At 42.0% G+C, this 70,862-nt stretch overlaps 4 protein-coding genes across 9 annotated transcripts in view; all 4 read right to left on the bottom strand.

Moving 5' to 3' along the window:
• castor1 (cytosolic arginine sensor for mTORC1 subunit 1) overlaps positions 1 to 9,172 on the bottom strand; it is a 12,556-nt gene extending 3,384 nt beyond the window's left edge. The window contains exons 1-6 of the mRNA XM_028415154.1: positions 8,854 to 9,172; positions 4,849 to 4,919; positions 1,766 to 1,959; positions 1,234 to 1,369; positions 298 to 421; positions 1 to 20 (exon numbers count right to left, since the gene is read on the bottom strand). The exon at positions 1 to 20 is cut by the window's left edge and continues 97 nt beyond it. Of these exons, the coding sequence (XP_028270955.1) occupies positions 1 to 20; positions 298 to 421; positions 1,234 to 1,369; positions 1,766 to 1,959; positions 4,849 to 4,919; positions 8,854 to 8,993 (685 nt within the window). The 5' untranslated portion in view covers positions 8,994 to 9,172. The remainder of the gene's footprint in view (positions 21 to 297; positions 422 to 1,233; positions 1,370 to 1,765; positions 1,960 to 4,848; positions 4,920 to 8,853) is intronic.
• A 659-nt stretch (positions 9,173 to 9,831) lies between these two features.
• nipsnap1 (nipsnap homolog 1 (C. elegans)) lies at positions 9,832 to 17,142 on the bottom strand. The gene is made up of 10 exons (XM_028414151.1): positions 17,003 to 17,142; positions 14,723 to 14,850; positions 14,115 to 14,160; positions 13,759 to 13,853; positions 13,324 to 13,394; positions 11,796 to 11,936; positions 11,186 to 11,217; positions 11,001 to 11,095; positions 10,709 to 10,792; positions 9,832 to 10,399 (listed from the first exon to the last, which is right to left on the bottom strand). The coding sequence occupies exons 1-10, from the start codon at positions 17,077 to 17,079 to the stop codon at positions 10,335 to 10,337; spliced, it is 834 nt and encodes a 277-aa protein (XP_028269952.1). The 5' UTR covers positions 17,080 to 17,142; the 3' UTR covers positions 9,832 to 10,334.
• Positions 17,143 to 19,158: 2,016 nt separating this feature from the next.
• Positions 19,159 to 28,834, bottom strand: lrrc74b (leucine rich repeat containing 74B). 6 transcript variants are annotated; one of them, XM_028414377.1, is made up of 11 exons: positions 28,747 to 28,834; positions 28,469 to 28,596; positions 27,753 to 27,918; positions 27,026 to 27,171; positions 24,765 to 24,897; positions 23,608 to 23,814; positions 20,905 to 21,014; positions 20,298 to 20,413; positions 19,934 to 20,012; positions 19,605 to 19,700; positions 19,159 to 19,508 (listed from the first exon to the last, which is right to left on the bottom strand). In XM_028414377.1, the coding sequence occupies exons 2-11, from the start codon at positions 28,568 to 28,570 to the stop codon at positions 19,392 to 19,394; spliced, it is 1,272 nt and encodes a 423-aa protein (XP_028270178.1). In that variant the 5' UTR covers positions 28,571 to 28,596; positions 28,747 to 28,834; the 3' UTR covers positions 19,159 to 19,391. The 6 variants fall into 6 exon arrangements, with proteins under 6 accessions (XP_028270178.1, XP_028270172.1, XP_028270179.1 ...); XM_028414371.1 differs by lacking the exon at positions 28,747 to 28,834 and having other exon boundaries at positions 19,934 to 19,989; positions 28,469 to 28,702; XM_028414378.1 differs by lacking the exon at positions 28,747 to 28,834 and having other exon boundaries at positions 27,753 to 27,915; positions 28,469 to 28,702.
• Positions 28,835 to 31,614: 2,780 nt separating this feature from the next.
• Positions 31,615 to 62,958, bottom strand: LOC114440880 (nitric oxide synthase, brain-like). Its single transcript, XM_028413485.1, has 29 exons — positions 62,813 to 62,958; positions 59,349 to 60,125; positions 56,936 to 57,038; positions 53,230 to 53,367; positions 48,931 to 49,076; positions 48,526 to 48,688; positions 48,322 to 48,413; positions 46,552 to 46,693; positions 46,321 to 46,460; positions 45,278 to 45,452; positions 44,404 to 44,505; positions 43,836 to 44,030; positions 43,587 to 43,672; positions 42,917 to 43,061; positions 41,921 to 42,025; positions 41,786 to 41,844; positions 41,563 to 41,679; positions 40,526 to 40,700; positions 40,070 to 40,208; positions 39,299 to 39,377; positions 38,992 to 39,185; positions 37,690 to 37,859; positions 36,368 to 36,578; positions 35,527 to 35,614; positions 34,751 to 34,872; positions 34,326 to 34,474; positions 33,818 to 34,012; positions 33,092 to 33,210; positions 31,615 to 32,001 (listed from the first exon to the last, which is right to left on the bottom strand). The coding sequence occupies exons 2-29, from the start codon at positions 60,083 to 60,085 to the stop codon at positions 31,986 to 31,988; spliced, it is 4,302 nt and encodes a 1,433-aa protein (XP_028269286.1). The 5' UTR covers positions 60,086 to 60,125; positions 62,813 to 62,958; the 3' UTR covers positions 31,615 to 31,985.
• Between the last annotated feature and the right edge of the window lie 7,904 nt (positions 62,959 to 70,862).

The raw sequence follows: 70,862 nt of genomic DNA, 5'->3' as shown, positions 1-70,862 counted from the left end.
ACTGTGTGTCCTCTTTAGGACTGAAGACGAAGAGACACATTCAGCATGACAATGGACAGACAAGGCATCACCTAGAGTCAGTTTTATTTGTTTTAAATAAATATATTTGCTTTTAAAAGCAAATCTCACATCTATGTGCAAAATCCTGTCAGCACAGTTTCCACATTATGTAATTAACAACCTTAACACACATCATTTTCAAGCGGGCCTGTTGACGTCTACTTTGTGCTGCCCTCTTGTGCTTTCAGACCAGTACTGCAGTGCAAATGTGAAGAGACCAAACGATCCACATCTCACCTGCTGGAATAGAAGAGGACGTCGATGAGTGTGGTGGCGATGGACGGCAGCGTGTCCGGGTCCAGTGACATGACACAGAACTGGTTCTGGGGTATCAGCACCGGGTGAACAGTAGGCTGCATAGCTGGAAGGACACAGACAAGGCTGGTTTATGAGAACATCAATAAATACGCCTATCATTTATTTAAACACCTTTTAAGATGTACGCTTCCAGCCTGGCCTAGTCTAGTGCGGAGTTAAAATCACATGTTTTTTTTTTAGGTGCTGATATAACGCCGACATCTTAGAGATGTAAACACATGGATGATTGTGAAAGAGCGCCGGACACGTTCCTCAGCGTGTTCTGACCTCCGCGTACAGCATGTTCTGTACTTTAGGGTGATGTAAAAATAACTTCCTGTAAAGGACACACAGCGCTGTGCAGCATAGTGTGGACCCAGCCCAGCTGCATCGTTTCATTATTTAGGATTTAAGAGAGATTTAAAGAGACTTTATTGTCATGGTACAAACACAATACAATTTTAGTTGCACTTTCAGGTTCCGATCTCGGGATACGGTAAGAAAGAACAGACAGAACTCATGTCCATGTAAGAGCAGCCAGGGTGGGGAGAGCTCAATGTTGCTGCCTTTAATTCATTATTGCATGGCTGTTCTGACTTCCTTTGCAGGCTGAGTGGTCCACGAGGTGCAGCAAAAGGACATGGGGGCCAGTTCCTGCCAGCGGTCCATACGTCACAATATTTGTGCACGTGAGTAGATTTTTTTCTACTTAAGAGCCGCTTCTACACTTTAACTTAATGGTCTTGTTAACAACTAAACCAGATTTGTGGCCTGCCATTATATTGTACAAATACCCTGAAGGTGGTGCTAAAGAACCTTTATTCGATTTACAAGCTGGATGGATACTTGTGAATGCACGCTGAACAGTGACTGTACCGTCTTTGCCGTTCTTCTGGAGGCCGTTGGAAAAATCCTGACAGTGCACAGGGAAGGACTCTCCTCCCACCTCCCTGTAGATACTGAACTCCTCCTCCAGAGTGCTGATGACCACAGACAGGTCTTTCTCTCTCACCTACACAAGATAAACATGGAACAAAAACACTGTTTTGAAGAGCTGCAAACATCAGCTGCACATGGTCAGCACTGTTTCAGGAGAAAACCAGCCTGTCAAACATTAACATACACGCTGACACAGATGCCTGTTATGGAGTTATGTATTTGTGCACACTTAACATTTTCACATGTAATTCATCAACGAACTTTTTTAGCACCCTCAGCTCTGTCGGGAATTAATTCCTTAACTGCAAAACTGGTGAGTGGACAAAATGCAGACACCGTGGCTTCTTTCCGTCTGGCAGAGTTCAGCGAGTTTAAAGATTTCACAGCAACATTATAGGTGTGGAGTGATTTTTTTTCTCTGAATGTCTCATTAAACAGAAGTGAAAAGGCCTAAATAGATGATGCTCACCAGGATGAAGTCGGTTTGATAAGTGGAGAGCATGAATACGGAGACGTGCTGCTGGGCGAGGGGGGCGATGACGGACTTGGCAATCTTGGTCACACCGACAGCCTGCGAGCTGCTGGAGGCGTTGCCGTTGGAGACCACGTTGAGTGGCAGCCAGATGGAGCTCTCTACTTGGAGGTGTTCTGAGGGCTGCAACTCTGAGAGGAAGGAAAGGCGGGTTGGTGAGTCTGACCGTGAAGAATATGGCTTCTATGGTAATGGTGGACAATACGTTTTCCTAAAAACACATTAGAATAACCCAGAGCATAGCAGATAAGAATTAAGATTAAGAATAAGAATACCTTTATTAGTCCCACAGTGGGGAAGTTGCGTAGGAAAAAAAAATCCCATCAGGGAAATTGCTTAAGGCTGATGTTACTGGTAAAGTGTTTTAATAGTCACAATGCGGGTAAAGTGCCTTGCCCAAGGACACACAACAATGACTAGGGAGGAGTTGGGATCAAACCACCAACCTTCCGGTTATTGGACAACCCTGCTCTACCACTGAGCCACTGCTGCCACAATAAAAGCCAAAAATAAAGCTTTTGATGTTACTGTTGAAGTGTTTTAAGAGTCACAATAACCTCAAGGCACTGATTATTGATTATCAGTGCTCGGGTAATGTGCAGACTTGTCCTTCAGAGGAACTGGACTGTATGTTTTTGAGATAAGGGCACTGAACCAGAACAGGAAAAGGCCGGGTGAGCAGGGTGGGAAATCAGTGGAGCAGCATTCACAACTCTTTCTCTCTCTCATAACAACGCATTTTACTTTTACCATACTGTTTTTGTCCTAAAATCAATGACCTGAAACCACCAAGTCAAGATGGAGACAGACGAACAGACCAGGAAGATGGGGAGAAACTTTAACTTTGAGTCCTTAGATGTTGTTTGACCTTTAAATTTGCCAAACTGATATCTGAACTATTCTATCTCTATTTAGCAAAAATGAACTGTTTTTAAAAAACATACCAACTTAAGGAAACATAAACCGGTCCCACACAAAGGAGCTCATTCTACAGCTGTACAAGACCCCCTTCATTTATGCATAGACTATACGGTCTAACAGGATGGCAAAGATGACATAACCACTGAAAACACTTCTTCCCTCCACACAGCCAGCACCCCTCAAAAGCATCTATCAGTGACATTAATGTAAAGGCCACTTCTCACTGAGGTGTCAGCACCACTATATGTCATCACTTATACATCTGTAACTTCCTGAGGCTCAGTTTAACATGCACACATACACACTTCCTGTCTCCCAGCTGCCATCGCTTCCATCTGCAAACACCTACAGCAGCCCTGGCTATTTATAGCGTGAAGTAAATTCTGCCCAGTAAAGACACTACCTCATGATGTTTGGCTGTAGAGTGTGATTTGATACGAGTGTATTTCTGTATGAGTCTTTAGTATGTGGTGAGGGTCAAGTGTCACAGTTCAAGCAGGGTGATCTCTCAGGCTATATAACATGTGAGGCTCTGGGCCAGAAGAGAGGAGCAGAGTAGTTTGTTTGTTGTACTTGAAGCAAGCCGAGTGTTGCTGCTACCTGCAAAGCATATGAAGAAAAACAACACCAAGCATGTCGACAGCAACATTTCATCTTTTAATAGCTCTCCGATTTTTAAATGAAAGCACATTTCTGACTACTCAGCGGGAGGGCAGAACTCTCCTTGCATGTTTTGTAAAGCATCAAAGCAGAGGAGGCACAAAACTTTTCAGTTTGTGGTTCATTAACTAAAAAACAAAACACATTAAAGAACGCCGCCTACCTCCTGCAGTGAATACTCTTTTTGTATTCTTTCTTTACTCTCACTTCAAAAGCCCACTGTTCTGGTTGGCATAATCTGTCACAGACAGCCCCTTGTGGCTTCACTACACCAGCTTTCACCTCTTAAAATAGGCACTCAGTTACAAAGAGAGCGAAGGAGAGGGAGAGTAACGGAGCAGCCAGAGGCAAGACGTGCCTTTAACATCAACATCTGTGTAAAAGGACAAGGGAATGAAATGGCCGGCTGGGGATGGGGATGGGGATGGGACTGTGACGTGCCCAGAGAATGCTGGGATTTGGTGCATCTCTTAATGATGTTGATGAAGATTCTCAGTCATCCAGGTCATCATACGTAGAGAAGGTTGAAGCAAGGCGTCTGGACTTGTAGAGTTTACAAGTCCAGACGCCTTGCTTCAACCTTCTCTACATCTCTTAATGATCTTTCTGAATTTTCTATTGACTTCACACAGTTTAAGAATAAAGTGCTGTGCTGACATTTGCAGGGTTTCATCTAAAACAATGCAGCTGGACATTTTAGATCATAAGGATGGATGACGATGGATGAGACCTCCCCCCAAAAGTGAGGATAAGTCCAAGCAGCAACTTCCAGGGCTGAGCGATGAAGGCCATGCAGTTCACCCTGCAGCCTCTAGGGGGCAATCCCCACAGGTTGTTTTTCAAAAATATACAGGCTGTGATGCTGCCAACATGTTAATGGTTGCAGCCTTCCACAGAGGGTCAGAGCGGCTCCTCAGTAACCTACGGATGGTTTATTTAGCTATAGGTGGCTAAAAAAGTAGAGAGTAATATCACAGTCAGCAGCCGACGGAGCAGCTAAGCTGCTGGTTTGACACTGCATAGACTGTGGTACCAACATGGTGTCTAACTCTTTGATGCAGCAGAGAGGCCTAACAGCACTGAATCCTGCACACTCTCATATCAAACAATGATATTGTATTTGAGGAAACGTGAGTTTGAGCTTTTTCCCTCCTTGCTATTGTACTGTAGGCTACACCCATCCTACCATGTGAGGTCTGTGTGGGGGAACAAGAGAGGAAGGAAGTAACATTAGAGTGCTAAACCAACAGAGTCTGATGGTGTGGCCCATGTTTAAGACACAATTATATTCTGTGCTGTGTTGAAACTGCAGCAGCAGCAGCAGCCCGTCATTGCATAATTCACCAGTACATGCACTTAAAGGTATCAGTGTGAATGTAGAGTTGGGAACAGAATCTGGTGAAAATGATAAAAGATGCAGATGCACAAGGGCGATTTACCTTTGAATCCCTCCTCATCGAGGACGACCGTGTAGTTCTCCGGCGTCTCAGTCAGACTAAAGAACTTACATCTGCAACAGGAGTGGAGGAACGAGAGAGAGAGAGAGAGAGAGAGAGAGGGATGAGAAGGGAGGGGAAAGAATGTCATCAACAAGACACAGTTCAGATTTTCATTTTCTCTGAAATCTACATTGGATTCAGGAGCGCCTGTCATTCAAGCCTAAAGCTCAGTGTTACGACTCACTCTTTTATCTACAGGAAGTGGGAAGGGGGGGGGGCTAAACTGGGCCACTGTGATCCGTCAAATGCAACACAGTTAGCGAGCTTCATAATTCATACATATACTGGAATAGCTGGTAACACAACGTTTTGTAGGCAACACCGATTTATCTTATGCATTTTCCCTATGAGGAGCCACTTCCACTCGTCTCTGCAGCTGAGGGCCCAGACCATCTGGAATCAAGCAAGACACAACATTGATTGCAATTTACAGTAATTTCTTCAGCATGTTTGGAGCCAAGTGCATTTGCTTTCAAAGGCTGAAATCAAGATTCTGGAAGGAAGTTCCAACAAAAAGCTTCTTGTAAACATCACAGCAAAAAACAAAGGCTGGTGGAGGGGACGGATACATGTGAACAGTAACTGGTGGAATCATGGTCATAGAGAAATATCTGCAGAAATAACAGAAAATATAACAAACTCAGCCTTTTTTAATTCAAGTGTTGCATCATGCATTGCTAAGTGCAAGATAAAAACAAAATCTTATACTTCAGGCAGTTCAGATGAGTTTTTTTTGCATTCTGTCACCATAGCAACAGTGGATGAACATGCACCGTTTTGCTTATCTTATAAAGAGTAAAATGAGATGATTGATTCCACCCTCATATCTAATACAAACACAGTATATGTTTAGCTTAGCCTAGCAACACTACAGGAAGCTGGGGGATGCAGAGAGCTAGCATAGGCAGCCTTAATACGATTTAAACTGACAAGCACCACCATACAAGTGTACACAAGTTTATTTTGACACAGGGTTCTATGAAGATCAACAACATGTAGATGACATTATTACTTTGAGAGAATGTCAATGACTGAAGCATGAAAATATTAAACACCAAAGCATTTTCCTCAACATATGACCTCTCCTTTGTTTGCTTTGAATCCCTCAAAGGGAAGCGCTACATATTCCTGTTTTCTCAGAACATCCCACAGAAGACACACCTTCCTCTTCCCTCTGCTTATCAGTCAGCTTGGGCCATTCGAGCAGAAGCCTGAGCGAGGCTGCCAAACTCCTGATTCAGCAAAAAGTAATCCCTACCACGAAACGGGACAATCACGCCACCGAGGGACAAAAGACAGGGGCCACAGAGAGAGAACACCAGCAGCCAGCTGTGCTAGCAAGCTCAGCCGGCCCATTGTGTTATAATGCCACTCTCATTTCCTGTTGATCTTTCACCTTCCTCAGCATGAGTTTCCTGCAGGTACAGTACGCCGAGCAGCTATCCTGGAAGAGCTACATGTGTGTGGGCTCTGATGTTACACCTGCAGGAAAGCCGTAACCTCAGCAACATGTGGCGCTGCTGTCAAGACACTTATCTGTGAAACAACAGCGCATATTTGGCTTCCTGTTTGCAGTGCACACATCTGAAGGTTAAGAGGCCTCATATGATAATCAGTACTGTTTATATTAATTTGAGAAACATCATTTTGCATGTACGTCCTTGGACACCTTATCAACTGAAAAATAACATGTATATCTGTTGTTGCAGACATTTTCTTTTAATATATAATAAAATGTCGCTACAGAAATCTGACAAACACAAGCAGGAGCTGCAGTGTCTGGAAATGAAATGTGTTGAGGCAGACTGTTGCATCGCGGCACACATTTGCAGACAGACTCTCCTAGAAGGGATTTTGAGAGAAGTTCACACGCAGGTCATCCAATCATGGCATGAAACCCAATTTACGCCATGGTTCCAACATGATTTCCCATCCTCATCATTCTGCTGTCACTCAGGGAGAGCTTAGCACCAATCCTCCTCCTCCTCCTCTGTGTAAAAATAACTCCACAACAAAATTAAACAGAATTTGGATAGATCATAGACTTTGTGCTTTAAGTAAACATGTTTGTGCAGCACTGTGTAGCAAGGATGCATGACCTCTGTGTGACACTGGAGGTAAAGGGTTGAAAAAATAAACCTTTTTTTTTTTAGGAAAACGAAGAAGAGGAGGAGGAGGAGGAGGCGAGAAAGCAACAGGTAGCGAGGGAGCAGCTGATTCAGGCTCACATGAGTCTGGACTTTGATCCAGCTGTACAAAACAACGGGTGGCAGTTAGTGAGTGAGGGCTTGTGGTGGTGGTTGGAGGGGGGTCTGCAGCTGAAGAAACACGATAAGAGACAACCACAGTGTGAGGAATGAACGTCAGGCTGTGGTGACCCTGCAAACTTCGAGTCTTGTTTTTTTTTCCGCAGGCCTCTCTTTCCTCAGAACAATTGGTTGGGATGGGGTGAGAGGGAAGTCCTAAACAAGTGGAGCGAGAGCCCCCCCCAACCTTGACAGGTCACTGAAGCAGACAAGTGGAAAAGTCCCAACTGGGTTTCTGGCTCAGCTGAGGCATTGTTCCAATCCGTGCGCTTGTTAGTAGGAGAAGAAAGCAGGACTGTGTGCTGCCTGCAGGGCTGCATCCACAGTACAGTAAGACCAATAGATGGGACTGACACTGGGCTTCGATTAATACACACACACACACCCTTCAACTGAGGACGATCCCAGGCTCACTACTATTAACCCCTGCACCATACATGTAGTGAGAGAACCACCATCTAACAATTTGCAAAACAGCTGATGACCTCCTTTAAATTCTGCTCAGAACTCCTCAGTGTGACAAGCGGGGGCCTGAAAAAGGGGGATCAAGCTTCGCCTTTGCACCTCTCCACCGCTCCCCATTCTAAATTCATATAAAGCAAACAACTCCGGGTGCAGAAAGAGAACAGGAAAAACGAGGCGACACGCTTCACAGCAGGATGACTTAACTCCAAAGTATGAACAACAGCACGCTTAAAAACAGTCTGTGAGTCCAAGGAAGTGAGGCCTGGCTGCTCGTTCTGGTTGATTATGGGATCGGTCACACACACACACACACACACTCTGTTCAAACCTACAGAAAATATTGCTCTGAATCACTGACAAAGACCTTTCACAGGTTTAGAAGGTGGTGCAAGTCATCATGACACAGTCAGTCGGGTACGGACATGTCAAAATAAGCCACTGTGTTGCTCAACACTCTGACAAACAATCAATTAAGATGAATATATTTGGTTTAAATCTTATTTTTCTCTGTCGGGTGACAAGAATAGAGTTAACTGTACCCTCTGATGCACTCATGGGAGCTGCTACCAAATAGAGGAAGCACATCAGGGTTTTTCCAGACTTAGTTAAGCGATGCTGTTTTATAATTAAACTATATTTAATAAATCTGTATTTATTGTGGAACCTCAACCCCATAACCAGGATGAGAGGAGGAAAAGCTCCCTTTGTAGCTGAGCCACTGGCCCTGGCCCTGCTGGCCTATATCATGCTTGCCTTGAAGACAGATGTTGGGCTCTTCTTCAAGCCATCATGCATATGTGGGGCAGCACGGGGAATAAACAATTACATAACAATGACAGGATATCCAGGGATTAACTCAAAACTGGCTCTAATGCCACCATGAGGACTTGCAAACTGGATGCAAAGGAGGCCAAATGTCCCAAAGCTGGTGCTGGCTCTCAGACACAGGGTCCAATCAAAACACACAATGCAATGCACTAAGATGCAAACATGCTGCTGTCAGGAAATTCATGCAACCAAGTCTTTGAAGCTACACGGTGCATCGCTCGTGGAGGAGCAGAGCAGAGAGGCGAACAGCCCTAGAATGGCTCGGCAATGGAAAGGCGCTGCAGGTTATCTCATGTATCCGTACTGGATTACACAGGCTGATTCACAGAACCATCTGTCCTCTTACCGTGTCCTGTTCCGCAGAAATATCAGTTTAATCAGGGGGTGTGTGAAGTTCACCAGCCCATTCTTGGATATGCTGGTGACCCGCAGCCTGTGGTCCAATATGTGCAAGTCCATATTCCTGGTTGCGAGCTGTTCGTGCATGAGGTGGCGGCGGCGGCGGCGGTCGCGGTAGCAGCGAGGGGTAAAAAAAAACGCCTTCCTATATCATTCAAATGTTAAATAAAGGCCCGGGGTGAGGAGCATTACCGCCGCCTGGAAGCACCACGTTCTACGCCGCGCTCGTCTCACACAACACGAAAAACATCCGACGCAATCGGATTCCAGCCCCGCTGAACTACTGTATATTCAAATAAAAGGGGACAGCCCCGCAGCGCCACGCCCCCTTCTCTTAAAGGTACATGCTGCACGCAGGGAGGCGTGTGAAGCGTGACGCACAGAGCAGCGACACCACTTCCGGTTTCCGTTCTTCAAAATAAAACCCGGAAGCAGACTTTTGGCTGAGGTTGTTCATGTGTTTAATTCAGACCTTTTTCTTCCAGTTTAATTTTTTTCTTTTCATATGTGCTTAAGTAATTTGTATGAAAAAATAGAAAGGCTCTGTTTACAATATATTTAGTAGAGACTAGTGTTTATAATCTAGTTTATCAGTGCAACAACATCAGTTTAACCCCAAGAATCTGTTGTTTTTAATTATGTTTTTTTATTTTCCTTCTGTTCCACTATTCATATTCTTTCTTTTATATATTAAATTTAATATTTGCTTTCATATTCTGGATACTGTGTGCTGATGTAGCACTGTAAAATTCCCTACTGTGGGTCTAACAAATCATCTTATTTCAGAAGATCTACTTTGTTTGAAACACAGTCATTTCACCTTAAAAAAAAAGAAAGCTGCTTCATGTAAAAGTCATGTAACAACTACCGTATTATGTGTTTTAACCCTCAGCTCAGGTTGTCTGTTGTAGCCACAAATGCACTGTTTGCTAGTACACTTTTATTTTGAAAATGCCAGAAGTTATACATTTGTTCTTTGCAGGCTTTTTGCACACCTTACTATAAATAGTCAGCAAACTCCTGAGCTGTTTTGATGATTGTAGCACAGAGAGAATGAGGTAGGCTTCATTTAAGCCGATTCATATAAAAGTGCAATCATAAAAATCTGGGGTGGAGACTAATCCTTCAATGTGCACAGTCCATCACAACAATCCACGATAAAAACACAACAGTATAACTTTGCTTTTCTTTGGGTCAGTTTGTCATCATTTTTTTTGCACAGTTTTGACCTAACTTTCTGTAAATATTGATATTGTGGGATCATGAAAATAAACACAGGCAGACACTACATGACATAACTGACTGGTTGGCGAAAAATACTGGATGTAACACAGATCGTGCAGCAGATTTAAAACAAAGCAAAAAAAAAAAAAAAAAATCCAAAATCTGTATCACCGCAGATTAGTGAGTGTGGGCATCAGGTTCTTCTCACTGTAATGGTGAGCTCATGGTAGGAATCATTATCCTACTCTCCATACTTCTGATTAAAGGCACTAAGGAAAGACAAAAAAGAAAGAAGGTAACAAACTGATAACAGCATGCATGTGTAGAATATCAGCAGTCTGCTTTCTTCATGTCCACCCGTGGGTTCTGCTCCCTATGATACCTGAAGGAGGGTTTTAAATTATCTGTCCCTGTGCTAAAATATTAAATAAACATTGTCACAGTTCAGGAGGAAATCTTAGGGGCAACCACTAAAGTGGGGTTAAATGTTTAAAACCAAATTATTAAAAAAAAGTAAACGCACTGCGCCATGCATGAGGCACGCTGCAGCTTTAGAAGTCAGTCTGCTTTTGTCTTACCTGTATAATACACATTTACGTCCCATCCCTCCTTCAGCCAAGCACAGTTTCTCGTCTCTTCCCGGGACTGGAGGCTTTCATAGGCTAGAAATATTTATATTTAAAAAATACAGCATATGGGAAGACTTAATGCAAAACCTTCTGCACTCATTAAATATGAGCAGCACCAAGAAAACTATGCTTTGTGATTAAACCCAATCTTCTCTCCCGTATGTTATGTCAAATATATCCACCAATTAAACCTCATATCTTTTGGAAGACAAGAAGACCATTTGCACATGCGTGTACTCACCCCACAAGTGATGAACGACGTACAAGTCGCCAATCTGTGAGAAGAAGCCGCCTACAGCCTCATTGTTGTCCTGTCTGTATTTGATTGCCCTCGCCCTGTTGTAGGACATGTAAGTGTAATAATCACTGGAACACCTCTCAAAGAAATTCACGCAGCAGACTTTTTTTAAGGCAAATGAAGCTTACCAGTGGTTGCCCCATTCAATCATGGTTCCTGGCTGAAACACATGGTGCAAGTTAAATGTTAACACAGCTTTGTTATACCTTCACACAGGAGAGTTTTTTTAAAATAGAAATAAAACTTTGAATCCACTCTGATTTATAGGTTTAAAACGGGGCCAGGAAACTCTTCAGGCTCATGTGACCAAGTATGAGCTCACATACAAGTCAGCATGGGCGGCAAACAGATTTTATCAGTTAGGTTTGCACTCCTCTGCTAACTGTACATTACACAAGGAAAGGTCCTGGCAGAAACTTAAATTACAGTGGAGTCCAGAGGTTGAAAAAATTAGCGTCTTGGCACGAATGTGTACTGGAGTGCCTGGTAACACATAGCAGAATACACCCTGGTAACAATGGCTATACAATGATAATATTGAAATGGTATGGAGAGATTAAACACGTGTTTATAGCAGCAGGGCTGAAATATTCAGTCAAATAGATTCTAGCTGTATTAATATCAGTATGTTATGAGCACAGCCCTCTGAATGTGCAAGGTTTTTATGTCATTTTCAAGCCTCTTGCAAGAACTGTTGAATATAAAACAACATAAAATATGTGTAACATATGTGGATACCTTTAGATAATAGGTGCGCATTTCATAGATGTTCGGCCCTTGTCTTGGATGAGGTTCATTCCAGAAGCTGAACTCCAGAAGAAGCTGGTTTCGCCTTGAAATCAGCATTTTTGCCCTCTCCTTCCGAAACTCTAAATATTCCTGAAAAGGGTTCAAAACAAGTTCTAAATGAAAAAAAGAATCTGTATTCACCACTGAAGTGTCCAAACTTTAACAGCAGCAGTCTTTTTGGTGCTTTTTGGTGGATACATTCAAAACTTATGTCCAATTCTTTTTCCTCTTTCTTGCACACTTAGTCCAGTTGCTACAAAGCAGCACAGCAGCAGTTAAAAATATTGTTGCCACTTCCAGTTCCTTCTTCATCTTAGAAAAGAGGTAACAGTATCAGGGTTTACATCATTTGTACAGGGTGTTAAACAAGTTTAAATCCACAATCCTGGATGGCAACCACTGTAAAACCTCTGCACTCTCTGACAGTGCTGACAATTGGCAATTTCAATCACCCAAAACATAAACAACACAAAAGTTACTGACTATAAAGTGTCTGCAGAACAATTCACCTGCACATCCATGTCATAAGACAGGGGTGGCCAATTATTTTTTTGCAAGGGCCACATAGACTTCCATAAGAAAAGCAAAGGGCCACATTTTCTTTTTATAAATAATACAGTAATATAAATTGGAGATCACTGGCACAGTATCTACCTTTATAAATATGCTCTTGTTACATTTTCATCTATTGCTGTCATTTACTGGTTACTCCTCTGTCCTCGCTACGTGTATCCATGTCTACTCTGAGTGTATGTTGGTTGTATGTTAAAACACACTCCCGCACAGCAGCACAGATAATGTGAAGATATTGTTACAGATGAAAACCATTAGCAACTAAAACAAAAGTTCTGAAAGTTGGGCAAGAAGTGTGTTCTGTTTTTAAGAACAGATGACAATGAAATATTTCAGCTGCAGCACCGCAGTAACATCTGAATGCACTGTGGAGTTTCTGGACGCTTTACCGTATATTTCAGTATAGTCGCGCAGCATTTTTAAAGTGTAGAAAGTGCGACCGTGTCTCTACAAAACGTAGATGGGATGATGCAGTACAGCAGCGTGGAAGAGACAAGGAGGGTTGGAAAGACGTTACCGGTAATGCCGTGCTCAACAGCTGACTTTTGCTGCATTTGTTTAATATGTATTGTGCACAGTTTGCGGGCCGCATTGAAGACGCAAGTGGGCCGGGTCTGGCCCGGGGGCCGTACTTTGCCCAGGTCTGTCATAAGAGATCCATGAATCCTTCTAGAAAATATGCCACAAATGAATCAATCACCTTCACTTCCTATTTACTTCCTTAGACCAACAAAATATGCACAGGCAGCCAACATGTATTTAAGATTGAAGCAGCAGCTTCATGAAGCTGCTTGGATGAGCAGCGAAAACTCTACAAGTCCAGACGCCTTGCTTCAATCTTCTCTAGGTATGATGACCTGGATGACTGAGAATCTTCATCAACAACATGTATTTAACAGCGTACCTTGTTAGTTTTCAGCTTGTGCAGGCATTCAGTCAAAGCCGGGTAGCCTCCTGTGTATCTCCACAGATGCACTGCAAAAAGAGAACAGCAGATGTCACTGTAGCACTGCTTACAGACTGACACCACCCACACACAACAGAGACATGCAGCAGAGCCTCCATCATCCTGTAATCACTTGTTGTTGTCAGTGAACGCTCTTGATGTACACTATAGCGTATAAGTAATCACATGTAGATGGAGAAGTGTTGGCAGTGAGTCATTGTGTAGTGTCTGCGTGTGTCCGTCTACAGGTTTCTGTGACGCTCTGCCAAGGAATTTACAGCCAAACTGCAGACTATTAAATTAAATGTTTATGAGGCCTTGAGACATTAAAATGAATCAAGTCTCTGCACACAGCAACTGATGACATCTTTTTTTCTGTTTTCTGCTGCTTACCAGCTTGATCCTGCTCTCCATACCAAGTATTCCAGCTTCCGACCACCTCACATGGGTAGTCCCTGTCTTCATGGAGCCATTTTTGCACTTCAGCCCTAAAGTCAGCACACATAAATAAACATAAAGGTTGCGTACGTGTAGGTATGATATGCTGTCTCGTCACTTTGATGATCAACTACATCCACCATTGTCCTACTACTGACTGATATTTACTCTTCCAGCCTTCTACGGTCTTGGGAGATTTTAGTGGAAGAAACAAAGCTCATCTATTCTTATCTGTCTGCTTAATAATCATTATCAAAAGATCACAGAAATGGAGGGCAAAGCATGGAGAGAATGTTTTCAAACAGACTCACTCTAGACTGTTGTATGCTTCCAGGCATTCTGGTTTGACGTTGTGAACTAAAGGAAAAAAAAAAGACAGTCAAACTTATCAGAAATAAGTGTTTTTCTTTTAAATACAAGCAACAATCAAATTCTTCAACAAAGTAATTTCACACTCCAATTCAGCAAAGACTTTATATACAAAACTGATTCGTGCACAATAGGCTATAGGCTACGGCTGATAGAGTGTTCAAATTGAAATCCCTACATGGCGCCAAACAAAGATCAAAGTCCGGGACAGAGGATAGATTTCTCTACAAGAGAACAGACACGGTGATCACGACAGACACGTTTTCTGAGGTTACAAAACTTAACAGACGTCACAGGATTATAGAATAACTTGTTGCTGGCTTCAAGCAGAAATCGTGCATGACTACACAGCTATCTTACGGAGCATTGTGCTCGTCTCTTTGCAGAGGTCACTAAGGCAACAGTTTAATTAATATGAGCCATTTCTGCAGAAACGGATGGATGGATGGATGGATGGATGGATGGATGGATGGATGGATAGTATGTTGCCCTCTGCAGCCTTAAAGAAAACAAATATTAACTTGTAAAAGTAAAAAAACTGAAAGCCTACACTGAATTTTGTAGAGGTTGCTGGTCTCCTTCTTTGACAGCAGGTTGGAGTGAGCATCTTTCCTGGCATCGACTTTGTGCACAAATAAGGACCGGAACCAGCCTTTGTCGCTGCTCTCTGAAAACCTCCTACACAGAAAACAAGATGAAAGAAAGTTTCACAAAGGCTCCAAGAAAAAGACAAAAAAAAAATCACAGAAGAGTAAAAAAGAAACAGGGAGATGTGCGTGACTTATGGGCTAAAAGATAGTCATGCTAATATTCTTTGATATGAAAATTATGCATACAGTATGTGAGTGGGTGGGCAGCAGCATCAAACTTTTCACCCACTCTGCAGTGGATACATTTATGAGACAGAGTTCAATGAGCATTAAACATTCTAAATGGTCAAAGTCATTGCTCATGTGCTCAAGCTATACTTTTAGAAAACTGTTTCACAGAAAATAAAGTGAGTATAACAGAGGAATACAAGCCAAGAGCGATGTTTTCACCTAACAGTTCTACAGCCTTTAACCAAGGCTGAAATTTTTGCTACTTAAAAATTCGAAAATGTGAGAGTGAAACTGTGAATAAAATATAAACTAGCTTCTTATTAGCATGAATCATGTTCTTAAAAATGAAGATCACAAAGATGTTTTAAAGGCAAATACTCTGAGCACTCGTATTCAAATTTATATAAACGTGGACACTGTTTACAGGAAGGGCCAGAGTCGCCTCTACTTTCTGAGGCAGCTGAGGTCCTTCAACATCTGCAGGACGACGCTGAGGATGTTCTATGAGTCTGTGGTGGCCAGTGCCATCATGTATGCTGTTGTCTGCTGGGGCAGCAGTCTGAGGGTGAGGGACATCAACAGACTCAACAGAATCATCAGGAAGGCGGCCATGTTGTGGGAGAGGACCTGGACTCTCTGACAGAGGTGTGTCAGAGGAGGATGTGGTCCAAAATAAAGACCATACTGGACTGTCCCTCTCACCCGCTCCACACTGTGCTGACCAGCTACAGGAGCTCGTTCAGCAACAGACTCCGACTCCCACGATGCACCACTGAGAGACACAGGAAGTCATTCCTGCCTGTCTCAATCAAACTACTGAACTCTGAACTGTAACAGTCACTCAGACACTGTACATTCATACTGGGACATTCATGTCAGGCTCTTTACTATGTAAAGGTTTTTATACAGTAGCAAATATGTTTCTTCTTCTTTAGATACACCTCAGGGATTTAAATGCTATCTAGGTATTTAGACATTTATTATATATATTTCTATTTTATATTTCAATTTATCTTTGAATTCTATTTGTCTGAAACAAAAAAGAATTTCCCCTCGAGGATAAATAAAGTAATTCTGATTCTGATTATATCAGTATATATGAGTGTTTTTAAGATTGAGTATTGCATCACAACATTTTATTTATATTTTATTTATAGCCAAAAGAACGGAAATTAAACACTATAAACGTAGACTACAATTAAATATATATACAAATATATTGCCATTCATAAATGGTGTTAAACAGTTCCCACACATCCAATTCAAGGACTGTCACAGCTATTTATTAAACCTTTACAAAGCTGCTTCAATGTCACATTACCCTCAATTTCTGGATTTCTCACAGAATGATCAGTGCCACAGACATGGACACCATAGCTGCTGCTGCTGCTGCTGCTATATCCCCACACATGGATTAGAGACTGTGCTTGATTTACTTAAATACCGTACTTCCAAATCTGTTCATTCACTTTCTAAAGCTTTATGTAGTTTTTCTAAACTTTCAAGGTCAGTGGGACTTCTCTTTTAATAACCCCATGGGCCAATGTTTTTATAATTGGGAGCTATAATTAAAAACGGATTTCCCATGGCACCGTCTCCAAAATAGCATTATATATATAATAAATAATATAATAATAATATATTGTTTTTGCAAGCATCCAGAAGAGGAGGCACAAAAATAAGTTGTTAGTTAACCCTTACAGGACAAAGTTCAGATGTCCAGCAAATGATTAAAGCAGATTTGAACATGTGCTAATAAAATAATTCACCCATTCACACACTGAAAACACAGTTAACTCAATGTTTTTTTTTAAAATGGTTAAAAATGAGTTTACTGAACATGTAGCAGAAACATCTGTTGTCTTTTATTTAGAAAGTTAGAAATTTAGACAAATAGTTTTGATAAACAGACCCAAAAATACACTGCTAGCTGTACTAACTGTAAATGTGTTGCTAAGCTAACGCTTCATACATAGTAATAATATTAATAAAAAAAAAGCCTTGTTTACCTGGTGTTTTGGTGCAGATTCACAGAATACCTGCACAGCTGGCTTCCTTTAGTCCACACGGAACAAGTCTTCGACATGTTGCTCTGTGAAGTAACAACTTTCTGTGACACGTAAACACACTCTGCTGGGTTAATTTTTAACCTCTCTGCCCCTTCTGTTCTGTGATTTGACGGCTGATCATTGTAAGCATGCTAGGTTAGCCCGCCGGACATTTAAAAACACAAGCGTGACGCAGTGACGCAGTGACGCAGAGATCACTGGGCACTAGGGGTGGGCGATACTGAAGATGTCAGTATCAATCCGATACCAAGTAAATACAGGGCCAGTATCGCCGATACCGATACCAATACCAATACTTTTACTTTGAAATTTCATGATCATAAATAATTTTTTTGCCTTGTCTTTTGCCTTTAAATAGATTATCGTGATTAGCAGAATAATAATACACAAGAAACATTTGTTAAGTAAATCAAGCTGCAAACAAAAGTGCAGAACTGTATAAGTTTGAAATTTTAACTTCACAATCATGTCAGCGATGCTCCTTGTGACAGCCATGGCTCTTTGTGAATCATGTAGGTGAAACAGCATGACTAAGATACTTTTATAAAAGTTTAACACCTATCTGCATGTAGCCTAAATATGAAGAATAAAGATCCTTCAACAGTTATCACCAAAGCATAATTATATTAATCATACTGAAATACATATCATTATATAAACTTATATAATTACATTTTTACATCTTGCACTACTTGTACACTAGTACCACCTCACCGACCCATGTGGTACCTGTTACATTACTACATTATTACACTGTTCCACTCGTTCATATAAGGGTCTATGTTTGCCATTACAACCGCCACTCATTTTATGTTCTGTTCATTGTATGTCTGTTATGCCATGTCAATTTAGCCTTACTTTTAGTTTATTTACCTTAATTTTATCTTAGTTATATCTTATTTCATGTTAATTATATGTTTTTATGTATGCACCAATCACTAAGGCAAATTCCTAGTAAAAGTACATGGCAATAAACACGATTCTGATTCTGATTTACGTTAGTATATATATATATATATATATATATATATATATATATACACACATTTTGAGTCTCTTTTTAGGTTTTCTGTGCATAAATAAGCACATTTGCCATACTTAAGTACAATTTTGGGGCATACTTTACTTGAATATTACATATATGTTCTATGTAAATCCCATATGGTCTAGCGGTTAGGATTCCTGGTTTTCACCCAACTGAACAAATATTCAGGCCAGAATATTTGTTCAGTTCGATGTAGCACAGCAAGTGACAATTTATTTAGTGTGCCTACATTTATTTAACAGTGGTAAAGCAGGGTTGTCCAATAATCGGAAGGTTGGCGGTTTGATCCCAGCTCTGCCCTGGTCATTGTTGTGTGTCCTTGGGGAAGTCACTTTACCCACATTGCCTCCAGTGCACAGTGAATGAATAATGCGTCTGTAAAGCGTCTTTGAGTGTCCTAGAGAAGCGCTATATAAGTTTGATGTATTATTATTATTATTTAACAGCTTTAGAAGCTAAATTACACAAAGATTAAACCAGCAGTCTAGAGCAATGTGCAGACTCAGAGTTGTTAGCAGCTCCTTCCAAACTTCTCACATGCAGTTTAACTTTTAAACTCCAAATTAAAAACTCATTTATACATTAGAGCTCATGTGTGTTTTCACCTTCCTATACCATAATACTGGATCTGAATACTCCTTACACTGAATCTAAACTGAGATATTTTGGCTGTATTGGAGATTATGTGTGTGTTGGGGAGAGACGCATGCATCCAAATGACAGTTCAACACATCTGAGCTGTCCCGCTGCAGTAAACAAGTCTCTTATCTAATAGTGGACTGTTTTTTTCTTTTCTTTTTTTTCTATTAGACCAGTCACGCAGTACTTAAATCCTTTTTGTGCAACCCACTTTCACTTCTTCTCATACACAATGCAGTGCTCTCTGATCCTCGCCACCATTCTACCCACTGACATTATATAACATAAAACCAGATCATATCTGAAAAGATTCATACTCAATACCTGCATTGTGCGGCCACTTTCAGTGACTTTATGATGACTCTATTTCACGCAGCGCACACATGCTGTTTCTTTCAGAACATGAGCAGTCTCCCTCTGAATTACCTTTATTTTCAATTGATTGGGTATTTAACAAGTTTGATTTATTCTAAGTACAAGTTATTCATGAGGATGTGCTCTCATGCTCTTTAAATTAAAAATGCCACTTGTGCAGGCATCCATGCTTTGGTTCATCTGTTGATGGAAACGTCCACAGTGCTTTGATAAGATTTCTTCCATCCTTGCTGGCATCATCAAAGTATAGAGCAATTACAGTCACACTTTTCATGCTTTCGCTTTTCTGAATGTGCCAATTCGGCCCCCATGATTTACTCTGAGCGCGGGGAATGTTTCTTTCACAGATGTATACAAGTCGTCAAAATCCTGATTCACTGTGATGTCCTAGAGAGAGAGAGAGAGAGAGTGAGAGAGATAGGGGTGGATACACAGAGGAGTGAGTGGTGAGTGGATAAGTTTATAAAAAAAGGTGAAACTTACAAAGAAATCCAGCACTTCCACAGCTGATTCTGGGTTTTCCTGTAAGGACTGAAGGATCCCATAGCACCCAGCATTCTGGATTGGGTTCCTCCCAATCTGAGACACACATGACAACTATAAGATATAAAATATGATGAAATAAAACCCATTTTTTCAGACTTAAACTTCACTGTCTCCACCATAACTTCAGCTGAGACGAGCTCCTGACAATTCATCCCGGGCACCGACATTAGAACAAAGTACAGTGATCCATTTATTTATCCTATTTTATCCGCTGATGCCCCCCATTGCTTTTTGAAGCTGGATCCAATCTCCTTTCAGCAGCTTACATTGAGGGATTTGATTGTCTTGTTTACTTTGAGGCCCATGGCGATGTGGATGGCTCCTACAGGGGGGATTCGGTTGTTACTGTGGCGAGAAAGAGAAAAAACACAACAACAACCAAAAAAAAAAAAAGAAAAAGTGTGTTGGAGTGTGAGGGAAGCAATCTCAAAGTGTTATTTGTTTTAATGGTATTATTCATCCGTGTCGCAGACAAAACGCATCCAAAGTTGTGAAGCAAGCTTCAGAAGAAAGTGCATTTATTTGAAGGTTGTTTTTAAAGCGACGCTTCACCACTTAAGATTTAAGTTCAGCCTCTGCCCCTTTTAAACTGATTTTCTGTTTACTAATCTGTTCACAGATAACTCATACCTCACATTCAGCTCCTCCAAAACACAGTTCTCCTTAAGAGCCCGTCCCACGGCGATGGCTCCCTCTTTTCCAAATCCATTAAAGGACAGATCCACCTTTCTGAGGAAAACATTTCCCTACAACACAAAATGATTTTAAACAGATCATTTCCCCGGCAAGATCACACTGAAGAAACAGAGGGAGCAGCAATAAGCCTGTCAGGAGGTGAAGCAGTCAGAGCAGTCAGTGGAGCTCATACCGACCAGGGTCCACCGGATCTGCAGTGTGTCTCCTGCTGTGAGAAACCTGATGAATACCCGACCTGGCAGCTGCTTCACAACAGTTAGCATATTATTATTAATCCTAAGAGGAAGTTTCCACATTTAAATCAGCATTATGATCTTCTTTTGTCATCCCAGGTGCACACGTCTGTTCTTCTTATTTCCAATGACAGGTAATCTTAAAAGAGAGCTAACATCAAAGTTTGTTTACAGGTCCTGAGCACCGGACGTGCATATGTAGGAAGTCGTATAAAACATTTTATGGCTGCAGGGGAAATCAGAAAACATCACATGGCACATGAGAAGAAGTGTGGAGCGGATATATAATAATTTAAAAGGAGCATTACCTCGAGGCCATTGGCCAGCAGCTCCGCTCCTCTCCCTCGAATACAGTTCCAGGCCAGGCTTAGTGATCTCAGCCCCAAGCTCTCTGACAGGGAGTCTCCCAGGCATTGCCCTTAGGATGGGAAACAAAAGCAGTGCTGTGATTAAATGATCAATGATCAATGTAGACAACTTTGTATCCAATGCAGTTCAGAGGCTGTTTTTAGTCAAAATACTGCAGTAAACAGACTGCCTTGGTCCATGGGTCTGATATATTTTAATAAACGACATGTTTTTTATCATCACAGCGAAGCGTCAGAGTGCAGCCGGCATGTTGGAGCCGTTTGATGAAGAGTTTACAGAGACAGGAAATAGGTCTGAGAGGGGGCACCCCTTCTTTTCTGTTGAATATCTTTGGAAGGTTTCATCACATCTGTAAACACAACCTGACGTTTCTGATGAGACCCCTGCTGCTCGGCTGTGTGCTCGTATTTCCACACAATCTCCATCGCAAATTTATGGAAAGATTGCCCGATTGTATGCAAGTCAGAAAACATAACCAGTTTTTTTATTGATATGAAGACAAATATAAAGACTGTGAAATTGTGAAAAGTGTATATCTGCATAGCCTTGACTGACACTGGAGAAAAACAAGGTGCAGGGTTTTTTCTTAATGTCCTTTTTGGATAAAATGAGCCTGAAAAATGACTTTTTTTTGGTTTGGGTATAAATGCACTTTGATACTAGTGGCTGTGAGAAGGCTCAGAAGTTCTTCACACTGTGTGTTTCATTACGTAAAAGCAGCACAGAGTGAGAAGTATGGAGGCAGAGATCCCAAAGAGCAAAATGGCCATCATCACCTCAGTGGATGAAAAGTGCACGACATTCAGAATCACAGAAACTTCACCCAGGACTGTGTGCTTGATTGAAAAAGCAATAAGACCGAGCGCAGCATGAATGTCTGTGTTTGATTGCTTTGCTTTCTCTCAGGCACCTACTACATGGAAGAGCGCTCTCAAAACACACAAGGATCTCCTTTGATATTTTCAGAATACACACAAACTGCACATGTGGGGATGAATCACAGCTGCAAACACAGCAACAAGACACAGTGGTGTTGCCCCCCCCCCCCTCTCTCCCACAGGCTGATTTATTTTCAATTACCTATATCAACTGCTTAGCATCCTGCTCTGCTGCCATCCTTCCACAAGGCGCCTGCCGCGCAGCTCATCCACATGATAATTGAAAGAGGTTTTAATGAAGGCGAAATGTTCCTGACCTTTGAATGCCACAGTCTGCTGCTGCCTGCTGTCCCACGACTGCTCCGAGATAAGGCAAACTCTTCTGTGAGGACGGTTCTCCAAAAAAAAAATCCAATAACAGCAGATAGCAGGGCTCATAAAAAGAAATGAATCTGCACACTTTACACTAATTGGTCAATTTATATAGAGCTTCATTTTATTTTCAATTATCATTTAAAAAGGTCAAAAAGAGGAATTTGGATTCACCTCTGCAGCAACTGCTCACAGGCTGAAAATCCATTCATTTATGTGAACACAGTCCATCCAGAGAGCATCCAGAGAGCAACCAGAGAGCATCCAGCAGAGCGGATAAACACGTGAAAGTATTTCAACAATGTAACTGTAAGACCCCGTTCACACTGGGGAAATCTATCCGGCTAGAGCGCGATTTGGGCCGTATCCGGATAGTCTGAACAACGCGAATCTGGATAGATCTAGATCCACCCTCTTGTGTAATGTGGTGAGAGTTCTCAGGCCTCTTGTGGTCCCTTTTTGTTGTTTCCCTGCTCGTTTTCCTTTGCTTTGCCTTCCAGGTGCGCAGGATCTGTTGGGCGGAGCTGTGGCTGATTCATCTCATCTTGTCCAATCATCTCTCGGCTGGTGGACCATTTAAGTGCCCTCACCCCAGACCTCGGCACCACTTCTTCAAGTTACCATGCATCGTAAGCATCCAGCCTTGTACCTTGTACCACCCTTGTGGTAGTTCTTGGTTCTTTTATGTCTTGGATCTAACCTGCGCCTTGGATCTCCCTCAGTGAGTGAATCATTACATCTTGGCGGTATCTTGTGATACTTCCGGTTTGCAAGGACAACAAACAAGCCGGATTAAGCCGGATTAAGATGGATTGAGCGCAGACACAAGTGTGTGATAGCCAGATTTGAAAACAGGTCTGAACGTATCGCTATCCGGATTCAATCCTACACTAGCTGGATGGAGTGTGAACAGGGCCTAACTGTAAGAGAATACAGTCACTCATTGTATTCTAATGATGTAACGCCGGTACATGTAATCTGTTACTACCCAACGCTGACACACTCACATCTATGGCAAATCAATCATTCTTCTACATCTTTGGTTTGTGGGAGAAAGCCAGAGAACTCAAACCAGGCAGGAACTAATCAGAAGTAGTGTGGTCCAAGTCATGTTACCTTTGCATCAGTTTAATCACCTGTTCAATAAACTAAGCTATCTAATGCTTGCTACGGGGACCAGGCCCGCTGTGAGGTCCTGCGCAGGGAAGTAAGGAGAAGCTGGGGGGCCTGCTCTCCAATGTCTGCTCCCTGGACAATAAACCGGTCTGCAGGTGAGAAACATCAGCAGCAGACAGAATCATTCTAACAGGGAGTTAACCAGTCATCCCTGAATTCAGCCTTTGAGCCAGACCTCATCATTAAACCACCATCAGTGTGACACTGCTGCAGTACCTGCCCGCTCTCCCAGGGTGTTGTAGCTGAGGTCGAGGTGCTGCAGCTTGGTGTTGGTGAGCAGTGCCGAGCCGAGGTGCTCAGCGGAGCGGTCTGTGAAATGGTTTCCTGACAGGTTGAGGCTCACCAGGGTGCCGTTCTCCTTTAGCATACCAGCCATGGCTGCTGCCCCGCTGTCCCCAAGATTGTTGTCAGACAGGTCCACTTCTAGAAAAAAAGTTAAAAAAGCAGTAAAAAAAGGGGCAAAGTGTTTTAAAAAGCTGTAAAACCTTTGCTAATGTCATTATTACAGTTTGGAGCGACAGGCTTTCAGAGCTTCACTCTTTTTTTCTCATCCAGTCGTAATTCTCACATTCCATCCCCCCCCCTTTTGTGAAGCAATCCCATGTGGGAGAAGATGTGACTACATTTGAAATGTAAAAGGCTCACTTGGGGAGTAGCCCACATATTTGAACTTGAATGGTATATTATTGGAATTTTAGTACAGAGAGATTGCTGAATTTTCACATCTGTGGCCCTCAGAGGAGGAAGTGCTGACTTCTCTTGATCCTTTGACTTTTCCATCTAACAGCACTGGCAGGTTGACATTTTTGCCTCTGGTTCCAAAAAAATGCCTCGGCAACAGTTCTATAACGCACTTTTAACTGGTTTTATGAATAAAAAAAACTCATTGTGAGCATTTTTGGCATGCTAAAATTAGCATTTAGCTTAAACCACTTAATTCTGACAGAAGCCTTTAGGCTTATTATAGCCATTCTTATCTGGTTGAGCTCCTGACATGGACATAAAGTTAGCTCAGGGTGTTCTATGCTCTCTAACATCTGCTGCAGAGTAAGCCGAATGTAAAATTGGGAACTAATTACTTGCACTCCTCACGCATTAAATTAGATTACAACAAAAAGTTGAAAAGTGGTGCGTGACAAAGGGCCATCAACCCACACAGTCTGTGTGACTATAACTTCACAGATCCTCCCTTATAGGTCCCTGAACTGCACCTGTGTCTTCTACAATATGACATTTAACAAATAGAAAAACAGCTGCCCCAGATGTTAAACCCTGTTCTGTTAATCTGATTGTGGTGACAGTGTCGTGTGAGTGGGAGTAAAGTGATGCAGAGAAGAAAGATGCAAGCTTGAGTGAGCGCCCAGTAAAACCACCTGTAATGTAACAGTTTTCCTTTAACATCTCGGCTATAGCAGCTCCGCCCATTCCTTCAATCCAATTATCTCGCAGGTTCAGCCGCAGTATTGAAGTGTTGGTTACCAGGGGAACCGCCAGCGCTTTGGTGCCCTGCAAACACACACACACACACACACCTTCCCAACGTCAAAGTGAAATTCTTCTGTTTGTTCACTGCAGTGCGTTCTCTTATCTGTATGCCAGTTAAATGAGTAGATGTAGATGCAGGTGGGCAGAGAGAGAGAGAGAGAGAGGAATATTAAACCTGTGTGAGACAAATGAAGCAGAAGGGAGCTGTGTGGAGGCGTGGGTCAGAAATGAAGCTCGCAGTACAGGAAAATTATAGTTTCTAGCATGGCTAATGAGAAAGTTGGGTCCATAGAACCGTATGTTAATTCCACTTTGAAAAAAAAAAAAAAAAGTGGGTGGTAGAACAGACGCAGCCCTAATCAGCAGATAGTGCATTCAAATGCAAAGTATGTAGCCGAAGCGCAATATATGAAGACATTAGTTACCTCTAATGGCTGTGAGTTAAAATCCAGTTTGATCTGTCTGGCAGTGAGGCTCACTTTGCTGCATGGAACCGAGGAACAGCTGCTGAAAGCTCCAGGCCATGCATGTAACCACAGACCTGTTTTACACTGATTAACCCTCAAAAGGCACCTCATTGTAATGACTTCACCTAACAGCTATTTAAGGCTGTTAAGTGTAAAGAAAATGACACATTTTATGTTTTATGTGTTTCTTTTTTGGAGAAAAGGAATAAAGCATATGGGTGCATTCCTAATGGGCTACATGAATTAAATAAAACATGAAGTAATGATCGCTGACTATGAGCCGACACAAACACAGGAGCGAAATAAAAGGCACTTTTTATGGTTAAATTAAAGAAAAATAAGAGAAAAATCAGATTTACATGAGGACCTGTTTTTCTGTAGGACATATTAATACCAGATGTTTATCAGTAAGATAACGGGCATGTATGGAGGTGCAGTCAGGTTCGTAGCTACTGAAACAAAGTTGGCCTCGGACCAAGATGTGAGTGAAGTTGGTAGTTTTTGCTTTAAAGGTAGGGTAGGAGATTTCATTCTGATGCACTTTTTGTTAAATTAGTGTAACTTCTCTTTACAATTCGATAGCAACCGATTAGTTCGGCAGTTTCGCATTAAAACGAAGAATATGAATCATCTGTGGAAGCTATAAAACACTAAAAACATCAGCCAATCCTCCGGGTGGACCCTGCGCGGAGTATTGGCTGGTTGTCACTCTCCTCCTGCTCTTCGCGCACCAGAGAGGTACGTGCTTCATCCCAATGAACCTGGTCAGAGCCCATATTACTGTAGACGCCACCCTGGTCCGCCTGACAAATTCCGCTTTTCCGACATAAAAACTTGTCCCCAATCCGTTTCCAGATTTAGGACCATGGCCTCAGATTTTTACTTGGCTGCAAACTGCTTCAGTGAGAGCTAAAGGTCTCAGCTCGATGAAGCCAGCAGGACCACATCATCATCCTGTGGTCCCCAAACAGGACCACTTCTTATTCTGCACATAAATATGACCAGAATCAGACACAAAAGGCAGTCCTGAGAGAGTCCAGCCTCCACCGGAAAGTCGACTGATGGGTTCATCAGCCTCCTTTACTTCACTTCACATTCTTTAGACCTCAGACTAGTTCCAGTGAACACCTACCTAAAGCAAGTGTAAGATTCAGAAGGCATGCAGCTGCTTGTCTGCCCTTTATAAGCCACCAAAATGTGTGTGTGTATAAAAATGACGATTATAGTTTCATCAACTGTTTCATTTCAAAGTCAAAAATCATATTGTTCCAATATTCACAATCCTGACTGTATACAACTTTATATGACAACCAAACTTCACATATATGTTTGTCCATGTTCTAGTTCCTAGGAAACTCGCTAACTCGCTCACACTGTTATGAAAAGAAAGCAGCCGCCCTCCGGGGGAATGTGACATTGAATTAATGACTCACTCCCTGAGCAAAGGTTGGACTGATCTAAAATAGCATTAATCTTATGGAACATGTCAAGTTTTGCAGACGGACCCTTTAACCCCATGTGCAGTTAGGATGTTCAAACATTTGCACAAATTGAAGAAAAGAAAGAAAAGCCTCAGCAGAAGAGAGATGCACTAAAAACATCGTCGTGTCACTGCCACTCAGGGGTCGTATGCATCCGTTTTATTTAAATATTTCAGTCCCTGTCTCTTGTGATTTCAGTACCTGAGGCCCCAGACCATGATGCACCATGGACAGCTCGCTGTTCCCCATGTTCTGTAGGAAATAAGAGGCAGGCACCACCTGTAACTTTTCACACGCCTTCAAATAGCACGTCCGCCCCGTCAGATCATAACCCTCCTTCTCCTCACCTGCGACACACAACACAAGACAGCAGCGTCAGCCTGAATTGTTTGATACCTCTTTGAAAAAGAAGAAGAAGAAATGTGCCCCCTTCTCCTCTTCCTCTTCCTCCCCCCTCTCACAAAGGAGCACCGTTTAAGCGTGATATTGAAAACTCCCTTGTGGCTGATTTCGCCCTGTCAGGAGAGCTCATTCATACCAGATGGTTTTCACTTCTGGTGAAAAGGAAGGCTGACACAAAGCCCGAGATGAAATCATTAACATGCAGAACAGGACTCCACGTGTGTGGGCGGGCGCATGTAGGAGTTTCTGCTTTTTTTTTTCTTCTTTTTTTTTTCTTCAGAGATTGAGAAAATGGAAAGGCAGAAGGGAAAAGATTAACAGATGGGGTGACAGGAGGGCTTTGTTTTATCAATGCATGTTCTGATCAAATTAAGGCTCGCCATCAAAATACTTTGTTTGGTTGGCAAATGATATAAAAGAAGAATTCAGATTGAAGATAACAGGATGAACACCATCATCACACCCAACACTCTCACTCCATTTATCTCTTCTTTTTTTTTACTATCCAAAACCTGCTACAGTGTACCTCCGAGCTCCAAATCTGTGTCATAGTCCTCATCAGAGGTCACATGCTCCTCTTCCTCCTCCTCTTCACCCTGTCCTTCGCCTCCGTCTCGCACATTGCTGTCAGGGCTTGAGCGTTGGTCCTTTGGCCCACGCACATCATCAACCTCTGTCTGGCTCGATCTCTGCTGGATAGAAAATGAGAAAGTAAGACATCGTGACTCGTCAAACATGGCTGCTGCTGCTGAGAGGAGAGTGGAGCTGCTGTGAAGAAAACTGAGACTTAAAGAGTGGACGAACCTTTCTCTTGTGTGACTTTAAACTTCCTTATCCTCCTACTCCTTTCTTCCCACCTCTCTTTACCCTCTTGAACCAGCGGTCTTTTCCTCCCTTTATGGCCTATTCACACACATCTCAGTCAGTTATGCCACACGGTGTCATTTAAAAATAGCCTGACTTGACATGTGAGTGGTACTTTGCAGCTTTCTGGGGCCAGTTTTCTTGTGTCAGGGACTGCAAGGTGCAGCCCTGTGTGTAATTAAAACAGGCTTTAAGGGTGGAAAACTGTTAAATAAATTCATGGAGAGTACACAGGTCGAAAGAGAAGCATATAAAGAGAAAACGTGCTTAGAGATGATGATGATAAAGATGAAGATTTTGCCTATACCTGGCTGTTCACACTGCATTTTTTTCCTTGAGAGTTTGCAGACTTGGCATGTTGTGTGGTGAGCTTCCTACCTCCCCCAGCTGCAGCCTCTCACTTCTTTCTGTTTCTGCGTCATCGTCTTCCAGCACAGACGGCAGCGGCACTTCCACAGCCAACTTCTTCCCATCAACCATGACCACAATACTGAGTAATTGTGACACTAAAAAAAAAAGAAAAAAGAATTTGCTGCTAATTTATTTATCCTTGTTTTGCTTATTTGTTTGAAATGACTGCACTGATTTAAAGGTGCATGTCGTGTGAAATGGAGCCTGTAGTGTCTGGTGGCCAAACCTTAGCAGGCTTCACTAACCTGACCAATCAGAGCCCTTGTGTAAAGTTTTGTTGACGGGTTGCTATGGCTCTCTGAGTGACATCTCAGTACTGTTCAGCACCATGACAACCAGTGCTCGCAGAGGCAGGAAAAGCACAAAGAGTTAATAACTTCATGAATCTGACCTTTAAACTAAACTTCTTTTCTGAGTAAAGGAAACAAAAACAAGCACGTTCTGTAAATACTTCTCTTTATTAAGTAAATGCAAAGTCCTCGCAGTTGATGCATTAAAATGGTACACAACAAAGGTCATTATAGCGGAGGCTGATTGGATCAGAGTTGCTCATATCATAGCAGCAGCAGCGATACGCAAACACAGAAAAATTAACCCCCTCCCTCCCACCACCACCACCTTTTTTTTAACCATCCAAAGCCCTGTGACAAAAAAAAAAAAAAAAAAAAGGCCAGACAACCTCACAATACAGTCCCACTGACTGACACAGTGCTGGTAAATATAGACAGAGCTTTTTTAAATATGAAGAGGAGACAGAAGATCACCATGCATTGATTTAATGCTGCTGTTTTATGCTCATACCTAAAGGATATGAGAGGACTTTTTTTGTACTTTTTTTAAGTCAAGCAGGATCATAGTGCTCATTTACATAATCAAAATACATTCTTAGAAAAGATTGAAGTGGTACTCTTTATAGTTTATACTTTGTCTTTTAATATATATATATATATTTATATATATAGAAGCTATATATAGAAGCTATATCTTGTATCAATTCTTTTCCTCTTGCACATTTTACAACACAGACATGTTTTTTTTTTGACGCTCTCATTCCAAAAAAAAATCAGACAAATCAGAAAAGACAATCATCCAGAATGAACATACCAGCAAAGACAATGGGAATCACCCCATTTTCTCCCGAAATCAGAAGAAACAAAACACACACACACACAGAAACATATTCTCTGCAGCTGTTAGGGACGTTTAAAAATCACATTAAATCATGCTGACAGCTTCAATCTGAGTCAAAGACCAAAAAAAAAAAGAAGCTGATGAGAGCCACAGGTTAACACAGAGTGGCTGATTAGAACACAATGTGGCCCCTGCATAAATGTTTTCATATTCATATTCACAACCCTGACTCATTGGAAAGCAGCAAATGACCACAGCATGTTGTCCAAAGATGAAGAACTTCACTGGAAACTTAAAACAATACAACTTTAGTCATGTGGGCAGCTTCCTGTTACCAAAACACCATCTGTAACATTACATTTTGCAGGCTTGTGTGACTCTGAGCGACAAATTCATGCTTTATTTTTAAACGTCTGATGACACCACGAGCAGAATAATCATCATGTAAGAAAAAAAAAACACACACACACACTCACACACACACCTGAGATCATGCATGTTAAACAGCCACTCGTGTGCAGACTTTGGGGGCACACATATGCATGCACACGTGCTGACGCTGCTGGGCAGATGTCGTTTCACAGTGAAGTGGTGACACACCAAAGGGAGGATGAAAAGTAGGCAAAGAGTGTAAGGCAAGAGGCGGCTATGATGCTGCAGAACCGAACAGCTCAGGAAGCGATGATGGAGTAAAAGGAGAAGAAGAAGAAGAAGAATGCTCCTTCTTCCCTGCTGATAGTAAGATGAGGAGATGGTGTGTGTAATCACTGCTTTGGTCCACAGTCCCACATGTAATAGTTTTACTTTAAAAAGCTTAGGAAAGGTCACATGGAAAGCGTTCAGGATCTATTTCTGGGGCAACATTGAAGCGCCTGGAGGAAGGTTACTCACCCTAAAGTGAAAATAGATCCTCATTCATAAAAGTTTTCTCAGGAGAAAACACAAAAAACATGTGGAAGCCGGGAGAAAGGAAGCTAGAAGCTGGGAGTATGGACCTTATGAAAAGTTATGAGATATTTTCCAAAACCAAACAAAGCAGCGAATGAACAGAAGCAGAATACAAGCATCAACAGCCGGAAGTCTGTGTAAAAGATGGTCCCACATGGAAATCAAGCTCCTGCCTGTGACCTGATGGTAGTGATTAGGGCGTATTTACACTAAACTACAGTGATGTGTTTCTGAGTTAAGCCAAGCTCACATTAGGAAAACAATAGTTAGGATGCCTGAAACAAGCGTGTAATCTTATTTTGCGCCCCTGTGTGGTCGTTGGAAAAACTGCATGTGCAAATCTGACACACTTGTCACCCCATTGGCAGATTAACAGTTAATATTTTTAAATATCCGAGAGACATCCTAGAGACAGATGATGGTGCAACGAAGAACACAGGTGGAGAAGGGTATTAATCAAAATGCACCCTATATGTTGTTCTGGGAATCACTTCATCATTTTTAAGAGCTGAAAAAAAAATGGAGACACAGCTTAACCTGCTGCAACACACACAACCCAGGAAATATTGAGTTTGACCATGACAGCAAAAAGCAGATAAAAATCATTCTTAAAGACAATTCATGTAAGTAGAAATTATTAATTTGCAATTGAATAAAATATAATCCTATTACCCTCTAAGATGATTACATGATTGACTGCCCCAAACAAAAACAAACAAACAAAAAGCTAATGTAGTTGTTTTTTCCAGCGAAGAGCTAAATAATAATGTTCAGTGAGGCTGTGACAGAGTTGCTGTTTTCATAATTCAGGGTGACCCTAATGTGTTTGCAGCACACCTGTCCTTTGTTTGTTTTTTTGTCTGCATGCCTGTACATCTTTCTCTTTTCTAGCTTCCCCTCCAATGACAGCCAATAACAAAAAAAACAGGACTGCTCAGATGTAAAAATGGCCGCCGCCTTCATTCATACAGAAATGGCACACATTTCCTCGCAAATATATAAAACCTCAATAAAAGCCTTTTTTTTTTTAACTGTAACAATAACACAGAGTATATTATATTTCTGGAGTATATTCTTGTCTTGGTCATGCATTCACAATGAGGCAGGTCATTAACACTAGGTGCACACATTATGAATCAAAAATGATCAATTTATAATTTTTGGAAGTATCATCAACAAGCAAAACAGATTCTCAGAAGAACAGAACATTTCCAACTCGATACAGACGAGATCGCAGAGCCCAACAGAAACATTACGTGGTATAAAAAAAAGAAAAGAAAGAAACCCTTTTGTTTTTTTAAAACAGTAAAAAAATTGGCACAGTATTCTTTAACCAGCGTTGCTCGTGTCCTCCAGACTGGTGGAATGGCAGAAAGACGCCTCTCTCCAGCCTCAATTCATCAACCTACGAGCAGAAAACCCTGAGAGAGGACAAGACAGAGACATAAAGACAGACAGACAGAGCGACAGAGACATAGAAATAGAGATGTTACAGTCATTACTCATGCAGCGAGCAGGGGCTTTGATGGCCAAATGTGAAATTCAAGTGACAATCCACACAGGAACCATCGTCTGTGATGCATTATGTTGGTACTTAATGAGCCATAGTGGCTATGTAGGGCTCTTGTTTTGCTCTCATGGCGAGGGTATATGAAGTGTCTAATCTTGAATATGCACAACTAAGGATGGAAACAAAAACAGAAATGGAACAGAGCCACTCGCTTTCACTCTAATCCTGTTAGTTTAAAGGCCCTTCTCCACAGGTTTCTATGGTTACCCGCTCTGTTTTCATCTCAAACTCGCGGTGATAACACCATCGCCGTCGCCAACAACTACAGGTTGCAGATTGGAGTTGACTTACATTCATCTCTCTCCGAGAGAGAGAGAGAGAGAGAGAGAGAGAGAGAGAGAGAGAGAGAGAGAGAGAGAGGAGCTGCTCTGTTTTGAGATAAATCTCAATGGGCTGTGCCAAAACATGTTATCTCTCAAAATATGAACTAACCATCTGACAAATCAGAAAGGCAACGTGGTGAAAATAAGACGAATAAATAAGAAAACACATCCCACATGGTTCAGCGGTGTCACAGCTGAGACAAGGGAATGATCCTGGCTTTTTAGGTGCTGTGTGTAGACATTATCAGGGTTCCTAAAATCCACTATACAGCCTCATTTGGTGAATGAGAGAGGAACTGATGAAGGAATAAATGAATGTGAGTTCTATTCTGGTTTAATTGGGCACATAAGATGCTATTATAAATCATCAAAATACTGATATAGGTGCCTAATGTTTATGTGGCATGCTCACTAAATGTTAAATATGAAAAAATTTAACAATAAAATCAAGTTGCGTCTACTCCACTGTCATATCCTGACCAAACACAAACAGTACAATTATTGTTTTTGTCAATGGAGTCTGCATCTGTGCCAACCACTCTTCAAAGAAACCAAAGAACCCCCCCCCCCATCTCATTTTATATCTGTGTAAATGAATGAATAGGAAAATCCACTCACTCGTCTGAGTCCTTTTTGCTCTCTTCAATGTAGGCGATTGACTCTGAACGCAGCCGGTTGGTGACCTCATAGGTGCGCAGGGTGACCCCGAAGATGTCTTCATGGTAACGGTTCTCATCCTGGTGACAATGAGAGAGTTTAAGAGAAGTATAGCACCCGTCCACCTCACAGAGATGTGAGTCATTATTATTTTTCCTATAAGCATGTTCACTGATGGATTCAATCCAGAGGATGGTATTTGTTACCCTTTATTGTTTTTTCGGGGAGATTATGACTCAACGTGTTTTTGCAGACTGCCGAGTAGAATTTCCCTTTGCAATTCGGGCAGCAGTGGCTCAGTGGTAGAGCAGGGTTGTCCAATAATCAGCAGGTTGGTGGTTCGATCCCAGCTCTGCCCTAGTCACTGTTGTGTGTCCTTGGGCAAGGCACTTTACCCACATTGCCTCCAGTGCACTCACCGGTGTATGAATGTGTATGAATGAATCGGCAGTGGTATGTGCACCTTGGCAGCCACTCAGTCTCCGTCAGTCTCCCCCTGGGGAGCTGTGGCTACATCTGTAGTTTAACTCTGCCACTGTGTGTATGTGGTGTGAATAAATAATGCGTCTTTGAGTGTCCTAGGAAAGTGTTATATAAGTTTGATGTATTATTATTATTAATTCCACCTTTTTACCATTTAGGCGACCATTCCTTTACTAAGCTTCATCAAACTTCCCCTCCTCTTACCCGAAGCTTGCTGAGGAAGAAGCCAGCGTCCTCCAGGCTCATGCTGCCTTGCTGCTTGATGATCTGCTGCACAGTCTTGAGAACGTCTCCGGCCATCGTGACGTCCCCGCACACGTAGATGTGTCCACCTTCCTCCCTCAGGCACTGGTACACCGTCTCCGACAGATGCTCGCGCAGTACGTCCTGTACGTATTTCTGACAGGGAAGGAGGGATAACTTGTGACCAGATGTAACAACAATACAAATGAAGTTAAAAGTCTAAACCGCAAGCATCAAGACTGACGTGTCCGGAAAGAAAATACAATTCAGGACAGCAAAGCAGGCAGGAGCTTAAAGAGAACAGCAGAAGTGGAGTGTCATAAAATGGAAACATGAGATGTCAGCTGGAGCGATGGTACTTCAGAATATTCCTCCACTCTGTGAATTTGTTTCAAACCCACACAGCAGTCCTGAGAGAGTTGTGACAAGCTGACTCATCCCCAGTTATGGACAGTTTAGAGCTTTGTACCTTTGGTTTGCCGGGTTCTCTGGAATAGGCCGTGTAGAGCTCCTTGAATATTTCTTTGTTCTTGGCCTGGATGGTCTCCTCCTTGTAGATGTGGTCCATCTCAGACTGCCGACAGCCAAACACCAGGATCATGGGGCACGACTTGATCCCTTCAATGCAACAGAGTGGTGTTATTTGATGAGAAGTTTGGTGTATTATCTAAATCTCTGACAGGGATTTAGTCTTAATTCCATTATTAATAATAAGAGATGCATTTGACAGCATTTCAAGTGAAGAATTAAATCCTGTCATGGGGAAGTTTCAGCCACGACAAAGCCTCTCTATTAAGTTAGTGATAAATAAATCTCACAAGAATTAAGATTAAGGTTTACTTTATTAATCCCTGTGGGGAAATTAGGTAAGGAATGAGAAAAACTATATCCAACCGTTGTGCTCGAGGTCATATAGTCTCTGCTGCCAGAAGCTTCTGAATGGGGCGATGCCTGTTCCCGGACCCACCAGGATGCAAGGTGCTTGGTCGTCTTTGGGAAGTTGGAACGATGGTGCACTAAAGAGTTATAGTAAACAATAAAACACTTTATAAACTCAAAGCCTGAAGGCATTAATTACATGCAAAATGCTAGCTTAGCACAAAACATGGCCTCTAATAAGCACTTTTATCTTGTTTATTTAGTAGGGGTGTAAGAAAAAAATCGATTCTGTGAAATATCGCGATATTTTATTTGGAGATACTGGTATTGATTTAAGTTGTGGCCAAATCGATTTTTTCAACATCTTACTTTTGTGGTGCACACTGTCTCTTTCAGCATAAAAACAACTTGAATGTGAGATACAGATGCATTGTGCAATGTTCTTATAATTAAAATAATAATTTAACATTTTGTTCTTGTGAAAGATGTATTACTATTATTCAGATGAGGCTTTCCAAACAAGCTTTCCATACTCATATATATATATATATATAAAATCGCAATATACACCGCCTTTGTTACAGTATCGGGATATATCGTATCGTGACGTGTATCGTGATACGTATCGTATTGCCAGATTCTTGCCAATACACAGACCTATTATTTAGCGTTATCACAGAACCTCTACCAAAACGGTGATTTGTTCACTCGATTGTTTCTTCACATTGAGCTACAATCGATCAGAACACAGCTTGACCTGCAGTTTCTTACACAAACATGTTGATATTTACCCTCGGACAAAACACGGCACCATCTCCCCCTTCTCTATCCTGTTGAGCCACGACGAACACACTCCATGGTGGATAGGTCCCTCTCCATCTGAAAGGGATGAGTACCAAGCAAGCACTTTACCTTTTTGCTACTCTCCTCCTCTGCCTCCCACTCTTTATAAGTGTACAAACTAACAGGAGAAGAGCGGCCTCAACACGTTTACAAGGCTACAGCTGTTTTTCGCTCTCTTCTCCCCTCTCTACAGTAAATTACAGTAATTCAGCCTTTGCTTATACAATCATAGTAGTATGTTCCCTCAAGTGCACATCATCTACACGTGAGAGAAAATAGCAGCTCTGCTAATGTTTGCTGACGGCTCGACAGGTGGAAAAATGATAGAAGCTAACTGCTTCTATAAGGTGGGACTAAAGCCTCACTGAAACCAACACTACAGTGGAAACCTGAATGAAACACACTGCAGTGTTTTTGCTTGCATTTCTGCATCTATATCTCTAAACAGAATCTATTTGGGGTGTTTCTAAAATGATCATCTGGCTGCCCTGTAAGCACACTGACTTATAATCAGTTTTCTTTGCGCCAACAAACAGTTTTCAGAGAGGCTGAGTCACTTCGCTTTTCAGGGTTTGCAGCAGCCTTGAAGGAGCCTCAGCTCAGGGCCATTTATATAAGACCTACATTGAAAATTAAGCAACCTATATATACACAGAAAGCTGTGTTTTAACGACAGTCAGTCTTATAAAAGTCCAGGAGAAACGACCATATTCAGACCCCCTAAAAGCCGTGCTTAACCCTTTTAAGCTAGACCATAGCATGTGAGGTTAATTAGTTCTTGGTCCTTACTTCTGGCACGATAGGAGACCACAGCCACAGTGAGGTGGATCTCGCCTGGGTACATGTCTGTAGAGGAGCTGATGGAGTAGTAACGTGGCTGCAGCAGGGGCAGCTGGGTGAGCAGCAGAGTGGAGGGCATCTGGATGGACGGGAATTCTTCCAGAACCTCCACCAGCGTGGGGTTGTTGTACCACTTCCACTCCTCGTACTCCTGCAAGCCCTGGGGCAAGGAGAAAAAAAGATCATTGAATGAATTTTAGGAAAACTGTTGAATTGTCTTGATTGAAGTTTCCCTTTTTAAGCTCTGTAAACATTTCCGACTGGTGAGCAGGAGGCGGCCACAAGCAGAGACGTCCACCATTCACTGCCCAACTGTTTAAGTGTGTCATCACTGACATTTGCATAAGATGAATTTAGAACACTTCCACCAGGGTAAAAAAAACAAAACACTTTTGATATCTTACCAACTTTTGCTTTGTTCTCAAGCTGCTAATGAGCAATGTAGTGCCTGTTTAAAAAAGCCCGGTGTGGTCTCAATTCTGAGCCTAAAACACAATTGGCAGCACCTTATGCAAAAATCTTAAAAGAAGGGGCCTGGGCTTTTTAACCTTGATAAACAGATGGGGCTGTGAGACTAGACTCATATGCAAAGATGATTTTTGTATAATTAATTCAGCCTTTCATGCCTTTGGAGCACAATAACAAGACAGACGTGACAACTTGTCTGCTCTCTAATGCTAAGTATGAAAAGAAGATTAGAAAAGTCACAGAAATCCTGAAAGGAGCTCACAGTTTAAAACAGACCTGCAGTGCTGAGTCTACTGTACAGTTTCTTTTTCTGAATTCCATCTTTCCATCTTGCTTCAGTGACAATGATTCTGTGTATGAGCATATGAGTCACTGCTTGGCCTCATCGAGCCTTTTCCACACATTGACAAAAATGGAGAATGAACTGTGGGAGGCACTGCTGGGGGGGAATGGCTCTGGGTTAGTGCAGCTTTAATTTGGAGCCAGCTCACTCCTACTGTATGCGCTTCCATCGGTGCAGAGTGCATCGGATCTGCTGTCAGACATGTAAAATCCCATATTTTGATAGCAAACAGTCAATGTGTTGGTTACTGTTGAGCCTTAAACACATGGAAACTTTTTATAGAACTGTGCTTTGAAAATGTTCTCTGGAAAAGTGAAAAAATGTCTGTAACATTTGGCTCTTCAATAGCTCGCCACTGAATGAAACCTGGCTGCACATCTTTTGTGTTTGCTCATAAAAAGTGATGCAGCAGCTCAATAATTCTCAAAGGTCAGTGCTAATGGAAGCACCAAAAACTAACCTTACTGAGGAGCTCTAGTTTCTTTTTCTGTTTGTCATTGGTTGCCAGAGCAGCAAACTGCTGCAGCAGCACGGGGCTCGGTGGAGTGGTGATGTCCAGGAAGTACTGGAAAGCCTGGAAGATGGTGCAAGGAGGGATCCGAGTCTCGCTTGTCCAGTTACTGATCACACCTGCAGACAAAACAAAAAAGTAAAAAGCTGCACTCACACTAACACGCTAACATTCATTTTCTTCTATGGAAGTATTATTTTGCAAAAGTTGAATGCTAACAGCTAGCATGTTCTCTAAACAGTCTGGTTTGCTGCCACCAAGTGGTCAGAAAACACGTTGCACGCTACAGAAGTTGCATGCTAAAGTATTATGATTTTTTTTTTTTAAATGTACTTTACTAAATTAGCTCCTGTAGCTAATTAGCCAGCTAACATCAAGCTTTCACTGCAGGATTATCCTAGCAGAGGCTGGTAGACTTTGCATAAAAATGTCTACTAGCCCCTGAGTCTACATTCTTCACTGACACAGGCCAAAATGAAAAGAATGTATTAATCAAAGCACAGCTTTGTCAAGTTCTGAGAAAGAGCAGAGAGACACACACAAAGAAAGAGAAGGTACCTGCAACAACGCCTTTGCAGTTCAACACAACAAAACATCATACCAGAGAGATATGTGGTAATCACAATCTATAGGGTCAATTTAACACACATGCAACTTTTAGAATTTAGATTCAAAGTGATGCATTTGAGCTTTAAAAAAAATCGTGAGGCTGAAATTTAATCATAAAGACTTTCACATTATCTTACAGCACAGAGCACTGAATTGCAAGTCAATATTAAAAACTTGTGAGTTTAATAAGGAGGGGATTTGTGTATAAACACATCTCAATGGGAGGTTATAAATAAAGATTTACCCTTTAAACAGTTGAGTGTTTAGTGGTTGCTGTTGGAAACAAGGGGGAAGATTTTTCTTCATACAGCGAAAAGCATATTTAATCAGCCTTTATGAAGAAAGGCTTTATTTGTCAAGGTATATTTTGATTAAAGCACACCATACTCTGTGCCTTGCTTCACAGTCACAGTGAAAATCACAGTTAAGTCAGCTGCTGTCACCACAAATGTTTGCCAATATCCAGCCTCACTGAAGCATTTCTGGGCATGGTTACCTTGTTAAAGTGTGACTCTGTGGTGCCTGTTTCTTATTCATGTTTTCATTTTGACATCCTGCCCAGATTTCAGACTGCGACCCTTTTTCGATTGCACGCCTACCGCATTCGCTCCGTAGCGTGACGTTGCTAATAGCATCACCCACCTAGGGCAGTGTTCCTCTCCTCCAGGAACTCCACTTTGACGATTTGATTGACAGGTGGAGCATCCTCCAGTTTATCTATGAGAGCCGTCACCAGGTCCTCGTGGTTGCCAGGGAAGATGCCCAGATGGTCGCCGGGCCTGTAGCTCAGGCTGTTGTGGTTGTTTGTGTGGAGCCGCACAAATATCGTAGAGCGACTGAGAAAGAGTTCAGAGATTTCAGAGAACAGCATATTCAGTCTGTTTCATTGAGTTCACACTAATAATCTGTGCTACTGTAATAATAATTTTACAGTAGCATACATACTTACTTGGACTTCGGACTCTGTAAGTTTTGTGATTCCAGCATCTTTGCTCCATAAACTTTCTTCTTGTGTACAATAGATAAAGCTGTTGGTAAACATAATACCACATTACTGTTATTGTATATCATGAGAAGTGATATTTTTCAGTGTACACTGACATATGTCATATTTATGTTACCCGTTAACAGCATGCTGGCTGTTGGTTCATATTTTATTCATAGATGTGTAAAACCTTTTTGTCTTTTTTACGACTTTAAGCCTTCAGTGTTACTGTCTCTGTCAGTGTTCCTTCTACACAGTGGTGTAATCTGATTGTTATTTTGGAACAACAAACCGTTGCTATGAGTAACATACTGTTGCTATAGATGCAGTTCTGGGTACTGGAGAGGACCGCGTCCGATTTGTCGAGTGTATTTAATTTGAATGACTAACTTATTTCTTACAATGTCATGTGACAGGCTGAATAATGTGTAGTGATCCGGTCATTACTGTAAATTTAAAGTCAGGCTCAGGACCGTGCTGCAGTGACATGTTACATATTGCACGTTGCCCATTCACCATTTAGCAAAGACCTCATTGCATTTCATTCCACCACAGAGCCACGGATCCCAGCTGCAGGTGATGTAATGTCTGAATCACTGGACTTGATCAATACTCCCTCCACAGATAAATTACGCTCAGTCTGTGGTGCAGTACGTACTAACCCTTGGTGCCCCTTCATTATCAACACCACCATCGGCTGATAATAACTCAGTTCCCACCGGAACGTTTTTTTACCTTCTGTGAGGGCCGGGGCCTCGGCGGTGTACGTTAGGCGGAACTTGCTCTTCTTCCAGCTGCGGTCATTGCTGATTAGAGAGTCATTGGCCTTCTCGATGTTCACATCGTCGCCAACGCAGAACACGTCACAGGCAGCCTGGGCAGGAGAGGAGATGATCATTATATGAGGAGACCCTTCAACCTCGCTCCTTATTGACTGTCTGCATAGTCAAGCGCACACAGCGTCATTGTTGGAGTGGTATAATTTACTAGTAGTGATGACAGGCTTCCATGTGATATGGTAGAAGGAAAAAAATCTGAGCACATAATACAAAAAGAATGAAGCCTTTTTAGGCGTAGAACCAGCTCATAAACATTGTTGACAGCTATTCTGACATAAAGGTAAGAACTGTGCACACTCTGCTATTTCCAAGCATGTAACAAAGCCCAAAGTGTCTCAGCCTTGAAGCCAACCTTAAAAACCTTCTTCGCCCATGTTCTGAATGACTCCTCTTGGCCACACAGCTCATCTCCTTCTCCCATGCGTAGGATGCGCTCACCCCCCAGCTCTTCAAACAGTGTGTCCACAGCATGGGCAAAGGCGCAGAAGTGTGGGTAGGCCCTGGAGCCAAGGCCAAACACTGAGAACCTAAACAGAGGCACAGCAAGAAAGAGACAGATGGAGGTGCAGGTAGCGCAAAACACAAACATATACACACACACACAGGCCCTTTCCCTCCCTCTCACCAGCTGAAAACAGCTGACGTATTTACAAATACCTGTCCTGTCTGGCTTTAGATATAAACATGAAATGGATCACCTCTCTGAGAGCAAAGGAAATCATCCTTCCCTTGCTTCGCCGTCACGAAGTCAACACACATCAGATTCAAATATGAGCCCCCCCCTTCTCTAACAGATCATCAAACTGTCCACTGCAATAAGAGCTGTCATCCCCAAGGACTTAGTTTCACAGGCAAAGGAGTCCTCTCTCATGACTCATGAAATGTACTGAGGGAAGATTAAAATCCTACATTTGGAGAATGACATATAATAAAGCTGAAATAAGGTTATATAATCTAAAATACTGTAGTTGTGTTGATGCTAATACAGATGTAGGAAGTCACACAATGAATGTGAATGTCAAATATGAAGTATTTAATTTTATTTTTTTTATTTTTTTATTTTTTATGTAATATTTTTATTGTTTTATCTAACACTGTGCTACTGTCACAATGCACTGTGGGATTAATAAAGGATTATCTGACATTATCCTATCAGAAAATATCATATTCCTCAGGTACTACATGCTGTCTCTCCATGTGTCTGCAGCATATATGAAGCTAAAATCATGTAAATCATACACATATATCTCCCCTATAATATCCTCTGAACAATAAATCTGTCATCCTTGACTTCCCTCATATCTCCCACGTCATTGCTTCCTCGGATACTTGAGATTTTTTAGACAGGCCCTCCAGCTGTTTGGTTTGATCTGATTCTGTTTGGTTTACCTGACATTTGCAAGAGGTCCGGTGCTCTCAAAGTTAATCCTGGCCTCCGGTTCATCGCTGGATGACTTGCGTGTGTCAGAGTAAGAGGACACGCTGTTGAAACGGATCTTGTAGCTCCTGGAAGAGAAACAATGCAAAAAACACACGTGTTTAAATAAAAAGACAGAAACTGACATCTTTAAATATAAAAAAAAGAGAGAGAGAAGGCTGAGAGGCTGCTCACTTTCTGTCCTCTGTGTTGGATGTCGGGTGGCGCATTTCCATCAAAGCAGCTCCAAATTTCTACAAATGAAAAACACGTTAGCGCACGCTGCAACTGGACATAAATACACTGTTGAATGTAACTGATATTCTGCACCTCTCCGTTCTCGGGTGGATCACCATTGCCAAATGTGCTGGTCACCACTAAAACCAGCGTCTCGTGCTCCAGATCCACCACATCATAATCATCCATGGACGTGACCTGCAGGACAAAAAAAAGACAGGAATGTGAGAAATGAATCTCACATGGTGCAGTCTTTATCTCGCTCTCCTCTCCAAGACAAAGACTGCAAACGACAGATGACTTGAGCGTGTAAATTAGAGCTGAACACACAGCCGTTGGCAGAGGAGGAGGTTGTAATGACCACTCTGTCCTCGCCTCTAACGAGATGATAATATGCTGCTGCCACACAACGAGCATCCATGATGCATACCACTCAGCATGATGGTGTTTGCCTGCCATGGGCCGCACTTACATTTCGCATACACACACACAAACACACACACACACACACAAAAAGACACACAACCAAAGGCGTGAAAAGAAAACAGGCTTTAGCCCCACAACAACGGAGATTTGCCCCAGGCGTTTGCATCTGCCCTGCGATCCATCTACACACACCCACTCTCAGTGACACACACATTCACACTTGCATGCGTGAATCTCGTCTTGTGTGATTGATCACACTGGAAAACAGGAAGGGAGAATATGATATGACCTGAAGGAAAAGCACACAGTGTATGATTGAGAGCAGCAGCTTTTTTTTTTTTTTGTTAACAGATTTGCACAGCCAGGGGTGCTTCAGGATCTTGTCTTAAAACTACTGCGCTGCTCAACGCATGGATGGTTAAATCTTGCCTCTGACCTGCGGCACTTTGCTGCATGAGAGAAGAAGAAAATGTGACAAAAGACACACTTTCTTCGTCGTCTGTACTCAGCTGGCATCTGCTTGTCTTCATCAAGCTGGTGTGTGGGGGTGGGGATGGGGTGTCTTTGAATTCCTCGTTTTTCCAATTAGACATCGGTACAATGGCACACAAGCTTGGGCTCGGCTTGATCGGAAATGATGATGCAAGGTGGGAGCAAGCATACCTTCGCGTCAAAGGCGTGCTTGAAGATTTCACAGAGAGTTTTGGCGTAATCTTGCGATTTGCCCGTCTCTGTGGCAAACAGTATGGTGGCTTTAACCCTCTTGGCCATGGCTTGGCCCATGAGCTTCGCTGAAAACTTCACTGCCCTGCAGAGATGAAGAGAGAGAGAGACAGAATGAGACACAGAGCAAGGAAGTGAATCATCCAAGGAACTGTGATTTTGAGGGCACAGTTTGAAACCTTTAGTTTCCTGCCATGACCACAGAACTCCCCCACGCAGATGTGTCTGACAAAAACATTTGTTACTCAGCCTGTGAATCGAGCAAATAAAGGCAGCGTGGTTCACTGTAGCAGGCAGCCACGGATGGATGACAATCGTGATTACCTAGCTTGTCATATCCTCGAGGCAATTATATTAATAGCAGAACATACACGCGCAGAAGTGCATGCATACACAGACAATACAATGACAAAACTCTGATTACTCCCCGAGGGGTTGATTGGATGAGTTTCACTGCTGAGTACACCAGCTTCCTTCCCATGTGTCTAACTTTTGTCACGAAAGTGATTACTTGTTTGGCCTTCAATTAACATATAAACATTTATTAGCTTTGACTTTTAAGGGTGCAAGCTAACCTTGACTGTGTAAATGTACGAAGATACACACTTACTTGGCTAGCTTTTTGAATCCAATGGCCCGTTTTTTTGTGGGTGTCCCATTGACTCCTTTCCACACATGTGTGTTCCATGGATCAGGCTTTTGCATGTAGAGAAATGCATTGAGGATGCAAAAAAACTTTATTAATTCTTAAATGATTAGAAATCCCTCAACAACCCATGACTTGTGCTACCGATGCTGATGCAGAGAACATATCTCTGCTTGTTTATAATTGCAAATTGAGCATAATACAAGATCTCACCTGGTACTCGAAAGAAGGGGTGAGGCGGTAGTTTAGCATTTCTTGGTGAAAAACTGGTGTAATGCTCCCCGACATTGGAGGCACAATCCATACCCAGTCTCCAGGACAGCCTCCTCGCACCCGATACTCATTCTCCATGTGCTTCATGAAGGACTCTGTGGCTGAGTGATGGTCCACTATGGTCACTTTGCATGACTGAAAAGAAGAAGCATTGAAAAAGATGCCCACAGACAAATTTAACGGAACATTACTACCAAGTCTGTCATTTCATCTTGTTGTGTAATTAAAAAAACCTTCTCCTGAGTGCATATTATGTTATGGATATGTTGCTGTGACAACTAACCCAACCATTGTTTCAAAGAAAGACAGGATCCCACTTAATCATCATTAATCCCTGTATGAAAGTGTGAGTATTTAGCCCCAGACCCTGTATCATAACTATGACGGGTTGATACAGATTGTATTAAGAAGTGTATTATGAGGGATTTCAGATGGTTTTTTTCCACTGTGAATCCAAGATGGCTGCTGTTTCACAAACAACATTAGGCTTAATGAATGACGCATGTACCTGGAAGCTGTAGAGAACAGCGATGTTGATCTCCACAAGTGCCTGGTCTTTCCAAAGGGAGGATGTCTTCCTGGTGTCTAAGGCCATCTTGTTTGCAACCTCCTATATGACACAGAAGTATCATATAATAATGAGAAAATTCATCCTGTATGCACTCGTTATGAAACTTTTATCCATATGGTTTTGGTGATGTATATTTTAAAGCATCTGGCAGGTGCTAGTCCATGGATATAGTGGATAATTATCTTCTTCAACATCTGTGACTTTATTTCCCCTCTTCATTTTCTTTTTATTCTCCAAACTCATGCACTATATAGAATGGGGAAAAAACTCCAACGAATTGCGCAGAAGCAAAGAGCCCCCTTAATCAGTGCAAGCACTGTTTTCTGTACTTCAATCATAAGACAAATTCCACCAAAGCTGGCACCCATGAGCCCTGAAGTGCTCTCCATAATTGGACCACTCTGGTTGGGTCTGAAATTTTCACATGGGAAACCCTCTCTTTGCTTGTGTGAATGATGTGATACGTGCAAAGATGGCAGGCAGCTCAGCCTAAAACTAATCTGGAGAATAAATGTAGCTCACAATTTACACATAAGCAAAGATAAAGACAAAAGGCATGAAATCACAAGCAACACTGTAATAAGTTGGGAGAATTTGCAACCAAGCACACTGGGATTTTATTTTTAAGGAGTGTTGTTAATCAGCTTGCTGCTTAGTGTGTACAATTAGAAGAAGAATGGAATTCTGATTGGATCAATTGGTGACACAACACATGCTCTTCTCTTCACAAGGCTTCAGTCAATCTGTGCCTGCAATCCCCCCCCCGTCTATCAAACAGAACATGAATGTGTGTCTTGGCACAAGACTCTACCTCCAGAATGTTGTAGCGTGAGCTGTCGCAAAAGTCCCTCACGCCAATCTCTGTGCCCATGTACCAGCCGCTGAAGGGGCAGCCAGTGAACTCCAGACCGCCGATCTCTAGCAGCATGTTGGAAACAGCCGGGAGGCCGTACCACTTCAGATCCAGGTCTTTGAACCACTCATACCTGAGAAGACCAAACACGGAAATGACAGGGGACTGGACTATAGTCATAGTGGTGATCATGTCTGTTTGCAATATGCACTAATACACACCTGAGACCCAAAATGTGAAAAAAGGAGTGCAGCCAAAACCAACATTAACACAAAGAAAACCCCTTTAGACAGCTTTTCACTGCTGGACACAGTAAGCTGGACCTCAATCTAACTCCCACCACTCCCTCATTGCAGCCTCTTGGGGAATTGATAACATTGCTCTCAGTGTATTATTTGCAGAGCTGGGTCTAATCTTGTGTAATGATGAGGCGCTGTTGGTGGCCGCCGCCTGTGCCAAGCTGCTGCCAGAGCTGAGGGCCAGCTGATGCAGGGTCTGGAGCAAGAGATGCCAATTTTGGGGGGGAGTCTGGCAGGGAGATCTGTGTGTCAGGGGATTCTGAAATGCTCTCTGTAGCGTGTAGCAATGTAGTGCTGGCTCTGTGTGCATCTGTGTGTGAAGACTACTGTAGCAACATTCTTTTTTTTACTGTGATTATGGACATTACAGAGCTGCAACCGCTTCAAATCTCGGGGGTAATATGTTTTTATTTATATTTTTTCAAGTGGCCCCCACTGCTAAAAAGTTTTCTAAAACTAAACATACAAGAACACAATGAAGCTTGAAATGTCACTAACAAGCCCCATGGTTACCACAAAAGCTGGCATAGCAACAGATAAAGCATGGCTAGCTGTGTTTTCTGGGAATAATCAGCAGAGTTGGGATGTGACGCTAACCCAATCAGACTTCTTGGCTCAGAGATGCCTCATTGTTTAAGACGTGTTGTAAACTCTATGCATAAGTAGGTGGATGTCCTTTTTTGTATGCTTGAGAGAACTCACTTTGGGTGCGTGATGGGAACCTCAAGAATGAGGTCCTCGGGGATCTCAAACTGCTCTGGGTCATTTCCATTGGCTTGCAGGAGAAGGGGCAGGACATCAAAACGACCCTTCGGTGCTTTCCATCCCAGCTGCATACAGATCTAGTGACCAAAAAGTAATGTATACAGTATGAGCTGAGGAGGATGACATTAATATTTTCCAGCTTTACCACACTGATTTTATCATGCGTACCTCTGTGAATTCGACATTAGCTGGGTCACCCATGATCTCACCGTCAGGCTGTTTGTAGCCTGCATAACGTATCAGCTGACTGTTCCATACTCGAAAGTCATGTTTGCCATCTGTCCTCTGAGGAAATATTGTGATGGCAGACCTGTGAAAATCAGATAACAAGAAAAAAGTGTGTCAGTGGTGCTGTGCGAAATTTCATATCTGAATAAAGCACCCAGCAGAACATTATATATCACATCATGTGAATATTTGCAGACACACAGACACGCCAGAGCTTTCGCTACCTTTGGTCTGATTTACATCCCAGTGGTGCTTTAATACTTATGACCGGGAAAAAGTGTTAATACGGCTAAGCTGGTAGCAGTGAGCAGCTGGTGTGAATCTGGGCCAGTTGTGCTAAGAGTCTGTAGGAAGCTGCAGTAAACTTTGAACTATAACCCGGTGAAACAGTCTCAGTCAGACTTCATGGTCACCTCCCACAAAGACTAGAAGTCATCAATCAAACAGCCATTCAGAAGTGTTGGAATTCTTTATTCCACTTTCTGTCCCTTTGCTGCTGTAATCCTGCACATTTCCCCCCACTGTAGGATTATTGAAGGCTCGTCTTATCCATTCTAATTTGCTCAGATGGTTTGTAAAGTATTAATCACATCCCAGTACAATAATAGTGGCACATTTTAACGAGGAGCTACAGATTGCAACTTAAGGCTTTACTAATGTTTAATAGACACATTTTTAAATATTGAGGACTAATGGGTTTTTGTTCCTTACCCATTTATTTATAATGGGAGCTATAATTTGGACCAAAATCCATTTATCAAAAGTTATTAATAATTACTACACATGTGATCAATTGAAACCACAAGATATAATATAAAACACCGCTATTAATTGATTTTAAAATTCTCCCTAAAGCATATTACTTTTCAATTATAAAGCCTTTTTAATAGTCAGCAATTTGTATTCGTATTTTGTTTTTATGTCTATTTGCAACTTATTAAAAAGGAACCCTAATTACATTTTTATATAATTCCTCAAATGTGTTCACTGCAGTGAAGTAAAAGCATTATTCTCACATGAAATCCACACAAGGAAAACTCATAATCTTTTGTTTTATGACATTTTGTGACCTTTGCTTGTGGTATTTTTTTTAATATTGGGAGGCATTGGAATCAAATCTCTTCTAAAAATAAGGCTCCAGATGATAAACAAAAAAAAAAAATCAATGGAACTATGTCTGTTTACAGTATATATGTTAAAGCGAGCCAGAGTGAGAGAGCCACAGTCTGAAGGGTCTGCTGACTCTCTTCACCACGTGCATGCGAGCTGTCTTCCAAAGTCCAGGCTAAGTGAGGTAATGAGTCAGAAGCTAGCCATCATCCGAGAGGTAAATATGAGGTGTCACATGTGATTAGGATGTGGCAGAAACTGAGTGAGTGCTGTGCAGGTCTGACAAATGACTGCTTGTTAGCAAGGTCTGCCGCCTCACCAGCGGGGGCAACGATTGGCGCTGAGACACTGACAGATAGATAGACGGGCAGCAGATAGTGTCAGAGACAGCACCAAGAGACAGAGCGCACACTGACAGATGGGACAGTGGGTCAAGTCAGGGTAGTCGGGAGATGGAGAGGGGTGATGAGAGTGACAGATGGAGACGGGGACAAGTCTAGTAGGAGTACAGAGAATCGAACTACAGGAAGGAACGGGCAACAAAAGGGAAAACAAAAGGCTCACCAGCATGTGTGAGTGCTTTTTTTTTTTTTTTTTTACCTCAGGTTGCCTTTGTTGGTGGCGTACTTGATGTGGTTACAGATGTAATTGTACATTCCATGGGCTGTTGTGCAGTCTCTGGCATCGAAAACCTGGAAAGCACAAGAACAAGAAATCAGAACCAAATAAAAAATCTTTACTGTGCTTAAATTAAAATATGATTTTTACAACAAATGAATGACACAGGAAGTACTTCAGGCATACCTGTAGCTTGGACCACTGGATCCTTCCCACACATCGGGCAGCATTCCTCCAGGCGTGCTTGGCTCCATAGATCAGCTCAGTGTCTTTCAGTTGATAAGTTCCTGAAGCTTCAATCTCCTTGGTCACCTCCTCCAGCCTGTCCACATGGGCCTTAGACCCATACCTGTAAGCAGGGTGCAGGGTCTTATGATCATATGCGGGTGTGTTCTACTCATATCCCTGGATAATATAATGTTTCAAGAGGAACACAGTCGTGCCCTCCTAGAACTGCATTGTTTAAACAAGTAATTGCTGCTTGAAGCACATTGTATTGTTCTCTGCATGCAGCAATATGCTGGCATAACCACCCTTCAATCCACCTATCTGTTCCACACAATGTTGCTGATGAGTACTGGCTGCGCTTGCCTTTTGATGGAGGTGTAGTACTGGTCTATGAAGTCAGTGGCCAGTGTAAGAAGCTCCTCTTTGGTCCTGACTTCATCTGGTTTGCGGATGTGCTGGTTGGGCGTCATGACGGAGCCGATGCACACATTTTCAGTGCAGATTGGCCTCTATAAAAAGACAAAAACAATATATACATATTAAATTTTAAAATGGTAATTTGTGGTAATATATGTATATGTAAAAGGCATCAAAAATCGAGCAACGAGCAAATGTTATTAAAAAACTTCGGAAATTGATGAAAGCTTCAGAATTATTCTATGTTGTTGACCTTCCTTGGGTGTTAGCTTGTCATCTTCTCCTGCAACAGTTTTTTTTTTCTTAATAGCAAGATGTTTTATGGAGAGTAAAAAACGCCCCGAAAAACATTTCCTCATTTAGTATTGCCGCGAGGTGCAAAGGTGAGAATGGAAAAATAAACTGAGAATGAATAAATGAACTCATCTATGTTGTGAGGAGAATTTTTATGATTTCAGTCATTTGATGAAAAGGCTGGATGGAACCGTGAAACTGGATTTTACACAGATCCTTTCACATTTTGACCGTGCTGCTGCAGCTCACAGTATTTGGAATGGCCTGAAGAGCAAAATGTACCTGAAAAAAAAGGAGTTTCAAAAAGAAGCGATGCCGGCGACAAATAGAGTAAAGAAGAGACAGAGGAATACAGGTTAAAACACCATGAGGACGGAGGTTGGCACTACACCACCCACTGCATATTGTTTCCATAATTGAATCATGTCGTTTGTGTACTTAATAAGCAGCATTAATTAGTTTCCCTTAACTTGGAAGCACATTCTAGATTCTTGTCTACTTATCTTCAGCATTCATCTCTGTGTTAGTCCTGAATGGTTATTTACCAAAGGAAAAGTTTATCATATTAACCTTCAGCCAGTGTTTATTTTGAATGGCTATGTCCTGAAAGGAGACCCAGATAAGGGAAAAAACTTTATTTTCCTCTCCTTATTCTTTTATTTTTTAGCTTTAACTGCTGTGAATTATCAGTACACCTCTTTTGCCCTTTTAACAGACCGTGTTAACACTTCACACGCCATGCCTATGTAAAGATGTTTCATAATCAAGGACCTTATAAAATATCAAATTATGAGCAGCTCTGACAGAAACTCCCAAAAGCCACACAATAAGCCAACAACACACCTTTGGTGCACATGCTTTCACTATAATATTTTCAATTCTACTTAATTAATTTTAGTCATTGACTGAATAAGTTGTTAACATAAAAGTGTTACATCTTCTTTCACTATATCACTCACACATAGCTGGCACGCGTGTTAATGAATGAGTAAGTGAGTGAGTCATAGACTGGATTCCTTCCATTAAACTGTGACAGGAAAGAGCGAGAAGGAAAGACAAAATATGATAAAACAGACAGACTGAAGGAGAAAATTGCTCATAGCTCCGAGCATCCTTGTGTGGTCAGTTTAATATGATTAGAGTTGAAGCCTGCTGTCACTTTGGTTTGCCTTCACCAGCTTAGAGAGCGAATGAGTGAGTAAGAACGGATAACAGGAACGTTAGCGAAGGCGTGCAGTCGAACAGGAAATTTGACAATGACCCCAGCGGTGCTAGAATTGGCTTGGTACACTGAACAACCCACTTCCACTGTCCAAATACTCAAGCATGGACCAGCAGTGTGGCCAAAAACTTTAACAAACAACAACAACAACACAGGACAGTAAATCGGGTGAGGATGTCAGAAAACACCGAAGAAAACAAAGTTGAAATGAAGCCGAGAAAAGATAATTGACAACAAGCAAGCACAACAAGAAGATGAGACAGAAAAACAAAAAGAGCAAGAGGTGATGGAGTAAAAAAAAAAAAAGGAGGAAATGGATGAGTAGAGCGTTAAAAATAAAACAAAGGCATCACTCGTGCTCCAGCACGTCCGCTCATCACACTGCTCTGGGCATTCATGCCAGCCAGCTGTCCTTTTCGAAAAAGACGGATCATCTTCGAATACAGCGGCGTCTGTGATATATATAATAAATCTGAAGATGCTATTATGGGGCCATTCATTGGGATGCACACGGCAGCCTGTCCGATAAGTCACCAAAAATAATTAGGCTGCTGTTTGCTGTTTACAAATGGCTGCAGTGTTTTGGAGGGTGAATGCTTAAACAGAGGGGCTCACCTTGTGCTGGTAGACTGGCTTACTAACTAGAGGAAGAAACTTTGTCTGCATGATAAAAATGGAACAAATGGATGGGAGGAGCAGCTAAGGGATGAACAGGAAAATGTATCAAGAGGAGGTGTTATTGGTGTCTTAGCACCAAAAAGTTTTTGTTGCTTATACTATTTATCTTTTTTTATGCCACACTCTCCTTCCCCCTAAAAGAAAAATCTCATTGTTTGGAGCCAATAATGACACCAGGGACCACTAATCCTGGCAGTTTGCTCTCATTTTAATAAAACAAATTATTACATCACACTTCAGTGAAAGGTGAGATGTCTTTAGACACACAGCCTGTCTTTCCTTTTTGATGCCATGTTTCCCACAACGCTACAAAGACACACACAGCCCTAAGCAGGTTAATTATCTTGAACAAGGCTCTGATGAGGCAATCAAAAGAGTGAATGTCGTCTGCTTTATTGGAAGGATGCACCTCAAGGAAAACTAAAATCTTAGGAGCAAAAAGCGTCCAACGCCACAGAGATGCCTCAAGTTCTATAAACCTAGAAAACTAAAATATTATTCTTGAAGCTTATTGAATTTCTGAATCCTCAAACATTCTATATATCTAAAGGCTTTTGGACGCCACTGTACACTGTTTATTATAACCAGTGGTAATGAGGAGAAAAATACATGTGGTGGTCCACTTTTGGACATAATGTCCACAACAGAAAATTATCTAAACAAGTTAGTGAGTTATTATGATGACATTGAACCATTAGCTCAAAAAAAAACAAAGTCCAAGAAATCTCTACTCTATTTACTGTTCACTATTAAAATATGTGTCCACAACATAGAGAGGAAACTGATAATGGATGGATACATTTGTCAGGCTAGTCATGTATGTGTCAGACACATTTGTGGTAAAAATATCCACTAAACGTCACACAATAGATTTCTCACCACTGTTGTCTAAAACACTGAGTCACTGTATGACTATGTGAGTCACTATATGACCATGTGTGCTCTGTCTATACCATATGACAGTGATATGTCGATTCTTACACAGATTCATCTGTAACCCTCTCCCACTAAGTAGTAATGAGCTGAATCACCCAAGGCTCAGGCAAGAGCTCTCTAATGTATGACTAGTTAGTGAGAAGCAGAGAAAATGCGCGCCACGCTGTGCCATTATTGCTCCGATCTATTTGACTTGCAAATTATGTATCGGTAATTCTGCAGGCTAAATGTTTGTTCAGTCAACCGAAGCATTTTATTTCATGTTTATCAGCATCTTTGAGGTCACAGATTTCATATATCACCTCTTTCACCTTTGTTAGGGGGCCTAATGTGTGAAAGCTTTGCAGGTCTGTGGCTTTCTGTGGCCGTCTAACATTTGTCATGATAGTTTCCTCCAGGCTAAACATGAAAGTGCCAAAAACTGCAGTATTGCAAATGGCCACTTGAGGGGGTGGCCTTAAATGAACACATATAAGCCTCCACGTTCAAATGACCCTCTTTACAGTAGAAAAAAAAATGGTACAAAAATACTTTTGGTCTCGATGGATAATTTACTTTTTTTGTTTGTTTGTTTGTTTGTGACTGTATGGAGGCAGATTTTTAAATAAATTATTTAATGCTTTAAAGTTACGTATAATTGAGGAGTGGTCACTTTGAATGATAGTATGTCTGCTCAGTTCTTTCTGTTGTTTTTACAGTTTTACAGCACAAAAATGTGCAGGAAATTGTGTTTGTCAGAGTATTTACACAGTAAAAAATTAATTAATTAGCTAATTAAACCAGTCAGAATATTAATAATAATCAGTATATTTCTCTTCAGCCCTGTGGAGTCTAAACGAGGGAGCTTGCAGGGCTGGATGCAGGGACACTGGATTGCATTACAATTGCATCATACAGGTGTTCTATATTTTTTGGGTCACCTGGTGTATATAGTGCAAATCCATTTAGATTCAGTGAAAGGTGTCAGAAAAAAAAAAAAAAAACACCACTTATAAACCCAGACATCAAAATTTTTCTCATTCCTTCCAGGGCACAGTTGCCTCAGTGACAAATTGTACTGTAAACTGTAACTGGTGCAGCAGACTCCTAATTGGACATGTTTTGAATTGCCTTACCTTGCTGGAGCTGTGGTGGAGTATGTCGCTGTAGATGGTGCCAGTCTCCCAGTTCTTGATCTTTAAAAAGCGAGGGCATTTGGAGGGGCTGCCATTCTGCAAGGACTTAATAGGAGAGGTCCTGCCCTGCGCTGAAGGCTGCAAAGAGCACACAGACATTTACATATGAGTCATTACTTTTATGCCTTTGTAGTGTATCTGGCTAATAGGTTCTGACCTCTGTAACAATTTTGGTGCAAGCTGAGCAAGTTGTTTATGACTAGAAGTCATACTGGGGTAAAATGACACAGCCCTCCTGCTGCCAGGAAGTGTAACAACTGAGAAAATTTAGGATAAGAACAAAATGGATAATATCTCCAAGTATTCCAGCTGGCTTTTTCACTTCAGCTCCTTAGTCTGAAGGAAAAATCGGTTTGGCATTGTGCTTAAGTCTCTCTCTCACACAGACCCACAGTATTCACAGCAACCGTTTGCATTCACTCTTTCCTCCATTCCTGTTTTACTTTCCACTGCAGGATAATGGCAATCAGCATTTAACAGCAGGCTGGTGGCAAGCTAACTCCTGGCTCACTGGGTTTTCCAATACGGTAGCTATTGACTGATGAATGGCTGCAATTTAACCCCAAAGTCAACGGTAAGTGTTGCTGGAGAAAGGCGCCGAGTGATTGCCAAAGACTAATCAATCGAACACCTTGGAAGCTCTTTCATCATCTCCCACAGCTTTGTTAAATCATACAGTGTTGCAGCTTTTGAACAACAGTGACACAATCATGGTGCTCGCCAGGGAGAAGAATACCAACAGTGTCACACCGGTCATTGTCATTTTGCATCCTCTCGAACAGCAGAGGAGGTCTGAATTGAATCTGATTTCAAACACACAAAGAGTAAATAGCTTAGTTCTCGAGTGCTCTCCCTCTCCCTGATTCGACGGCTCCGATGTGACACACGGTCATCATCGAGGTTGTGGATAGGAAGAATGATCATTGGACCTTAAACAGACTTTCTGTCATACAAGCAAAGAAAATCACTTGCGGAGAATTTACAGTGTTCTGACATAATACGCAGAGCAGTTGTGTATTACTGGAAGTTAAACGCTGGTCGCTCACGGACCTGTAGACAGCTTTGGCATTTACATTTAAGAATGTCACTTTTTTATTAATGTCACATGCAGGTTTCAGAGAATCCTGTTTATATGAACAGGCTGTAAATGTCAGTGTACTTTATTTTTATACATCTGCACCGCTGCAAGTTTGAAATGTCGACGAGGAGAAGAAAATATATTTTAAAAAATAACAATTGAGGGTAAGAAGATAATGGGAATGAATTATGATTGTGCACAGATGGTCCAATTAACCTTTGATATGCACACAAAAGGTCAGTTAATATATGTATTAGATTTCTGTGAAGGTAAGTAGACAGTGGGGCCAGTCCTTCTACATTTACACACTTAGTCTGATAATAATCCCATCAGGGAAATTGCTTAAGTGTCACAACAATGACTAGGGAGGAGTTGGGATCGAACCACCAACCTTCCAGTTATTGGACAACCCTGCTCTACCACTGAGACACTGCTGCCCTAATATGATATGATATATATCATATATCTGATGATATAACTAGTTTCTGCACATGAGTAGTGCCCAAGATGTGCACCAAGAAGTCAACCAGTTAACTTAGGTGACTTCAAGTGGCTCCAGGTCTCATCCATGGATACAAAAATTAATAAAGAAATCTCTCAGGAGGCTCCTAAAAATGTCTAAAAATGACATTGTGGATAACTGCCATAAGACGTATGGTGACAGCAAACTCTGTGGGAGTGCACTGCCTGGCTCTTTGTTGGATTCGGAGGCATTTAAACTAAGAAGTCAGGTGGAAACTGCATTTTTATCCAACCCATGGAGCTAATTAGCTAGCTGCCTACAGCTGATAAAATCTGCCAACAACAGCTGGCGTTTCAGTCTGCACAACTGCATCGTGTGATCAGTTTCCTTTTTTAATTGCAAGGATTTTGAGTGGTTGACATGACACTAATACAGTCCATAAACATAAAAGCTTCAAAGGCATAGCACCTGCACAGTTGCTTACTTAGACAAACCCCATTGGCACTTGCAGGTGCATACTGTGAGTGTCTTGTTTAAATGTCACATATGTGCACTTAATCCATGTGTAAGCACCGATTGCACCCATCAAAGTAACGCAATGCTAAGAATAAGGTCTGGGTGTAACAGAAGGAAGGATCCATGGTGCTGGGAATGAGGATAATTGAAGCTAATCTGATGAAGATAATGTCATATTTGGGCGTCTTTCTAGAAAATAGAGTTATGAAGAAAAAAGACACATCCGCCCATGAATTAAAACTTCTGATGGGAAATGTAGATGATGAGCTGAAGACGGGGGGTAGATGGAGGAATGGAAACAGTGGAAAGTGAGACTGACAGCCTGAGAAATGGAGAAAAAAATCCATTAAATATTTATAAAGTGTAGTCAAGATTTCGAAGACAAGTAAAGTGCAGGTTTGACAAATGATACCCTATTCAGTGATGATTAACCCAAATCATGCAAAAAAAAGAAGGAATAGAAGGAGACTCCCGACATATTTCCTCCTTTCTGAGGATCATCAAAGGTGGCTCCTCCAGAACTCACTAGCTGATGGTATGTGACAGAACATGCTGTCATCTTTCCTCTGCAATAAGCTTATTTAACATGAAATTATGCAGCAGCAGAAGCTCGAGCTGAAGGCACCTGGACAATCCTAATTTGCAGGCCATCAAAGTGTCACTTGAAATCCATGTAGTTAAAAAAATTCTGAAACCATTTTACTTGTGTTTTAATGAACTCAGATGTCTAATATACGCATGTCAAATTAAATACTTAGCAGTGAGCCATCAAAGTCAGCAGCTAGAAAAATGCCTGCAGGGGAACTACTTGCTACACGAGTCAGTAGAATGGACACACACTGACGCCACTTCCTTACAAGCTTCTTCAAGCTGAAAAACTCCACAGAACAAGGGTGGACACATGGCTTCTCAGCTCTTTATATATATATATATATACATATCCACCCTTAACTGCTGTCAAGCACTGTCATACATACATTCTCACAAACATCCACATTATCACTCTCTTCTCTGCAGGTCTGAGAGGCTGGATCAATTTGATGGAGAGAGACGGATCAGCAGCTGCACGCATTCATTAGGCCTCCTGGAATCATTTTGCCCCATCCGGTCCTATTGATGGGGGCTCGAGCGACGTCAGGAGTGGGTGGGTAACACAGACCACGTGCAGATTACGACATTATCTGTGACACAGACACTCAGACCTGTGACCAGACCCGCGCGGAAAAACATAAGCTGGATTTAATGCAGCAACAGCTTGCTACCGGAAGGATCTAATGCCTAGAGGTGAGGTGATAGGATCTTAAGGCTTTATTACAATGTGCAAAGAAGCAACACAGATGTGCGTGCTCGGTTTCTAAAAGCATGCAATGGGCTGATAGTGTGGATTATAGTGTCAGACAGGCAAAGGCAACCATGGATCCACAGCTGCAAAGTATCACAAGCCTGCTCATGAGCACTTGTGCACACAATAAAGGGCAAAGGGTTTTCAAGTCATTGATCATGCAGAGAGGAGATGGACAAGCGAATGCTTGCACATGATCTCTTTAACTCTAAATTACCTCAAGGTTTGAGCGATGGTTTTGTTTTACCTTTTCAGTGTCAGCGTTGTGGAGTGCCACCGGCATGTTTTCCAGCATTCTGTCGTTATCTGGCGCCAGCTGTGGGGACGTGCCATTTCCCACGCCAAGGTCCCTAGAAGTCATACACAATTTACTGTCAAGAGTGTGAACTCGCACCTGGTGCAAACAAGCCTTTCGTTTCCAGTTAAAACCCCTGCCAAACCATGCACACACACAGACACACACATAGACAAGGCTCCTTTCTTCCATTTTTTCAAATTCATAAATTAAGCATAGACTTGTACACTCTCCAAAATACTGTTAAATCAGGAAACCCTGCACAATTTCTACAGGCTCTGCACACCCACATAGGGATTTCTCAGTTTAAGACATAGAGAGCATAGAGAGGCATATGTTTCAGTGCTGCAGAGGGACCAAATGTCCCTGATTAGAACAAAGATCAAGAAATCCTCACTACATGAGAGGAGAGCCATATTTTAGAATGGGTTTTATGTCACAAAAATGTTTCTTTGACCCATTTTGAAAGTTTATTGTCTTCAAATCTAAAAAATAAACACTTTTCAGCTGTTCATGTAATCGTGCCACATTTAAATGTTACCACAGGTTCACTTGTTTGCATCTGAAGTACGTGTTTACAGCTTGCTTAAACAATCTTTCCTAAAATAATTCACATTTATATACAAACCCTTAAAAGATAAAAGGAACAAGTGAGAGATGTGTACCGAAGTGTTCCTAAGAGAGTGAATGAGAACCAAGGGGGAGGGGAGACCCCTGAGCTGCCACTGTGGCAAACCACCCGAGATGTGAATAAACAGCAAACTCATCCCTCATCTGATTTCAAGTTCGCATTTTGCAAAAAACGCCCACACACAAACAGTCTTTCACACTCACCCCCCCCCCCCCCCCCATATCCTCACAAGCACGTGCCCATGCTAATTGTAAATCCTTACAGGCATCCCTTTTCCCTTTCACACTCCCTGTCACACTGTATCTCTTTAGTTAGAGCATATTCATCCACCACATTTCAGAGGCGGAGTTCAAACATGCAGAAACAATGAGAGAAGTTGTGTGTGTCATTTGTCATCAGCTTGTTGTTGGCCTTGTGCTGAATTGTGAAATTATTGCCTCCTCTCCTCTAAAAAAACAAGCAACATTGGTTAAAATGTGCTTTCTATTCCTGGCAAAATAGTCATTGAGGGGCAACTGGAAAGACGTAACTACAAAAATGTACCTAGAGATTACATATATTATTGATTATTGTCTTCACGGTAACCTTTCTCTTTAGATGTCCTCATAAAGATTAAATTATCCAGTGCTGAACAAATGTCAGCATGTTTTTAGACTGTCCTAAGAGCATGTTAGCAAGACTATAATGTTCATAAACATATGTCTCCCTAGAAAGCAATGAATCACTCAAAGGGTATTTATGAAAGAGAGGGGGATGTGCATGGGTTGGTCAAGAATGAGATATTGATTCAAGGAGACTGTAGTCTCAATTTCATTTCAATTGGTTGTGGGAGTACAATGGTAGATAACTGAGACGCCAATAACAACAGTACACTGTGCAGACCGTTTAGGCAGAAGTCGAGGATGGAATATTGGCTCTGACTCAGAAAAGCCTGGTGAAAAAAAAAACTGGACCAAAGTGGACATTTAAACAAACTACAAGCACTCTAACATTTGACAGTCTTCCTCATTAAATCTTAAAAAAGACGTAAACTGTTGCCAATTTCACACTTCTTCTACTTTCTTGCTGAAGCAAGAGTCTGACCTCTACACCCAAGAGAGGATGCTCGTGAGGGAAAAGTTTGGCTCCTGCAAGCTGATAAAGAATGACAACTTCATGACAAGCGTTCTGTTGCTCACTGCTAATTGGGATCGACAATGTCACATTAATACAGAGGCCAACATCCCATGCTAATGAAGCAAAACTTCCTGAAATGAATGCACATTAAAATGACATTCTGACATATGCTAATCAGTTTTCAATAACATTTTAAACTAAACTCTGAAGCTAAAGAAATACTTGAAAAAATAAAGTTTGCCTATAACAAAGCAGCTCGTTGGTTATGAAGAATATTTTAAGTAATTTCATTTTAGGTGAGGCTTTGGTAGAGACCAGCATGCAGACAGTAATTACTTGGCACTGTACACTGAGTCATATTAGGTGAATGAGAAAGAGAGCCTGTCTATAACAGCTAATGTAACACAGATGTGTCAGAGGCTGCAGGGTGGCAGAGTGAATAAGGATACATTCAATCACAGGAGCAGGTGCAGCTACTTGTATCAGCCAATAACCACCATCTTAAAGAGTCCTTCACCTAAAACCTGATTCTAATTCTGTCTGGTATCTAACTGCAACTCTCGCTGGGGACACACTTCAACTAAGGGATCAATAAAGTGGTATCTCATCGCAAATTACCAGGCCACTTGAATCTCGACGTCCCTTCTCCCAGCATTCCTCTGGCCTTCTCCATTGATCTCCTTTTTGCTGCTTTTGATGAGGCGCAGCACTGGTTCAATCTCCTTTAGCAACTCATTGTTCTCCTCCACCCCGTTGAACAGGAGAGCTCCACGGCCCCCATCCCTCATCAGTAGGGGGTCCTGGCCCTGCATCCCTCCCCTCTGCAGGAGGGCCTGGGTGATGGACGGAGAGGACAGGTTCTCAATGGCTCGGAGTTGGGGCTCCTTGTTGACCTGCTGCCCGGGGCTGTACGCGCTGAGAGGGGACCAGTGCTCGTAAGACTTTGACGCCGGAAAGGTGGGGCGCGTGACCCTTACTGTGCGCTGGCGGCCATCTCCTGACAGGGTGGTCTCCAGGTGGGTGGTGAAGCCCTCTGGCCCACGAAGGATCAGCACTGCGTGGCTCTCAGGCAGCACATTCTTTAGTGTCTCCAGGGCACGTTCATAAGACAGGTCCACCAGGGGCTTGTTGTTGACAGCCAGCACAATGTCGCCCACCTGCACCAGGCCACACTCCTCTGCTGCTCCTCCTCGAATGAGGTCTGACACAATGACAGGTGGCTTGGACACCCTCTGCTTCACCAGAAAGCCCAGACCGCCAACCTTTCTCTTGAAAAGGCGCACAGAGATGATGTTGGGCTGCAGCTGGCACACTGTAGGCTCTGACTCCTGCATGGTGCCTGTGTGTGATTGCATGTGTTTGCGTGCGTGTCTATGCGTGTCCCCAGGGATGTTTCTGAAAAGCGACAGGAAAAAAAAGAAAAGGAGGAGGGGGAGGAGAAAAAAAAGTCTATTAGTTTTGTAGGAAATTACCTTGTTTACAGTGTGTTGATTTAACATCAGTCAAAGAGGGTATGTGACTCATTAAAGCTGAGTGTTTTTGAGAAGGTAATGTCACACAGATCATTAAGCCCTGTTGAGCTACACATGCAAAACACTGTCACGAACGTGAAAAAAACGCTATCCAGCTAATCAGACCTGCTCACACCTCTGTGATCCTCAGTATCTACATCACAGCATTGACACAAGCTAATGTTGTTTAAGGCAAATATTAAAAGTATAGACAGGTACGTCACACTTCATGCTGAGCCACTGTTTTCTCCAGTGGTGGAACAAGAACAAGCATCTATTAATAAATGGAGCTACTTCTGTCTTGCTTTAAATTTAACAGATATTAAATGAAGAAGAAGCAACATGGAACAAAAGAGAGAGCACAACTGTTAGTTAACAAGGCAGGAATAGCGATAAAATCATATAATTTACACAGTAATACATTCATGTGTTTGTTGGACTGCAGCATGTTTACATTAGATTCAGTCTCCTTTCCTCCGCCACTGGATTTCCTCATCAACAATGCTTTAGGTGTCACACTGGCCTTGAAATCTCAGACATATTCATGTTATGCTTAAACAGAACTGTTTGCAATACTGAGCATGCAAGTGGCTTAGAAGAGCAGACTTTGAATATTGCTGTAGGTGCGCTCAGAGTTAAGTGTCTTCTCTTATATGCTTGCACATGTCTTTGCATAATGACAACAGTAACAGTAACAAAAACACAGTGGACTCCAGCCAATCCTCCAGCTGCTTGTGCTGCTTAAGTCCTATTTCTCCACCCCACGCTTTATTGTCTCTGCACTTTAAATGAACTTTACCACACACACACACAAAAACCCACTCATGTCCCGTTTGCCAGTCAGTAAAGCGTTTTACTTTCGTTTGATGCAAAGCCACTACAAGGTGTTAGTTATTCTTTGAAATCGCTGCATCCTGGCCGCGTAGGTGGCGTCGCCTGGAATGTAAACACAAGTGGAGCTCGCCCTGTGCGCCTGTTTCAGCGCTGTACGCTGGCTGCCGGGCAGGCAGGCGGGCAGGCAGGCGGGCAGGCAGGCGGGCTGGCGGAGGCTGAGGCACGGTGCGCATAGCCGGAGCCGTTCAGCACCAAGGTCAGCGCTCCGCCTGCACATCAGCACCTGAACGCTGTCCGTCTCCACGCATCATTCCAGCGACAATTCAAAGAGGGTTTCACAGGTATCACTGTCTGTGAGGCTTGTCTTATTAAAAAAAAAAAGTCTTATAATTCAGCCAATCCATCATCACATCTATGATCTGCCTGTCACACCATTCACGGGGTCAGGGCTTCACTCCGTGGCGTTACAGGTGAAAGTGGCACTCTTTTTAATAAAAATTGGCTGAACTGCCCCGAGGCGCAGGAATAACTTATATAAGCGGCCCTTTAATCCCCACTCTTTGTAGCTGCACCCTACTAAGATGAGAAATTGCCAATAACGCGTGTAGAAATGGATGTAGAGATGTGCTCGGCATGTGCAAGTCCTTTTTAGGGACGGTGCGAAGATAACTGTCTTTAAATATTGACTCTGCAAAGCGAGCTACTTATTGGCACCACGTGGCAACTGATTGGCAAGAAATGGATGTTCCTTCAAGACAAATAAACACATTATTTATTCTTCAATTCGTGGATTTTCTTGCTGATGATTTGAAACACAGATGTCTGACTTCTGTGGCCTTTGTAGAAGCAACGTGCGTCAAAATAGTTTGGACAGCGTGATTGTTTTTGTGCGCACACATGAAGTTGCACTAAAATAAGTGGTTGTATAGGTTGCACTATTCCAACAGGTTATAGCCTCTCGTTAATGAGAACCTTATCAGCTCCAGCGTGCATAAACAATGCACGTACAGTAATGCATGATGTGGGAGTGATAATAAGCACCGAGCTGCATTTTTTCAATCAGATTAATAGGTTAATCCGGTCGTGCGTCAACCCAACAAACAGGTGAGCTTAGTTATTTCGGGTACTGACATCACACAGCATGCAACAACAGCAAAAAAGAAGCCAAACGGTCAAGTTTCACATCTACACCTTCACTGCGGCGGCACAAAAAACACAGGTTTCTGTATTTATGCACGAAAATGCCGCTCTTCACTGATTCTTGCGGTCAAAAGAAGTCTAAGCGCAGAACTGCGGAGCTGAGCTGAAGCCGAGAGAAGAACAAGATTTACAAAGAAATAAAACCCAATGTCGTGGTGAAATTCCTGTAAAACAGTGTTAACTTATAAAGAAGCTCAGTATAATTGATAATCATCTCTCATTTTTTTAAATTCCTTTTTGCACTGATCTCCTTATTGGCATGAATGCAATCGACAAAAAATGCACAAGATGTTCTCTCCGATCATGAATTTACTGTGTTGCCCATTTCTCTTAGCAACAAGTTCGCCTGACACTTTAACTGGAAACAAAAGCACCAAATAACGCTGCAAACTTCAGCATCTGCAGATTTTTTTCCTCCAAATAATAACTCACATTAGTTTAGAAATGCATCCTCAAAGCTCCTCGCCCTCACCCACCAGCGGAATGCGCAAAAACACACACACACACACAACACAGTGAATTAAAACAACAACTCACCCCTGAGAACGAGGTCGCTGTCACAACGACCTGCTGCAGTGAACTTGGGGTAAAACTCCTGCGCTCCTGCGTTTCCTTCTCAGCAGCGGCTGCACAGGTCTTGCATCCAAACAACGTCTCCAAGTGGCATCGGCGCGCTCTGCCTCTCTAGAGACGAGGCATGCTTCTTTCTGCCTCTCCGCGCGCACCGGGGCGCTTTATATATGGAAAGCCAACGGGAGACACTGTGACGAGATGGGAGAGAGCCGTGCGCGGGCATTTAAATGAACTGTAGGTGGGTTTAGTTATCTGGGCTATCGTCATCACTCAGCATGCGACAACAGTGCTCTTCTCGCATTTCCACACTCCCCTCTCTTGAGTCTGCGGTATAGGCCTTCAGAGGAAGAGGAAGAAGAAGAGGAGGCAAGGTGTGTCAGCGCCACAGTCTGCATGCAGACTTCCACTGTCATCTCCACGAACTTGCACTTAAGTCGGATTAATCAGGGGGAGCGGACATCTCTGCGTTGATCTGGGATGGGAATTTGACGCAAGGGTTTAAAAAAACAAAAGTCCACACTTGTTTGCTTTAAAGCTATTTTTGCACCAAAGTGGTTGTGCATCACTTAGAAGGATTATTTCTTTAAATTTTTTTGGAAAGGCAGAGCACAAATTGCCAGCAGTTAGATGAAAACAATCAGCCTCTATAGAAAATACAATAAAAACTGCAGAGGGGAAAAAAAAGTTAAATAAAAAATAAAAACCATGTTATAAAACGGGCCTTCTGTAAAATATTTATCGTTACAAGGTTGTTGGACTGTATTTGGTGTTCTCTTGTTAACAATTACATAACTGCAAGCTTCGCATAAGAAGACGAAGGTTTACTTTTTAATTTTTTTGTGTTTTTTTGGAGCAGTTCTCAGAAAGAACCAGTGGAGGATGAGACTACACGGCACAAAAAACAATGATTTCAAAAGGTCAACACCTCATTATTAAACCAGGGAGTAATTAAATGAAGAAATGAGAAATTTATGAGCAGTGCAGACTCATCTTCTCCTCAAAATAAAACCGCCGTTTCATATTTTACTCACGTCCAGCGGTGTGTGAGCCACTCTCACTGCGTCTACTGTCAAACAGGTGTAGTATCTTTCTCTACCGAAGGGGTCGCTATTGTTTCTGCTAGCTTAAACAGACTTTCTGTTTATAGCCTAAAAAACGAGGCTTGTCGATGTAGCAAGATGGCGCCGTCCACAAACAACTTGGTCAAAGTTGTATCTCTCCTTTGTCGCGCTGTCTGCTAAAGAAAAAGAACGATTTATTTCACTGAGAAAACACGCAAGGATGGACTGGCCGAATAGAGTTTGTGTTTTAGTCGTTAGCCTAGCACAGGCGTGCCCCGGTCTCTCACATGGCTTCCTCGCTCAACAATTACCCCGGCCTCCCTACGTCTGCGACAGCGGGGTGATAAAGCCCGGCTCCCCGCAACAAACACACACCCTGCAGCGTATCCAGCATCGTACTATATTGTCGTTGGATAGTTTCTACACTATACATAAACACCTGCAGCTCCGATACTTCTTCTTCATCTGTTGTTGGAGTTACGGTGGCAGACACCATATTGGCTCCATAGACCACCTGGTGGTACAAAGTGGCATTACATGAGGGGGCCAGCTAGCTGGTTAACATGAAAACTTCAGAAACACAGCAGTCTACATAGAAGTCTGACACATAACAACACAGATGTCACTCATTTAAAGTTTTATTAAATTAAATGTATTTAAAATCACACTTTCACATACATTTTCTGTGCAGATTGTATCATGAGGCTCCACGGATGACACTTACATAATTTTACAAATATGATTTATTTTTTAAAAAAAATGGTATAAGACGACGGTTCACATTATTCCAAGAACATCAGCTGAACTAAATGCACTTTTTCATTTGCTTTCCACTTATTTTTCCACATACTTTGCAAAATAATACAGTTTTAAGTTAGGATAAAACAGGTGTTCACAGGTGGTGACGTTGCAGAACAACACGTAGGTCACACTCACTCTTGACGTAATCGCCAAGAATATACTTATATTTGTTTTAACACTCAAGCACTGTTTCAACCCCACTTGGTTTCATAGTGATAAATAATGATGTCACTCCAGCCCTGCTTCCCTGCATGTGCTAAGTGATTTTTTGTTTTGTTTTGTTTTTTTTGCAGGATTTCTTAAGGTTCTCCCAAGAATAGAAGAAAATAATTACCTCCATTTATCATAACTGGCCTGAAAGACAAATGAGAGGGGTCCTCCTCTTTGTATTTTCGCTGTTATTGTTCTTTCAGATGACACACAGACATTTAGGTGCAGTGTACGTGAGCCTTCAGGAATTACCCGGTGTTCTGCCTCTGCATTACAGCACGTGCTGATCCTCATCAAAGTCTAAAAAAATGTAATCACTGGGCTATTACTGGCTATTATACCCCCCCCCCCCCAATAATCACTGGGCTGCACAAAAAAGTGGACTTCTCAGTCTGAAGCAGTACTGTAGCCCCAATTCATGATGTTCTCTCCATAGCGCTGCATGTTCTTTCTGAACACTTGAACCTTGGCTTTACTAGTCCATAAAACATTTTTCCAGCTGTGTTGTGGCATACCAAACACTTCCTCTCGGATGTTCTGCAAGAGAAGGTTTATGTGTTTCTCCGGTAAAGTTGCTTTTGAGTAATTTGAGCAAAGACACATTTCATTTCTTTTTCAGCAGCTCAGTTTCTGTTTCTGGATGTTCTCCTCAGGGTGCTAATGCCACTGCAGCCTCAGCCTGCCTCCTCTGCATTTGTTTGGCTGATTATTCAACCAACAGGTGACAAATTTGTTTATGTTTTGAACCCATATCCAGATGTAAATTCTGCTGTTTGGAAATGTGTCCTACACTACATCAAATATGTGACATGAGGTTGAAAACTGACCTGAATGATGCACCAACATTCCATTCTATTAAATTATTCACAACTGTAAGCATAAAACTGAAGAGTTCACTACACATAGCTTTTTTTTGCACAAATTAATTTATTTAGCTGCACAGTAAGATGTAAAACAACTTCCAGCTGTGCATGCCTATTCATTCATGCTCAACGAGATGAGACTGGCCTTTGCCTTACAGCAGCTATCAATAGATGAGGCGACACGCAGACTGAACGGAGTGCAGTTCCTGGATGTCTCACACACACACAAACACACACACACACCATCCAGCACGGTGGGTTTAATGAAACAAAAAGGAGATATCTATGAATCCACTTTAAGGGTGTATCTTTAGAAACAGACCGTCACGCACACACTCAAACACACACACCCACATTCCGTGGTCGGCCATGTCATTATGTCAATCACTTCCTGCTTGAGTGGTACCATCTGCCCTCTCATAAAGCCACACACCATGTGGAGCACTGTGCAAAGCCTCTGCTTAGCCCTGTTACGTCGCACATTGCCCAGAGTTAAGACTCCCTGGTCAAAATGACATTTGTTTCTTTTTATACATGCCTCTCTCTTCCTGTTTGTCCTCACACCCTTAGCCTTTTTAGTCACAAGAAGGGACTGAAATAGAGATTTATATTCCATGCATGTGTGTGGCTATGTTTTCGTGGCTATTTTTATGCCTGTATAATGATGACTTCCTCCACACATGTAATACAGAACAACCATAATTCACATCTCTCAGATTTCAATAGAGTCTTTTCCTCGATTCTCTCAGCTTGTTGAACCAACTAGATTGAAAAATTATACAGCTGTGCATTCAGCCCCTGAGCTGATGAGCTCATTCTATACAATTCATTTAGAAGGAGGTTCCCGCACTGCAGACGTGCATGTATTTTTTCAACGTAAATCATTTCAAGATAGATGCAGAAAATGATGGTAGATGTGTGTCTTGTGCTCTGTTAATGAATATAGTGTTTTTCTTTGTTTCTGCATGTTAATGGATCCATCTAATCAATAAATGCAAATAAAAACAAATGAGTTTCAGTCAATAAAAGCACTGTTTTTAATTTTAATCACATTTTGTAGCGTTAGTTGATAACAGTAAACAAATGATTATACTAGACTAGAACTTTTAGGACCATACAGGCTGACGAACCTGCTGAGAAACTGTTGTTATTAAAGAACCAGTCACTCATGGGTTTCTGGGGAGCGGTTTTGAGTCTCTGTGGGATGCTCAGACCAGCATCACAGTCTGCCTAAACTCCAAATACAGGCAAAGAGGTGGAGCATGAGTGGTGCTGATGTGTGTGGGCATAACTATGTGTAATTTTAAGCCCTAAAATCAGTGAATTTGAAAAGAAACCACCTTCATACAGTCACAAAAGCAGAAACTTATCATCAGAGACCAAAACGGCTTTTGTACCAGGTGGTAAACATGTTTATTTCCACTGTAAAACTGGCCATTTTAACAAGAGAGTCTTTGGGAATTGACCGCTTTTGGAGCCGGCCCCTAGAGGCTGCAGCTAGTTTACACTGGGACTTTTAAAAGTCTTCAAGTTTACTAATTATCAGTGATGATAAAACATTAGATTATTTATTTTGATTTATTTAAACATCCTGGGCACATTATTCATCAGCTAACTGTCATCAGCTTTTAGGGTAATCAATAACTTCAGATGTGACACTTGAACTCAACAATGGATGGATTAGAATGGAGGGGGTGATTAAGGGTTCAAAGGTCACTGTGACCTTACATATGTTACATGTTCAAATGTTGAGACAAGAAAACTCTTTCAATTTCTTAAGTCTTTACAACTAAGATAAACTTGTAATTTACAGTAAAGGTTTCATACTACTGTACACTATTTGGGTCCACTGTGAACAAAATAAGTACTTATACCTGAATATGTCACTGCTCCGAACCTCCAGAGAAACCACTTACAGTCGTGCTTCCCTGTGTTTCTAATGCTTTGGAACGTTGTATTGATTTTTTTGTCATTTTCTCTCAGTTTATCTTTTGCCTTCCCAACCTCGTGAAGCACAACAACAACAACAACAACAACAACAACAACCCCAGAGAGGTTTAGATGACAATTTGCAGACTTTATAGGTTTAAACAGGAACATCTGCCACTAAAGACCATTTTGTGTCTGTCAGTTTGAGATGTAAGATTCCCTTTCAGCTTGTAAATTCAAGTTTTATTCGATTTTTTCCAGACTATACATACTATATAATTTTGTCTTTTTTTCTTTTCTTTTTGTTGCTTGAGGCAGATGTACGTCTCTCTTTCTCTATACTTCGGTCTTGGGGCTTCTGTGTGTACAATTATATTACAAACTCAAGAGACTGAAGGAACAGATGGTCTGTTTAATGTTATCTGCTTTTAACCAAAACATACTGCAGGGTGTGACCAGGAATAGCTCAAAGAGTGTGGTCATGTGTCCCAGTGCTACCAGCAATCTGTCAATGAATAATAATAATAAAAAAAATAGCTAGTCCATTTTAAAATTGTGAACACAGGCTTATGAAATCATAGGAAATGATGAATATAAGGAAGTATTTTAGAAACAAAATGAGCCAAATTACAATAATTTCTTACATGTTGTGCTTCAGTTTCATGCAGAACACTTGAATCTGTGCTTTTGTTCATGTTTCCATGGTGAACATGTGGAAAAAAAGTGTATTATGCGTAGGTTGCTTTATGACAGAATAAAACCAAAACAAAACCATGAAATAAGCTCAGTTTGATAAGTGGTAAGAAATGTTCTTGATATGAAATGCAACCAAACAAACTAAAGTCCAGAATCAGTGGGGAAATTGGCAAAGCGCTGTGCTTCCGCTGCAGTAAACAAAGCTTTCACAGAGACCATTGTGCAGGGAAATAACTCTTTTTAAGAGTTCCATTTCTTAAAATGAAGTCATCCTAGAAGCCACCGTCCTCCCTGAAAATCACACTTTTTCCATGACAATGGAGCACCTGATTAAGTGATCTTTCCCGTGTCATACAAGAAATACAATTTTAGTCAAACAGGTGAAGCAGGCAAGGGTGAAGGCTTTCTAAAGCCCTGTGCTTGATGCTCAGAAACTGCTGTCTTTGCTGCTTGTGTAGCAGTGCTGAGACGCTAGTAATGAAGTGGGGCAGTGCAGGCAGAATGGTGATAAAAAAATGAGAGGATCTGGATGTATGTGAGACAAGGACAGGGGTTTCCTACTGGCAGCGATGCAAAGAGTTCCCTTTGATGTGATCCACAATGTAAAATCAGTGCTGATCCCCACCACCCCCCACCCTCATAGCTGCGGGTGGGTCTGTGAAAGATCAGTGGGCCAGAGTGAGGCAGGAACTCCGCCGGGAGATTTCATGCAAAATCTCTCACTTGAAAAGAAAACACCCACTCTTTGTTGGCAGTGAGATCGTCTCGTAACCAACAAATTGAGCACAGCTAAAAGGGTCAGCGCTGCCGAGCCAAAGACAGAGGGCCTGAAAAGAGCTGAGGGGCGAAGCCACACATGGAAATGTGCACTTTGTCAAGGTCATCGGGCAAAATCATTACAGTTTCCACTTTCTTTCTTGATTTTCAGCTCCATAACAGACTGTCGAGGACGATAACAGAAGCTTATGGTGGCAGCCCCATAATGCTTGTGGGTGGTATGCAAAGGCTTACAGCGTTTCTGAAGTGAAGTCTTTCATCCAAACCATGTCGCATTTTACTGTACTCCCCCTGACATCCACCCAAAACTCTAGAAATGTTTTTTTTTCACATTTGCTGCCAGTATTATTATGTATAATTGTATCATATTTCTGCACAAAAAGGGGTGCACAGAGTGAGCACTCACTCTCCACATCTTTGCCTGTGTTTGGCTTACCCAGGAGTACTACCAATATGGTGACCACTGGAGCCTCCCAACCTGTCCAGGGTGTATCCCGCCTCTCACCCGAAGTTAGCTGGGATAGGCTCCAGCCCCACATCTCTCTGCACTCCAGGACGAAGCGGGTTAATAGATGATGGATGGAGCCTCCCATTGGGACTCAAATCATTCATCTATCTATTTTCTTAATGGCTTTGTCCTGTTCTACAGGGTCACAGGGTGGATGGAGCCTATCCCAGAGACGGGTGGGGCACACCCTTGGAAAGATCACCAATTTATCACAGCGCTAAGAGGGAGACGAAAAACCAGCCACACCACTCACACCTTTTACAGTCTTACAAGTTACAAGTCTACAAGCAAAGAGAAGCCACATATGAAACTAAGGAGACCAAGACAGGAAGTAAAACACACAGGAAGGAGTGTACAGGAAGAAGCCGACACCAGAAGCACAAGAAAAGACCTTTTCAAAATAAAACTGGAAAAACCTATGTATATTGTTCATTATGGCTGATCTCAACAAATGAGCTGTGAATGAGTCTCTAAACATGACTAAACTGTCAGTATAACAGCTGCAACATTACAATAAATCAGAAACATAACATGAGTCCTTGCATGGGACACACCCGAGCCAGGTATGAGGCCTGAGACCCAGGCAGCCATTTGCACATTAAAAAAAAAACATTTCCTCCACAACCTTCCAAAGAAACGTGTGAAGGAGCCTTTGTAGTGCTTATTAGCCTCCTTCAAAGCATTCCTCTACAAATTCAAAGCAATAGTCTGAGCAAGAACTGTGAAATTAAAAATCTCTGATGTAAATGCAGGAAGGAAAGCTTTTACTGCGCCCCCCCCCCCCCTCCCTGATGATAAAGGTGCTTGTCTGGCTTCCTTCAAATCATCCTCAAGCACAACAAGCACAATATGGCCAGATACATTACTGTCCACACAACACTGTTTTGACCTATTAGAGGTTTACTACATAAACTGCATCAGGGGTCGAAATTTTCTTTCCAAAATTCCAGCCGAGCACAATAATAGGCTCCATAGGAGTGGCAAACAATTTAAAATTCATAATCTTAAGTACGAGGATGAGCCAGCGGTGCTATTGATCTCTGGAACTTTAAATTAGTTTTGTGAAACGTCTTCCAAAAAGCATGAATTCTGTTTTGTGTCTCAAACAATTGATAGCAAACAAACATAATGGCTCCTGTACGTGTGTGAACATGTTGGGGAAACAACAA

Source organism: Parambassis ranga, chromosome 9 (assembly GCF_900634625.1).
Source record: "Parambassis ranga chromosome 9, fParRan2.1, whole genome shotgun sequence".
In the NCBI taxonomy this organism is placed as follows: domain Eukaryota; kingdom Metazoa; phylum Chordata; class Actinopteri; family Ambassidae; genus Parambassis; species Parambassis ranga.
The sequence above is the reverse complement of the archived record's forward strand: the minus strand, read 5'-3'. Positions and strand labels throughout refer to the sequence as shown.

What these genes read in the sequence shown, in the direction of transcription:
- nipsnap1 (XM_028414151.1), bottom strand. Translation starts at nt 17,079, where the DNA reads ATGTCGAAGACTTGTTCCGTGTGGACTAAAGGAAGCCAGCTGTGCAGG. An exon ending in CAACCTCTACAAAATTCAGT is followed by an intron (nt 14,161 to 14,722) that starts GTAGGCTTTCAG and finishes TTTTTCCTTTAG; the next exon opens with TTCACAACGTCAAACCAGAA. An exon ending in CGTCGTTCATCACTTGTGGG is followed by an intron (nt 10,793 to 11,000) that starts GTGAGTACACGC and finishes AAATATTTCTAG; the next exon opens with CCTATGAAAGCCTCCAGTCC.
- lrrc74b (XM_028414377.1), bottom strand. Translation starts at nt 28,570, where the DNA reads ATGGTTGATGGGAAGAAGTTGGCTGTGGAAGTGCCGCTGCCGTCTGTG. An exon ending in CACAGATTTGGAGCTCGGAG is followed by an intron (nt 27,172 to 27,752) that starts GTACACTGTAGC and finishes TGTGTGTCGCAG; the next exon opens with GTGAGGAGAAGGAGGGTTAT. An exon ending in GGAAAACTGTTACATTACAG is followed by an intron (nt 23,815 to 24,764) that starts GTGGTTTTACTG and finishes CTTTTTTTCTAG; the next exon opens with AAGTGGACCTGTCTGACAAC.
- LOC114440880 (XM_028413485.1), bottom strand. Translation starts at nt 60,085, where the DNA reads ATGCAATCACACACAGGCACCATGCAGGAGTCAGAGCCTACAGTGTGC. An exon ending in CCCCTTCTTTCGAGTACCAG is followed by an intron (nt 43,673 to 43,835) that starts GTGAGATCTTGT and finishes TACATGCAAAAG; the next exon opens with CCTGATCCATGGAACACACA. An exon ending in GGCCCCGGCCCTCACAGAAG is followed by an intron (nt 39,378 to 40,069) that starts GTAAAAAAACGT and finishes GTTTACCAACAG; the next exon opens with CTTTATCTATTGTACACAAG.